This window comes from Lissotriton vulgaris, chromosome 7 (assembly GCF_964263255.1).
Source record: "Lissotriton vulgaris chromosome 7, aLisVul1.2, whole genome shotgun sequence".
Lineage (NCBI taxonomy): Eukaryota > Metazoa > Chordata > Amphibia > Caudata > Salamandridae > Lissotriton > Lissotriton vulgaris.
In genome coordinates, this window is record NC_141695.1 from 71,483,236 (window position 1) to 71,555,324 (window position 72,089).

Genomic DNA, 72,089 nt, shown 5'->3' on the forward strand with positions numbered 1-72,089 from the left:
ACATAACATAACATAACATAAGTAATACCCTCATTTCTCAAACATGGGGTCAGAGTATCTCCACTCTGACCCCTTATCTTAGCTTTGAAACAAACTTTTCAGCCCCTGGAACTGATAGCTAAAAGGGCAGCTGCAACTTTCTATTCAGGTTGCGGCCAACCAATCAGAGTGTTACTGCTCACTGCAAAAAACGCCTGGTTGTTTCAAATTCTGAAGGAACTATATACATTTAGCGTGGACATAGTTTGAGACTAATATCTTTCAACTTTTTTTTAACTGACTTTTATATAGCGCGAACTTGACCTGGTTTCAGGTATCAGAGCGCTTTACTTAGCACCACTTGTGTTACATGAGGACACATTCATTTTTAGTTAGACACAGGGAGATTTAGTGATTTGCCCAGAATCACAGGATGTTCAGCGTCATTGCCAAGACACAAACCCGGTTCCCCAGATTCCAGGTTTACCGCCCTAGCCGTTAGGCCAACTCCTCTCCCCTAAGTTGAGTTTTTTATTTATTTCTTCACGAATCCACGTTTGAAATGTATTTTCTATTATCATGGCATTGGTGGACATTGTGGTGGCGTTGCTAGTCGCAAAGTCTGCATGCTTTTTGCAAACTGCAAAACATATAAATAGAATTAGGCTAGACAGAAATCTATAGTTTGATGCTGACCCTTCAAGAATGAGTATATGTGTGAGCCTCTGAGTGGGTCTGTGATTAACTACAGGAGTCTCTAAATTCGTCTGTGAGTGGGTGCATGAGTCTCTGAGTGGGTCTGTGGGTGGGTGCGTGAGTGTCTGAGTGGATCTGTGAGTAGATACCTGACTGTCTGAGTGGTTCTCTGACTGGGTACATGAGTGTCTGAGCAGCTCCATAAGTGGGTATGTGAGTGTCTAAATTGGCCTGTGAGTGACTGAGTGGGTCAGTGAATGGGTGCATGAGTCTCTGAGTGGGTCTGTGACTAGGTGCACAAGTGTCAGAGTGAATATGGGAGTGGGTCGGTGTGTATCTGAGAGGGTCAGTGAGTGTGTTCATTAATGTCAGAGTGGGTCTTTGAGTGGATGTGTCAATGTGTGATTGAGCCTGTGAGTGGGTGCATCAGTATTTTAGTTAATCTCCGAGTGGGTGTGTGAGTGGGTGTGTGTGTAAAACTGTTGGCATGTTTGTCTATATATATGTATATGTTTTTCATATTTTCCCCAATATTTGTGGTGACTTTGATTGTCGCAATGTCCCCGCGATTGTACAGTGGGCCGCACTGATGGTCATGGCATCTTTGCGAATATTGCAAATGATTAAAAATTACAATTAGCACACATAACGTGTGTCACTAAAACCCCCATTTCTCAAACATGGAGTCAAAGTATCTCTACCCTGACCACCTATGTTAACTTTCACAGAAATAGTCAGCCCTGGGAACTGTCCCCAAGTGATAAAATGGCAGCTGCAACTTTCTGTCAGGTTGTGTCCAACCAATCACAGCATTCCTGTTGGCGCGGGCATTCGCAGATCATCGCAAAATATCCACAACCAGAGATCTCCCTAACTTTTTATTTTTACATTTCTCAAAAACCACGGTATGGATTTGCACCAAACAACACAAAATCAATCTATGAAAAAACATCAACCTTTCTGTCAAATTTGGTGGAATTCCGTCCAGCAGTTATGGCTGTAGGATCAACTATGCTTCCTCTGGAAATTAAAATGGAAAATGCACTTTTTTAGCCCCCTTTTTCTCAGACTTCCATACACAACAAGATTTACTATGAGACTTTTGTGGGAGAAGTTTGTGAAGATAAGTCAACTGGCAGGAAAGATACAGGCAAAAAATGCTTTTCCTATGTGTGAGTGGCTGGCTTAGTATATGATGTACACTTATGTAAGTGGACACCTTGTACTGATCTAGAGAACGCTTATGTTGATATTAGTGGTCTTAGTGGTCTTAGACAACCTTAGAAGGCTCTCTAAGTGGTAGCTCTGGGAAGGAGCCTTTAGGCTTAGTCCAGGAGGAGTGTTAAGCAGCTTGTTTTACCCGAACATATCTTATAGGTATAGATCAAGTGAAAACGGACCACACAGTGTATGTATAATAATATGCATTTAATATAAGGCACACAATAACACATTTAGATATCTCCAAGCCAGAGATATAAACAATACACACAAAACTTTGCAATAGAAACAGGTAATTAGCACAGAATGCACAATGGTCACAAGGGGCAGACCAAACCATATACTGAAATAGTTGTTTGTGAACCAGGACTCGAGTCAAGATAATAGTCAAAGGACATAGAAGTGCCAGGGACACAAGGAAGCACCCAAAGTGACTACTAGGAGCCTCATGGGGTTGTGTGCAGTGTAGAAAGTTCTCAGTACAAATAGACATGTAAGTAACAGTTGACGTTTTAAAGAAAGAGGACTCTTCCTGTGTAAACACCTAAGAAACCCAGTAGAAGACAAGAGGTTGAGGATCCAGCACACCTGTGGATACCCCAGGAAATAGGATACCTGCACCAGGAAAGCCAGGTGCATAGGTGTGAAGTGGCACCGGAAACCGTTGTAGAACTCAATAGGAGTCTTCAGAAAGATATCACTGATGGAGGATTAGAACGTGTCTGGTGGAACCCAAAGGAGGATTTAAGATGTGTTGAACCTGCAAGCAGAGGGGACAGTGTCTATGCCAATCAGGAGTGACCAGGAGACACGGAAGACGAATGCCCACCGATGTCTGCTGTTGCAGGAGACCTGTTGTGACATTCCAACTGCAGCTGTGTGGACCAGGCATTGCTGTGGAAGATCAGGAGCTATACATGAGCTGTCCCTTATCGAATGTCGAGCATGTCAAGGTCGGTGTCCAGTGGGAGCACCTACAAGCCGAGGCAACTGCAACAAACAAGGAAGTGGAAGAACGTTCAATGTCGGGACCATCAAGGTCAAGGAGACTCACTACAAGCTGGGTGGTCAGGTTGATCCCCGAGCAATCAAGGGACCACAAAAGAATTCAAAGATGACCTTCAAGAGGACCCACAGGCCGGAAGCACTGGAGTCGCAGAGGTCCTAGAGTAGCTGTCCAAAGATGCAGACCCGCAGTGCAAGTGATGTGGTGAGGACAAAGATCTTGGTCACTGGAGATGGTTGGGGCTACTTGGAGCCCAAAGATATTGGTAGAAGGAAGCCAACAAGCCTTTGCAACTGCAAATAAACACCTTGCACAGGGGTTTGTTTCCTGTGGCTCCGACAAGGAAAACTGGCCTCACTTGGTGAGAGGACAGGGCAGGCCTCGAGAGATGTAGAGAACCACCACCTGTGTTGTTGATCCTTTCGGAGTCAGTAGGAGCCCAGGATCAGCAGACCAGTCAGCTTAGTTGCGGTGCCTGCAGATGCAGAGATGTGACTCCTTAACTTCAAGGGAGATTCCTTCAAGTGTCTTGGATGCCCACAGGCCTTGGAATGTTTCCTGTATGGAGCACAGAAACGGACATTGCAGCAGACATGCAGGGCGAAGAAATCAGTAGCAGCAGGAGTCTTCTTGGTTGCAGCCTTGATGCCCAGAGCGAAGTCCAGCAAAGTTTAGATAGCTATTTTTTTGCAATTTACACTATTTTAGTTTCTCTTTTTGAGGAGGTTGTGTCGGTTAAGATATCATGCTAATGTAGTGACATGGCTCCACCTATGATTTATTGAAACTGAAGATCTCTCCCACATCTGATAGGGAATTTTATGCAAGATCTTAGTTAGGACATTTGCGTTCAGTAAGAATTTGCACATTGGTTACTGCATGCAGCCCTTTAATAAATATAATAATTTTTGTATATATCTTTTTACACAGTAATAAGGTTGTAGGTGACTTACCAGTAGTATAAAAATATGTATATTTTTTATACAGCACTAGCAGTTTCGATGTGAGCACTGAGTATATTTTGCACTTTTGACCTTGAGACGTGGCTTGGAAAAATTATTTTTGTCCTGACACAATTTATTCGACCACCAGTTGAGCCTGCTTAGCATAAAATATAAGTTAGCGGTTGTCTCTACTTGATGCACATACTGCGGGTCGCTACTGTTTGTGGCTTACATTTTGAGTCTAGTATGAATCTGATTCTTAACAGCTTATAGATCTCAATTTTGAACTTTATTTAAACATGTGTCTTGATCTATGTCACAGTAGGGGTTTTCCTTGCACACTATGCAGAAAGAATGTTTGGAAAAAGATGATACTATGATACAATGATAGTGGTGTATACTGTGTATAATATTCAGCAACTGGTAATTATACTGAATAGCATTTGAATTTGTGTCTCTGTGACAACCTTGTGGTCTTTTTTTTCAATGTTTATAGCCACTGTGTCACAAGGTCATTACCACGTGATCTAATCGTAAAAATGAAAAAACGCACCTTATGTTTAGAAAAAATATTTGTAAGTAAAATGCAGTTAAGTAGACGTAAGACTGACATAGCACATAAGTTATAAAGGCCGCCGAATGGAGACTGAAACACATCATATGGACTGTTGAATCTTACAATAAAGCAGCACATATTTACAGATTCTGTGCCCAACTTGTTTTGTTTTGGCAACATTGGGAGTTTTGTACAAAAACATAGAGTAATACAGAATTGGCTGCAAAAGATGAATAAACATAAGAAGAGTAGTGCTGCATTTAAGCAAAAGCAACATATTGAGAGTGTTGTTGAGAATGCATTTGCTTTGAAGGGAAAACTATACTTTCTAATAATCCACAGAATGAGGACACTAGACAAAACTGCTCTGTGTATAACAGAAAAAAGGCTTATTACAGGACTGATTTTTGCAAGATTTTTGAAGGTGAATTGATTCTAATACAGAGCCTTAAATAGGACATCTATTTACAAGAGAACACTCTAGAACATGCCTTTTATTTGACTGATCCTAGTTATGAGGTAAAATATGGTAGTCCTGTTGCAAAAGTAAAGATGGTTCCTAAGAATGTAAACGAAGTAATAGCTGAGCACATGCAAGGTAGGCGAATACAGGCCCCAATATACAAATGGAACTGTTGTAGTATTTGAAATGCTTCTCAGGAATAAATTGATTAATTTAGGACGTATAGGTGATTTGTAATGTAGAAATCTGAAACTGAAAATTTAAATGTTGCAAGGATTAGTAATTTATGAGGACATTCACCAGCATGACTATCAAAGAAAGCATGCCAAAGCACCTTTCATCTTTTTAGGATGTTAGCTGTTCACCACCCCGAAATTCAAATTTTAGTTAGGAGACTTTATTATCTATCGAGTACTGCTTTATGTTTGGAAGTCACAAATCAAACTCTACTGCATGTTACCATAGCAGGGCTGGAAAAATGTTTGTGAAAATATTCAGTTCGTTTTTTGGGTAATAATAAGGTGGCTAGGAAAAATAAAGATTTGATTACTGGAACAGGATACAGGCATTATTGCTGACAACTTTGAAAAAGAGACTGCAAAGTTTAACACAGTTTGTTCTGAAAAATCAAACTTTGTTTGTATTTGTTGTTAATGCGTTTACTACAAAAGCCAAACTTACAATGTAGTTATGCACTCAAAAACTGAACAGGGGAACAGAGGTAAGTGCCAACAGTTTGCTGTATATTTGTTTGTAGAAGAGCAGTTTGATTTGAGCACACAGCAAAAATTATGTAATTACTGCTTTCATGAGTTAGAGAATATTAAAATGCAAGCTTGGGCTGTGAATAAAAAGTTAGAATTAGTTTCTGTTCCACAAGAACTTGGAAATTTGAAGGTTTACGGATCTATTGATGTACAATGTATACATCCTTTCAAAACTATTGTGCATATGGAACCTAAAACTGGTAGATTTCCTCCTGCATAGCTTCTAAATGTCGTAAAGGTAGAGTTGTGTACTTACCGTTATATTATAAAAAACATATCGAAACTATACAAAGTGTTACTGATGAACTACTTATTATTCTAGTAAATGATGTCCCTATTAAGAGAAAAAAACTGGTCTCTGTATCTTCACTAGCTACAAAATTTTATATCCGCTAATCATGACAGATTTCTTCTAATGAAGACAAGATAAATTCCAGTCTGAATGTGCTCACATCTGTTAACAACAGCGGTCAAAACATGTCACTGCATGTGAAAGGACATAGTTATTGTGATAAATTCTCTTTAATGTCGTTTCACATCACAGTATGGAGCCGAAGGTATTTACTTAAGCAGTAAGACCTCCAGGGATAGAGAGGAGGGAAATATATTAAAAAGCCTATTTGTACTGCCCAAATCTTCGATGGTACAGGTGGCCAGACTTGAGTTGGGAATTACCTCGTGGGCGATAACCGCCTGTATGGCCCTTGAACGTTTCTGGCAGCGATTGGGAACAGATGAGCTCCTCAAAATCTCTCAGTGGGCCAAAGAGGAAAATACAAAGAGCGACCTATTCTGGGCAAAAGAGGCTAGAGCATCAATAAGGAATGCATACAGGGTGCTCGATCTGAAGGTCTGCCCGCTACCAGATCATACAATAATAGGTAAGAGAGAACTAAGGCTTCAAGGTACCAATGTGTCCCGCACTTATGACCGGGAGTACCTTTCACAAAAATGCTTGGTAGCCCACATGACATCTGCCTGGGAGCTCGACCAACACTTTCCGTATGTGGACCGGCTACCAAGTCATAACTTAAGGCAGGAAGTCCTAAAAATTAGAATCGGAATAAACCCATGTTACGCTAATAATGGAGCCCGAAATCAAATGATAAGTTGTAACAGGATCTGCACTTGCACTTTAGGCACTACCTGTAATATTATACACATTTTACTAGATTGTATGTGGTTTTTAGATTTACGAAAGGAGATTTTATGTCCGATTTAAAACAATTATAATATTACAAATAGGATGCAAGCCGCTAAAATGTTGATGGAAATGGAGAACTTAGATATAGCCTGTGCTTTGGGGAAATATATGAAAAAAGTTAAGGTATTCCTCAGCTGCACAGAGTAAGATTTAATAATATAAGTCCTTGACATCAAATAAATGTGAAACAATTAGTGTTTAAAATAGTGCTGCATGATTAAGAAGATGTTGTATAGATATGAATTAAGTGTTTTTGTTTAAATTAATTGTTATAACATTCCGATTTTAAAAATGATAGTTAAAGTATACGTATATTAAGATGTAATATGTAAATTGCTTTTATTTTTCCCTGTTTTAGTAAGATAAGAGGTAAATTGTACTTTTATGGTTGTAACAAACCAAATAAAGTTTGTTTTGACTGACTGACACATCACACTACAGCCTGCTTCTAAACGCTGTGAATTACAGGTTACATTACTAAACAGTTTTAACAGTACGCAATCAACCATTATTTTATCCAGTTTTAAGTCACTGAAACAAACAACCATTGGAAGGATAGAAGGCCCAGTACCCCATACCGGGATTCGACCACGTGAACAGCCTGATTGAAGTTAAGCAAATGTTTCAGGTACAAATGCTTTACTCCTTGAGCCTTCCGTTCGAGTACGAATGGGTATTATGAATTTTGGAGAACTCGTAATTGCCACCATGGGGGGGTATTGTAGGCCAAGGCAGTGAAGACAGGTGGTGTGAAAGGCATAATAGATCGTAAAGGCCTAAGTGTGTTTGCTCAGACTGGTATAAACATGTATCAAGTGGCACAAGCTACTCACAGGGCCTCGTCGAGCTACCAGTAGCTTGTGATCGACCAGTTGGTGATCACTATAGTAGATCTTCTATCACAAGGGATATGGATATTTTAGTGAAAACCACTCATAAGTGGGATCAAAATGCCAGCTGTCATAAATCCAACAACTTGCCACTGTTAGATTTTTACTAACACATAAAATACATTATTAAACATTCTTTTCTGTATGTCAAAATCCAGCCTTCTTGCAGTCTCACCTGGTTTGCCAGCCTTGATGGCTGACACAGACCATGTTGGTGAGGTGATAAGTGACCTGCATAGAGGCAGAGGTTTTTTGGTGGGAGAATTAGACCAGGAAGGGGATTGGGTAAACAAACTAGTCTTGAAAGAGAGCAGGAGGATAAGCAATGCCAGCCAGGCCTGCCCCCTTTTTCATTAACCCCTGCCAGATGGGAGCCCCAGGAATAGATTTTTCAGAAGGTCTGGAAGGGAAATGAGCCACGCAAGCTGGTCAGCTTCGCTGGTCCCGATCCCAAAGAGAAAGATCCTCCAGCTAGAATTTTAAAGAATAGTGTTTTAAGGGACAAGAATGCACCACACTTTGGAGGAAGCTGTCATGCTTTTAGGTGGCACCCTGTCCCTTATTAGTCAGGGTGCAACAATGGTTGTCATTCCGTAACACTAGTTAAATATGGGAGAGGTGCATAGCCTCTCAGATCTGCCGTCTGACACTACAAGAAGAAGAAGGACTGCCATGCTGTAAACCTGGCCTGCACCAAGAGGACTGCCCTCTGAATGTCTGCGCCTGCTGCACAATGAGGAACTATAGCCCTAAGGACTTTGCCTTGTTTCAAAAAGAGAAGTATTAGACTCCTTGAAAGCAACAGATTAAAAGAGCTCTACCTGCATCATCTCCATCAAGAAGAATCCTACTGACTGCCATCTGCTGGACTTTAAAGGATTTGGCAAGTTGCATTGTGAGAACTGTACCGCCATAATATACAAAGACAACCTCCGTATTACCACACTAGAACAAGCCTTACTTCCTTCCATGGAGATAATGATCTTTAAAATAAACACTGGAAATAAACACCACTGGAAGGGTGCCTTAGTCTACCGACCTCCTGGCCCCGACACCAGCTTTTCACTAACTCTAACTGAAACACTTGCTCCACATATGAAAGCTAGAGAACATGTTATTCTACTTGGAGACTTTAATTTCCACGATGACACACCAGAGGACCCTGACACCAAGCTTCTCCTAGCAGACCTCGCCCTCCTAGGCCTACACCTGCGGAACAGTGGTCCTACCCACAGGGGCGGCCATACTCTAGATCTCATCTTTTCCAATGACCCGTCTATACACTGCCATCCCCCTAGATCAGTACACTGGTCTGACCATAGCATGATGGAATTTTCCTTCATGCAGCTAACTAAACCTTCCGATCCTTCTGCTACTCTGAGTACTAAACGTAGACCATGGCATAAGATCACTCCAGAGGCATTTGCAGAAACCTGGAACATACCAACTCTCTCTGACTCTGACAACACTGAGTCGGCCCTCGCCAAACTAAACATTACCCTCCTTGATACCATTAACCTCCTAGCCCCACAAAAATTGGTCAAACAACCATCGACTAATAATAAAAAGGAAACCTGGTACACTGAGGCGTTAAAAATATAAAAACAAAAGTGCAGAAAGCTAGAAAAATTATGGAGGAAGAATCACTCCAGTGAAAGCAAGGAGCTCTATCAACAAGCTGTCTCCTCCTATTACAAAAACATAAAAAAGGCAAGGAAAACCAGCCTTCAATCTCAAATAGATGAAGCAGACAACTCAACCAGAGAATTATATAAAATCCTGAGAAGTTTTACTAACCCCACAGCATGCGAAAGCCCTGACACCTTTTCTCAGGAGCTGTGTAATAAGATCTCACAATTCTTTGAAGACAAAATCGACACCATCTACAATAAAATACTGGCCAAACACCCCAATATTATAGAGACTGCTACCGCCCTCTGCTCACAAACTAATACTGAGACCTTCACTGACATCCCAGAAATCTCCGAGGATGACATAAAATCCTTATTAAACACAATAAAAACAGGGTCTCCCCTTGACCTTCTCCCCCCTAGAGTGATGAACACTCTGAGCACAGCTCTCTGCCCCGTCATCCAAAAAGTTTTGAACCTCTCCTACAAAGAAGGTAAACTCCCTCAGTAATGGAAAGAGGCAGTGGTGAATCCCATACGAAAAAACTCCATCTCCCCTTGGACAGAGCTCTCCAACCTCCGTCCTATCTCTCTGCTGCCGCTCCTGAGTAAACTGGCTGAGAAGCATGTCAACACCCATCTGTCCAGTTTCATAGAGGCAACAGGGGGCCTGGACCACTCACAATCTGGGTTCAGGCCCAACTACAGCACCGAATCTGCACTCCTCTCTGTGACCGATAACATCAAGATGTCACAGGATAGAGGAGGCTCAATGATTTTGGTGCTGTTAGACTTGTCGGCCGCCTTTGATACTGTGTCCTATAAGATCCTCGCGAGCCGTCTAAAGGGAGTAGGCATTGGAGGACAGGCCCTCTCTTGGTTGGAGAGTTTTCTGTCCGGGCGCTCACAATCCGTCAGTCTGGGACCCTATCGTTCCTCCTCAAGGGTGCTCACGAAGGGGGTGCCACAGGGCTCATGCCTAAGCCCCACATTGTTCAATGTGTACGTGGCCCCTCTTGCTGAGATTGTGAGGAAATACGGCTTCACCCCGGTGTCCTACGCTGACGACACCCAACTCCTCTACCCTTTCCATTTCCCTAAACTCCAATGTTAGGGATAATTTTGCTGAAGGCATGAGGGCTACCTCCAACTGGATGGCTGCCAACCGTCTCCAATGCAACGTTGGGAAAACGGAATTAATGCTCTTTGGAAAAGCATCCATACTATGGTCCCCTGATTGGTGGCCCCTAGATCTGGGACCAGTACCCACCCAAAAACTAACAGTAAAGAATCTGGGGGTGAAGTTAGATCAAAATTTGACCCTGAAGGAACATGTGAATGCAGTCGCTGGGGCATGTTTCCACACCATTGGTCTGTTAAGACGAGTTTTCCCATACTTACCAGACGACTACAGAAAGACCCTTGTGCAGACAATGGTGATAAGTAGAATTGACTACTGCAACGGGCTCCTGATACAAGCCAACGAGGATGCCATAAACCGCTTACAGGTAGTCCAAAATACAGCGGCAAGACTGATTTTGAATGCCCCCCCAGAACCCCCTCCAAGCCTCTGCTGAGAGAACTTCACTGGTTGCCAATACGACAACGCATCAAATTTAAAATCTGCTGCATTGTCCACAAATGCTTGTTCGGGAAAGCCCCCAACTATCTGACCCAAAAGTTACCCCTTTACAAACCAGACAGAGCGCTACGGTCAAGCAATCAACTGCTGATAAAAACTCCTCTTGTAAAAAAAAAACAGACAAGGTGGCAGAGCTTTTTCTCTGGTAGGGCCCACCCTATGGAACAACTTACCCCTCTGCATCAGGCAAATCCCCAACCACTCCGCCTTCAGGAAAAATTAAAAACCAACCTGTTCCTGGAAGAATAAATAACTAACTATCAGCCCATAACTACAACTCATTTGTAACATCTCTCCATGGCCACCTTGCGAGCAAAAGCGCGGAGATACCCCGCACGGGGTCGATTCTTGCGCTATACAAGAAGTTAAATAAATAAATAAATAGTCCCACTCTCTGATGAGCTACTCAGAAACTCTGGAACCTTGGATTTGTGTTTGGGCACTGTGAACCCTCAGGGACATACAGAATATTGGAGAACTTCTGTGAAAAATATCCATAAGGTGACTGGCACGACGTCTGAGTTAAGCCAGCTACCATTAACCGCGATGTGGCCTGGATTGCAGGTTCATCCCACCGAAAGCTCCGCAGCTTCCGACCTTTAGGATTTCACTGCGGCCTCACAGAAAAGCTGATAAACCCGCTCCAAACCTTGACTGACTATGTGCCATGTTCAACGTTGAGAGAAAAAGCTCCAGAAAAACAATTAAAGTGCAAAGGTATAATTTTGACAAAGGCCTTCCACTTTGTGTATCCGACCAGGGATCCATTTTGGTTGGCCTTAAACTTTGACTTTGTCCCAGTGTAGCACAAGCAGTTGTGCCAATTGGACGCTATTATTTTTTAAATGCCTATTCCTGGATTTTTGTTGTTCTGGTCAAATTCTGAAGGTAAAAATGTTTCCTATTTTTGCAAATTGGTGTGGGATTTTTATAGCCTGCGGTTTCTTACTTATTTAATGTAATGGTGATTTTTAATGCTTTACACACCTGGCTCATAAGTCGATCAGTCAAAATACACTATTCGATTTGTTAAAATCATAAAAGGAATTACATACATGCAAAAAACAAACAATTCATATATTTACAAAATAGTGCAAAACCCTTGTAAACGAATGCCATGCAATTAGTCAGGGATAAGGTAGCGTAAAAATGCAATTAATTAAGATAAAGCTTTTGAAGACACAGTTTTTGACTTAATTCTACATGCCACCACTAAAAAACTGGTATAAAAGGGGGTGGTGATGGACAGAGCATCTGAATCAATCAAACACTCACACCCAGTCAACAGATCTGGGTTTAATCCATCACCGTGGCTATATACGAATCAGTCTGACCCTGTGCCTCATGGGATTAGTCCAGCCCGAACTGCCAAGCCATGTCTTCCCTGGATCGGAAACAAGCTTCCGAGGACCGGTTTCTGGCATTCCAGACCCACCAGCCATCCTAATTTGGCAGTGGGTCTTTCAAGCATCCGCAGCGGTTTTCCCGCATCCTTCGGGTCCCTTATTCTTGTGTAAGGTCCCCAAGAGTTTTAACTAAAAAAGGGAAATGAGGCCACCCTTTGCTCTGCCCGCGCTGCTTGAGATGGCTGGAACGACAAAACATGTAAAGCCATCCAGCCAAAAACTGGGGGAGGGGTCCCACGTCTCTTGGATAGCTATAATGTCGTGACTGGCAATAAAATCTATCCAGGCTGTATCTACCCTTTTTTTGCTCTAATGCCAGCGACTTTCCAGCTGATAATTTTACCAGCCGCTGTCACATCGGGGTTGGAAGCCTTGCATGTGGCAAGCGTCATTGGAGCTAACTGTCAGTCGATTTCCTCTATGTCTGATAGGGGGGAAAATGGTTACTCAGAACCGGCCCAGACTCCGCTCCAACTGTATAGGGTCTCTGAGGGTGGGGTGCCATTGGGATACCTAAGCCCCCCATTGTGGAAAGCGGGCATAGATTTTTGTGCTTTAGACACCTGGCTCATAAGTTAATCCTGCCAGCTTGTTGGAAGGGATGAGCAAGGGAATGATCTTTTTTCGACCCTATCTAAACATTTTATAGTGTGGTTGGCCATATTGCTAGTGATAGGTGCACACTTACCTGTAATAATAATCCACCTACCAACGGTAATACGACAATTGTTGGAGTGTGAATGTACAGTCACTGTCCTTGGCTACTGAGGTTCTTCCACCATGGTGATCTCTGGATAGGCATTTGCTTGTGTTACCAGATGTTATTAGAGAAACATGAGGAGATTGTGAATGCTGCACACATAGAGAAGATGTAAAGAGCCAGGAGACACAACAACTGTGGCAACATTTAAATTAAGAATAAACTTGTTGGAAAATGTGAACTTAGCCGTCAGGAAAATTTGTTTTTCGTGGATTCAGTCCACTATGATTTTACTGTACTGTGAATGATGTGTACTCAGGTTGTTAAACCAAAGTTAACTTGTAAGGTTCTTTATTCTTCCACGTAAAAAAAACTATGCATTGATATTGAGTGACAGCACAAAATGGTGGGAGAAGCAGTGTAGATGAGGGTTCTGTCCCACAGTCCGTGACCTTTTATCTACAGCCTATTCTTTATTTTACGAAGAGCATTTTTAAAGTCTGTATTTCTTAATCCGTATATAATAGGATTACACAGTGGCGTTACAGCAATGTATGATAAAGACATGACTTTGTTATCATTCAATGAGTACGTTGATGAAGGTCGAACATAAGTAAAAGAAAGAGATGCATAGAATAAAATGACCACAGTGAGGTGGGAGGCGCATGTAGAGAAGGCCTTTAGTCTCCCCCTTGTAGATTTAATTTTTTGGATAGACACAGTGATGTTGATGTAAGATGTAACGATTGAAAGAAAGGACATCAGCAAAACTGTAGCTCCTAAGATGTAGGTAATTGTGTCAATTCTGTGAGTGTTGCTGCATGAAATCTTCAGAAGAGCTGCAACATCACAAAAGAAGTGGTTGAGACTATGTGGTTGACAGAAGGTGAGCTTAGACATTAGCACAGTGTGTGGCAGTGGGACCAGGAAGCTAAGTCCCCAGCTCCAAGAAGCCAGCTGCATACAAAATGCCCTATTCATTGCAGTTGTATAATGTAATGGGTTGCAGATGGCTACATACCGATCATAAGCCATGACTGTGAGAAGGAAAAATTCAGTAGACACTAAACAAATGAAGAAATACATCTGCAATAGGCATTCATTAAGAGAAATGCACCTGCCATGCTGAAAAAAGTGTGCCAACATTTGTGGGAAAATGGCAGAGGTATAACTGATGTCGAGGAAGGCCAAATTTGAGAGAAAGAAATACATTGGAGTCTGCAGTTCTGCGCTTGAGTAAATTGTTGCCATAATAATAAGATTTCCTGCAAGAGCGATCAGGTAAAACAGGGAAAATATCACAAACATTGGAATCTGCATCTGTGGGAGATCTGAGAATCCTACAATCAGGAAATCTTCTAATGAACATATATTCTTGCCTGCAAAATTCTTGTCTGCCATTTGATCATCAATGCTTTTGGCCTTGGATCTAAAGAAACAGTCTAGAAAAAAAAACAAGCAATATTAATAACAATTACAGAAGCAGAATTTGAAAGTGTGGCACTCAAAAGATGTACATCTCATTACCCATGCCCTAAGACAAAATAATAGTAGAAGTTAAAAATATGTATGATATTAATATTGTTTAGGAGGTATATGTATGTTGAGTAGTTGATTGTTATTTAGATAAATAAAAATAGTTAAGATGTCAATCTATCACAAGGGTATATTACCGGAACACTGACATGTAAATATCATGCTACAAAACTAATTGCCTGAATGTTTATTGCACAAATATGGTGAAGTTAAGTATTTACATGTAAGTATAAATGTACTATTCTTAGGTATCTCTTTATCTCCCTATCTCTCTCTCTCCCATATATATACATATAAACATGTGTCGTGAACAAGACACTTCTGGTGTTAAAACACGTGCTGCTCATTAAAACTGCAATCTGCAATTTACCTGCTGGGAGTGCACATGTTTTTGTTATTGGATATTGAAATTTTTTTTTGCAAATACATATAAATATATAGGTTACCCAAGGTTACATACAAAGATGTTTGGAACAAGCACATAACTTGCTAGGTGTGGTTTATAGACGATATTGTTATGGTATGAAATGGTTCAAAGAACAAGTGACAGCTTTCATTGATAACATCAATCACAATGGTTTCAAATTTGCAATTCAAGGCAGTGATAGACAAAAAAGTGATAGATTTCCTTTATGTGCATGTTCAGGTCAATTAACAATAGACTAGACACCAGCTTTCACAGGAAGAGCACTGCAGGGAACTCCACCCTCCATGCATCCAGTTTCCAACCTTATCATTTAATTAAAAGCAGCCCTATGGGGAGTTTCTTAGACTGCAGAGAATTTGCAGTACTGATCAGGCATTCGAAGACTGTGCTAAGAAGCCATCAGTAGATTTACTGACAGGGGCTGCAGCAAACAGACCATCCAGTCAGCCCTCAACAAAGTTAAAAAAGTCCCACGGTAAAACTTATTATACAACTGCAACTCAAGGCCACCCAGGCGAACTAGTATTGGGGAATCCACAAAGCAAATCAGTCAGTAAAACGAGACTTATAACCACCTACAGTAGACAGCACAGACAGATCAAGGTCATAATCAATTCTAATTGGCTTTTTATAAGAACTGACATGATTTTAAGAGGTTTCTTTTCATCCCAGTCCACGTTGATGTGTAGAAAAGCAAAATTCATGCACAATGCATTGGTCAGAAGCAGTCCAAAGATACAATTTGGGACTCTAAATCCAAAAAAAGTGGCTAACACCCATACATGGATTTTATAAATGCAGCTGGTGCAGAATGTGCTAATTTGGCACTAACACAACGTAATATTCCTCTGTGTTTGGTCCTACAATCAACCAACTCAAAGGGATATACAATTGCTGTACATAATTCACAGTTTATGTTTTAACTTGTACCTTTGGTCTGCAATACAAGGAGAGCACCAACTTGCCAGCGCATGTGTGAATTCTCCAACATCTAAGGGCAATTGTTAACTCTGATATATCCTACCCAGTGGCCAGGCACTTTAAGGGTATGCACAGCCTGGACCTGAATTTCCGGAAATAGTTTGTCATGGGACAATATCCCCACTAACAAGAGGAGGGAACAGAGAGAAATGTTTGAGGAGGCTGGAGTGCAAGTTCATTTTGGAGCTGGACACACAAACACATAATGGATTAAACAATGGGGAGGAACTCAATAACAAACTTTATTGGTAGTGGGTGGATCATCTAGCTCTTTGATCCTCATTGTGTTTACATATATTTTTATATTCAGCTGCATGAGACTCAAAGTTATAGGGTATATAGTTAATTATCATTTTATGACAGCTCTAATTTGAGGGGGAAGGTTTCACCAATTACACTTTTAGCCATACCTCTTCTCCGCGCTCTGCACTTTATTCCTCAGGGGGTCCCAAAGCTCAATTTTTGATCATCCAGGAATTAAGTAGTAATTTTGAGTATGCATGGTTTAATTGATTAGGCTGCACTCATCCATGGAGAAGTACTTTTGCTGCTACCTATCCCGGTCCCTAGTAGATATAGGTTTTTATTTTAGCACTTAACCACATCTTTGGAGCACTATGGCATTTTTTTTTACTAATCCTGGCACTGAGTGTCAGGAGCACGCAGGCTAGTCGTCTTATCTCGGATTTGTATTAACAGCTCTTATTTCATATGAATGTTTTTTTTAAAAAAATTCATCACACAGATATAGACTTGTCATAAATGAGAGAATAATATTGCACAAAGGAATTGGCAGTCTCGATATACCTGCACCAGCACTTTTCTTATTACTCCAGGTGGAGAGAGGTACAACATCGACACAGGAAACATTGGCACTTTGCGCTTTTATATAAGCATGGGCTGGAAATTCGTTCCGCTCACGGAATTTGCGGATTTTCCGCGATATCGCGATCCGCGAATCTCGCAAAATCGCAGTAAAATACGCAAATCAACTGGGACGAATTTTCAGCCAAGCACTTACAGGGTTACAGCAGCAGGTGCAAAAGTTGAAGCTAATTTTTTGTAACCTTTTACAAAAGGGTTACAAAGAAATTAACTTCAACTTGGGCATCTGCTGCTGTAAGCCTGTAAGTGCTTCCTGGCACCTCGTTGCCTACTTGCAACTATTCTCTGACTCTTCTCTGACCCTTGAAGCAGGGTAAGAGAATAGTTACAAGTAGGCAATGAGGTGCCTGTCACGAACATTAAACCTCAACAGGAAGCACTGACAGATATAAAAACAAGCATTTGCAATGCAATAGGTCTCGCATTAGGACAGTTTGAGCTATTGGTCTTGTAAATGACAATTTTTTTAATTTATGTGTTGGTTTTGAAAATAGCTAAATTAATAGCTTTGTCATTTACAATGCCAATAGTTATAACTTTCGCAAATGTGTCACCTATAGCATTTGTAATGCAACATGTTTTGTATTTACGTGACTTAGATGTATTGATATTACAAATTACAATGGCTTTGAATTTTTTTAAATAATTAATACTTAAATAAAAGTGATTTTGATTTATAATGGCAATAGCTTAAACGTTTGTAAATAACTTTTGTGAAGAATATGTTCAGTGTATTTTATTGTGACGAAAATCCAAGAACAGAAGTGAAATATTAACATCTTTTTGTGACATTTGTAATAAAGCTTGAAACATTGAGAGAACATATTTGAACCCGTTGTTGTTGAATGGTTGCACAGATTGATGCTGGGGTGGCGCTGAGTGGTGCTGTGGTGATGCTGAGTGGTGCTGTTGTGATGCTGAGTGGTGCTGTGGTGGTGGTGAGTGATACTGGGATGGTGCTGAGTGATGCTGTGGTGGTGCTGAGTGGTGCTGTGGTGGTGCTGATTGATAATGTGGTGATGCTGAGTGATGCTGTGGTGGTGCTGAGTGATGCTGTGGTGGCGCTGAGTGGTGCTGTGGTGATGCTGATTGGTGCTGTGGTGCTGAGTGATGCTGTAGAGGTGCTGATTGATGCTGTGGTGGTGCTGAGTGGTGCTGGGGTAGCGCTGTGTGATGATGTGGCGATGCAGAGGGCAGAAAGGCACAAAAAGCAGTCTAACAAAGGGCAGAAGGGCAGAAAAACAAGGGAAAAACGGGTCGAACAGAGGGTAGAAGGGCACAAAAAACAGTCTAACAGAGGACAGAAGGGCAGAAAAACAAGTGAAAAACAAGTCTAACAGAGGGCAGAAGGGCACAAAAAACGAGTCTAACAGAGGGCAGAAGGGCACAAAAACAAGGGAATAACAGAGGCAGAAGGGCACAAAAACGAGTCTAACAGGGGGCAGAAGGGCAAAAAAACAAGGGAAAATCGAGTCTAACAGAGGACAGAAGGGCAGAAAAACAAGAGAAAAACGAGTCTAACAGAGGGCAGAAGGGCACAAAAAACGAGTCTAACAGGGGGCAGAATGAATCCCGCGCTGCGTGTTTGTCCACGAGATGCCACCTTTTTGTGCAATACCTCTACTCAACTGGAGTACTTTCTACTGTCTAATCAGTAAGTGCTCCCTCGTTGGCTAAATGTATAGGGGCAGATTTACAATAACGGGCGCATCCCCAGGGATGCGCCAGTTATTGTGCGCCGTAGCTCCGCCACCCATGGTGCGCCGCATTTACAATGCAGCGCACCATGTGGCAAAAACGGCACAGATGCATCACGCATCTGTGCCATAAAAGCAGCGCATTGCTGGAGCAACGTTGCAAGCGCGACACAGCTCCAGCAATGCTCTGGGGGGCCCTATCTCCCCAATGCGGCGTCAAGCCTTGCGCCTGCTTTTGCCTAAAAGTGACTGAGTAAAATCTTGTAGATTTCACTCAGCCACTTTTAGGAGGCGTTCCTGCGCAGGAACGCCCTCCCCTGTGCCAGAACGCCTCCTGATGCCGCAGGGCTTTACAATGTGACGCATCTCTCAGATGCGTCACGTTGTAAATACCCAGCACCATGGCGCATCTTTTGTGCTGCCGCTGCATCACAAAAATGAGGTAACTGCGGCGCAAAAGAGGCGCAAGCGGCTTGTAAATCTGCCCCATAGTGCTTTTACTACACTGTAGCTGCGTAAAGGGCCAGAAGATGTGTCACCAGTGACCATGTGTGCCTGTGCCTGTGTTACAGGCACACATGGTCACTGGAGACACATCTTCTGACCCTTTATGCAGCTGCAGTGTAGTAAAAGCACTATACAATTACCTAATGAGGGAGCACTTACTGGATTAGCCAGTAGAAAGTACTCCAGGGCAAATCGCAAAAATATCAGCGATTTTGCACGAAAATTCGCGAATTCGCAGATTTTTTTGCGATTTCACCGCGAATTCGCAAATTTCACCCATGCTTACTTTTATAGGATTTGATGAGGAGGCTTGTACTGCAGCAATGAAAGTAAGGATGTTGTATGGCATTTAAACGAGTAGTAAGTGAAGCACTAAGTTATATACCAGCATTATTCTGAATTTTTACCAGAATGTGCTTTTTTAGATCTAGTTCATCTAGAATACTTTTTTGTTGAGCATTGTTGAGATTTGTACTAATGTTCATATCAAACCAGATCATTGAAGTCAGTCTGTTTTCAATAACTATGCCTGTTTTGATTCACGTGGTGTGTCAGTACTGAAATATGTCTTGTCATGTGAGCAAGCCCAGTGAGGTGGGTGAAATGCATCATCCTGCCATACGATCAATAAAGTATTTCAATAGCATGTGTCCCATCTCAAGCAGAGCAGCGCTGTGGGATTCAAAATTTGTATATACATATATGTGATCAAGCCATTCCGGTGGTGAAACGCGTTATGGCCGACTAAGAAGAATAAACGCTACTTTTTGCACTCAATTTGGGCTCGTGTCTGCTTATCGTTGCATGCTGGAGACATCACGCGGCGTCTGATCTTCCTGAGCAGCTCTTGGGATATATATATATATATATATATACCAAAAAACAAAGCCTACAGAAAAGGTATAGTAAGGAAATATAATTCAAAATGCCGTAGAAATTCACTGAAAAAAGGTTACAGGGAGGTTACAGTGAGGCTAATATTTAACTCATACAAACCAAGAGAAATTCAGCAGTTATAGTAACTGGAGCTAACTATAACTCACACCCCACAATGCACTGCTTATGACCTCACATATTACATCACACATAACATGATCAGTAACAAAACTGAAGACATCTCAAATGACATCATTGATGACATCATCCACTGAAACACTGACACACCCAATTATTCCCCCATAAAATATGTCCTACACAATAACCAACACACTAATTTACAGAACCCATGCAAACACACACCCATCTCTTCACTCATCCATAAAGCCAGTAACACATCAACTCACCCATAGAGCTAATAATGGAAGTACTAACTCACTCCTTCCTAAGACCTTCAAATGGATCCCCCTTGAACACATAAAGACTGCCACTCATGCCCTGGTCACCGGCAGACTCGACTATGGCAACGTACTCTATGCAGGAATAAACAAAAACCTCTCCCGCAAGCTACAGAATATCCAGAACGCCGCCGCAAAACTGAACCTCAACCTGCCAAAACACTGCCATATCTCCCAGCATCTGTGCACACTCCAATGGCTCCCCATCAAGGCAATAATCACCTTCAAGATACTCACCTACACACACAAGGCCCTCCATGGCACCGGACCAGCATACCTGAACAATCCATTCAAATTCCACACACGCCAAAGGACCTTCAAACGCCGACGACACCCAGATGGTGGTGGCAGCCTATAAAAATCAAATCAAGCCTCCCCATCAATGCAGTTTCAAAGCTGCATGATGGAAATAAATAGATGGATGTATGACATTACAAAGCATACTTTTACAACGCCTACCTTTACAACGCAATTTTTACACCGCAACATCCATTACAACGCATACCATTACAACGCATGCCATTACAAATTCTTTGAAACTACCTTTACAACGCATTCCACTACAACGCATACTACCTTTACAACGCATACCATTACAACGCATAACATTACGTTGCATGTAAGGTAAGTGTTGGATAGTGTAGGGGTTAAAAATACTATTCTAACTCCAGGGGGTGCAACAGTAGGGCAAGTGTTGGATAGTGTAGGGGAACAATTTACCATTCTAACTCCAGGGGGTGCAACAGTAGGGTAAGTGTTGGATAGTGTAGGGGTAAAAATTACTATTCTAACTCCAGGGGGTGCAACAGTAGGGTAAGTGCTGGATAGTGTAAGGGTACTATGTGTTGTAATGCTATGCGTTGTAATGGTATGCGTTGTATTGACTGCGTTGTAATGGCATGCGTTGTAGTGGTGTGCATTGTAGTGTCATGCGTTGTAATGGTTGCGTTGTAAATGCATCTGTTGTAATGGATGTTGCGTTGTAAAAGTTTAGTTGTAATGGTAGTGGGGTGCAAAAGTTGCATTGTAAAGGTTGATTCCCTAAATAGATGGAAGAGAAACAACTGTCTTTGGCTCAATTTCGGGAAAATCGAAGTGGTAATCTTTGGGAATTTGCAACCAAGATGGGTCGACCTTTGGTGGCCGGCAGATATGTGGGAACTGCCAAAACTAGTCCAGAAGGCAAAACACGTACTGGTCGATAGTAAACTCACCTTATCTCAGCAGACTAATGCTATCATATCTACTTCCCTTTTTCTACAATATATTCCTGATGACTCCAAAAGGGTGGTAGTGACTACACTCGTGCAGTCAATGCTAGACTACTGCAATGGACTTTACATTAATATGCAGAAGCAATACCTAAAAAAGCTCCAGATGATTCAAAATGCATCTGCAAGGCTGCTTCTCAATGTCCCTAAATATGAGTCTGTAACTATGGAAATTCGAAGAGTTCACTGGCTCCCAGTGGCACAGCGCATTAAGTTCAAAGTCCTATGTCTTGCTTACAAGGCCATAAGCGACTCCCAACCAATGTTTCTCAAGAAGCTTTTCTCCTGGTATCAATCACCCAGACAACTGCGCTCTGATGCTAGACTATTGATGGTTCCCAGGATCCGAACCTTATGCTGGGGAGGTCGTAGTATCTCATACGGCACACCAAAATTATGGAAGAAGCTACCATTTGCTATAAGAAATGCCGGCTCTCTCACCACTTGACATGGCTTTTTCACAACTAGCTGGTTCTTCAAGGCTCACCATTGTCTAAGGGCAAGACACCTCTGGGTATGTGCGCACTCAATACGTTGTATTAACAGTCAACTATACAAAGACTCACTCAGCTACCCACCTACTCATACATGCACTGACACACCCACTCGCTTACTAGTACAACAACTCACACAGTGTATACAGTCTGTTATATACCCAGTCACTCATATATGCTCCACTTACACACCCAATCACTTACCCATAAAAACACTTCAACAGCAAGTTACATTAGTATATATGTTTAAAACTCACTAACTTTCAGAAAACACTCCCAATCACTGGAAGATGTCATCAGTGATGTCATTTGAAATGTTGTAAGCTATTTCATCTACGATGTCACTAACCATGTCATGAGTGAAGTAATATGTGAGGTCATCGGGGGTGCATTGCGGGTCTTGAGTTATAGTTAGCTTAGGTAACTATATCTGCTGAATTTCTCTGGTTTTGTACAAGTGAAATGTTAGTCTAACTATAATGTCCCTATAACCTTTGTTTTTTTCAGTGACTTTTCTAAGGTTCTTTTTAATTCTATTTTCTAACTATGACGTCTTTGTAACCTTTGTTTTTCTATGAATGTCTAAGGGTGCTATAATTCTACTTCCTTCCTCTAATGTCCCTATAACCTTTGTTCCATTGAGAATTTTAACTTTTTTTATTCTATTTCCAAACTAAGGGGTCGATTAGGATTGCGGATTTTCCGCATCCTCTGGGCCGGCGGAAGCCACCGCCGGCCCAGAGGATGCGGAAAATCCGCTGCGGACCCACCAAAGACCCACCGCCACATTAGGATGGCTGGTGGGTCCTGGTTTCAGTCTGCTGCTTTTCCGCCGCGGTTGGCTTACAACCGTGGCGGAAAAGCTCTAATATGGTGGCGGTGTCTCTCAGACACCGTCAGCCATATTAGGATGGGTTTAAAAAAATGCTTTTCAGCGGCAGTTTTTCCACCATGGAAAAGCATGTGGAACTTCACTGCGGCGGTCTGTTGCGGGCCCCCAGGGTGAAGGTGGGTGGGGGGTGCACATGGGGGGTACCATAGCCCCCTGAATGTGTATGCATAAAGCGGCTGGCACCGCGTGGTGTGCTGTGGGCGTATGCTGGGGGTGTGGGCGTGTGCAGTGCGCATGATTACAGAAAAAAAGCGAGCGTTGTGCCCAATATTTCATTCTTTTTTCTTCCCAGATTCTGTACATTCCAGCTCCGGGTGTCCACCCTGCTCCCTTTAAATACCACTGCACCCCATAATCATAACCCACCCTTACACCTTAAAATACCCCAACACCCTTAAACACTAACCCATCTTAACCCTATAAATATACCCTGTACCCCAAAACCCAAACCTATCCCTAAACCCTAAAAATACCCCTGTACCCCAAAAGCCAAACCTAGCCCTGAACCCTATAAATACCCATGTACCTCAAAACCCAAACCTACCCCTGAACCCTAAAAATACCCCTGTACCCCAAAACCCAAACCTAGCCCTGAACCCTAAAAATACCACTGTACCCCAAAACCCAAACCTACCTCTGAACCCTAAAATACCCTTGTACCCCAAAACCCAAACCTAGCCCTGAACCCTTAAAATACCCCTGTATCCCAAAACCTAAACCTACCCCTGAACCCTACAAATTCCCCTGTACCCCAAAACCCAAACCTAGCCCTGAATCCTAAAAATAACCCTGTACCCCAAAACGCTAACCTACCCCTAAACTCTAAAATACTCCTGTACCCCAAAACCCAAACCTAACCCTGAACCCTTAAAATACCCCTGTACCCCAAAACCCAAGCCTACCCCTGAACCCTAAAAAAATACCCCTATACCCCAAAACCCAAACCTAGCCGTGAACCCTAAAAAATACCCCTGTACCCCAAAACCCACACCTATCCCTAAACCCTAAAACTACCCCTGTACCCCATAACCCAAAACTATATCTGAAACCTTAAAATACCCAAACACCCCAAAACATATACCTCAGTACCCAAAAACATATACCCCTATACCCATACTTATCTTATCCAAACATAAAAAAACATGCTTTTACCATTCATACATTAACAACGAACTTCGTTGTAAATGTATGTGTGGTAAAAGCATACAAAATGTAATGCCATTGCGGAGTCATGGTACTTTCGTAATGAAAGTATGCGGAGTGATGGTATGCGGAAAGAAAGTTGCGGAATAATGGGTGTTTACCCTCCTCCGGTAAGTACATTGGTGGCAAGGCGGCCCACATCTCCAGCAACATACTCATATTTTTTCACTACCGATTTGAAAAATGCACAGGTCTCTCTCATTGATGGCCAGCACCGACATACAATTTTAGACACACCTCTTGCCACAAGTTCTAGAATTGCGAACTTTAGAGCTGGGAAACTACGTCTCGACATCAGCTCAACATCCTGTGATTCCAGGCAAATCATTTTGTCTACCCGTGCATACCACAAATGAATGTTTTCTTCTGTAATGTAATGTAAATTGTGCTCATGCCATGTTGTCGAGTTCAGCTCAACATCCTGTGATTCCAGGCAAATCGCTTTGTCTCCCTGTGCATACCACAAATGAATGTTTTCTTCTGTAATGTAAATTGTGCTCATGCCATGTTGTCGAGTTTGCGCTATATAATATTGCAAAGAAAAATAAAGTAGGGAAACTTGAGTTCACACACTTCTGAATCGGAGCGTTTCACAGGCCTGTAACAGATAAGAAATGCTATCAAAACAAAATCCTACAAAACAATATACTACTGGACGGCAGCAATTCATACCCGGACAACGTCGGGATGGGCTGCTAGTATTTGATAAAGGGTGACTCTTTTCATCTTATGTGCAGCTAAGCCTGTTGGTGCAGTAACTACGCACAGCAACATGGGATCTGTTTTCTTCTTTAGACAACTTGTCAGTACTTTAATCAAAACATTTTTTCCAGTTTCAGCTTGACTACTTATGTACTACAGTAGAACTGGATTATAGGTAGAACATGCACACTCTTTTTCTCATGAGGAAATCCATGTTCTGCTTTACCTTTTACCTATTCAAAAATGTCTTTCTGATCTGTATTCAATTGCTGTATTAGTTGTTCTAGATCCACAGTTTCTCTGTTTTGCTTGCTGCATTGCATTCACCACCTCATTCACGGGTGCTGCAGATTTATTTTAAATGATTGACTGTCCAAGAGGATCGTGACTTCCAGGTGCAGAACTTTGACTGCTCTGAGCACTCAATGGTGTCTTTGACAGCATTGAATGAATCTGCATAACAGTCAAATTCTCTAAGTAGCTCGCTTTCAGTTCACCATGGCTTGAACAACTGCAACAAGCCTAAATAGAAAAACTCTCTTTTGCCGAAAGTTTGGAAACTTAGGTTTTGATCGTTGATTAAATGTCCTTTGTAATGTCTGCCCAAACATCATTTATTCAACAAGAGCAAATTTTCCTTCTTCTACGTTTTCACTAACATTATTTCTGAATGTATAATGTTGAAGTATTCCATAGGGACGCATCCTTTCCAGATGGGGACTCCTTTTGGACCAGTATTTATCCAGGGTGTTAGTCTTCAGAATATCTGTACTGTGCGGCTCAAATTCTGCAACATATTGGATTTCAGGAAAATAGTTGACTTCCCTGTTATGAGTGTTAGCAAGCCCTAATCTCAACTACACACAAAAAAGAAGTAGACGTAAACTATAACTCGCTACTAGAAACTGGCAGCAAAATTAATATGTCTGAAAAACTGCCCTTACCCACAACATTGTAGCATGCTTCATTATTGGGCTGCTTAACAACACCCCTGTGCAGACCAACGAATGTGGTGAAGCAATAGGGATGGGGAAACACCACAAACAGGAAGAAGAGTAGGGTTCAAGCAAAGAAAATATTATGCGCAGAAAATAGATTCTAAAACAAGCTCAGGAATATCCACTTCCCTATTTTATTCCCAGATTCCCTGATCTAGATTAAAACTACAAATAGAGGATGGTGGATATAGGGTTGGTTATAAACTGTTCACCTCTCCTCTCTGCATGTAAGTCAACATGTTTCTGCTGGTTATTGTGTCTTTTCTGGCTTTCGTCAGGACTGCAAGATCCCCTGTATTATATACTCCTTTCCTACCTTCATTTCAGTAGATCGAGGACTGGCCCAGTTTTTTCATACAGGATGTGTACTCGCACTTCAGACAAGATCTGTGGATTGGAAATATAATCAAGTGAAAAAAATTTGCAAAAAAAGAGAACGCGTATGTGTATAGATAAAGAAACATCTAACTGTGCCATTCTAAATAATTACTAAGAGAGAACCACCACATAAAAACACCCCTGAACGAGGTCTGTGCATAGGTGTAGTTTAACAGCCTAATGATGAAAAAATGTTGCGGGTGAGGGCAGTTTTTCAAACATATTAACTTTGCTGCTAGTGTCTGGGTGTGAGTTATTGTTTACTACTTCTTCTTTTTGTGTGCAGTTAAGTATTTTTAGTGGAGTTCAAAGTAGGAGTTCTTCCTCTTCCCACTTGTCTGACTGTGATTCAAGCCCTAAACTCCCCCATAGAAGTCCTCTAGATTTCAAAAAACAATTGCGAGAAAGCATTTTCAAACAAAAACTGTATGATTTCTTTGTAAGACTCTTTTCTGCTGAAATCGCCTTTCACATCTCCTTCATCTCAGTTTTCTCTGACCTTGTTATATAAGAAGTGACGTACCAAGCAATACCTATTAAGTTGTTTACTACAAACTGAACATCCTTGTTTGCATTCCACATCTTCAGAATCACAGAGTTGTAGTCGTTAATGTACTTTTGTCGCAGGGATTCTATGCAAACACTGAACTATGCACAGGATTATAGGACCTTGGTGCAAAGGGACTGAGTCATCCTACCACCTTAGTACCTACAAGCCCAGGACTGACTAGCAATATAACACACTCTAAGCTGGAATAAACAAAAACCTCACCCTCAAGCTACAAAACATCCAGAATTCCGCCACAAGACTGGTCCTCAACCTGCCAAGACACTGCCAGACTGGCATACCTGAACAGCCAAATCAAACTCCACGCACCCCAAAGGACCCTACGATCAGCCCAGCTCTCCAACGCAGGAAAGACCAGATCGGGAGGCTGCTCCTTCTCCTTCCTTGCAGGCAGAGCATGGAACGCCCTACCGCTCCACCTCAGACAGACAACATCACTCCCCATCTTCACAAGAAACCTCTACACTTGGCTCTTCGACAGACCACCTCCTTGATGGGCTGAAACCTGCACCTCCCCTTCTCCCCAGCACCTTGAGACCCTTACTGGTAAGTAGTTGCGCTTAACAAACACATGATTGATTGGATGATTGATGGTGTTTCACTTGCTCTCCTACTCACTCACAGAGAAACAAATGATTAGACACCCCAGAACATAGCGCGATCAGATCTCTCAGGAATAGCGGTACCAAGACACACCCTTTCGCTTGTACTTGTCCACAATAAGATCTGACAAAGACACTAAAAAGTTTAAAATATATATTTCAAATAACGTGCCCTAACATGCAGTATTTGTGCAACAACAAAAAGCAGGAAAATGCATAGTATAAATACAGTCAGCATAGCAGCTAGTCCATAAATCATGAAGGGAGATGTCATTATAAAAAGACAGTGGAGCCTAACCTCCCTCCCCCTGCTAAGAAAAAATATTATTATATATTAGAAGATCTCTGGGGTTTGTCAGCAGACCCCATACATTAGCCTACAGATGGTAGATCTACATCATAGGTGTTGTCTCACTCTTCCCTCTGGAAAGGTCCTTCTCCAAGTGTGTGCTACCTACTCATGTATTCTAATGAAACCCAATTACATTTGTCCAAACAGCAGATGCATTGGTATGTTTTGTCTAAGGGCTAAGGTATGGACAGGTCAAAATAACAAGGGGCATTGTTGTTCGGCCTTGCACATAATGTTCAGTCAAAATCCCAGGAACATACAGAGAGTGAACACAGAGATGAGTACTCGTTTGAAAGCAGCCATAGAATATATTTGCAAAAAATAAAGACAAGTAGTAACTTGCACAAAGCAGGAGGCAGGCTGCAACATGCTCATGCTAATTTACTGAAGACAACAATGCCCCTATGGGCCATGTGACACTTGGAGGTCTCTTTTCTTCTTATATTGTATGTATTTTTTGATGACTTGTTTGTAAGTGTATACTTGACTGTAGACCAGAAGCTGTTGACTCTTCCTTGTGAGATAACAGGTTGTGCAAATCCGAAACAACATGTTGTATCAAATTTACCTTTTGCTCTGTATTTTCTCTGACAGTATCATCTGCATTTATGATTTTGTAATCATAGAACTTAATATTTTGTGCCCACTTTCCTTTTGATGGACCAAGTTACAAACTGCTGAATCAAACACAACACAGAATCATCACTGCCTGTTCCAAAGTTTGGGGCATCTCTTACTCACAACAGCATATGAATTTTGGGAGCACCTCTGACTTGGACCTCTTTGCACCAAATGAAATCAGTCACTTCACCAAGAGGAGGTTTCGAATTGTTCAAGATGAAAGCCATCACTGCTCGAAATCTGTGATTGAAACATTTGAACGGTCTTCAGATGAATGCCTTTTGTATTTGAATTTGCCTACTGTAAGAATTCGAGCCGGTCATCCCATGCATACTCAGCACAACTGACAAACAAAAACCAAGTAGGTGCTCCTCAACGTGCACTAGAGTACACTATGTTGCAAATACCAATAGTCATTAGTTTCTCATTGGCATGCCATTTGATTTACTAAATTATATTCCAAGTGTTCATCTTTTCCTTGAACTTTCTCTGGAAATTCTCTTGCAGACATATTCTGCAAATTAACTCCTATTAACAAGTCAATTTCAAATAGTAGGTGCATTATATACAAAATCTAGGGTCTTCTGAATAAAGTCAAGTAGATCTACAATCTGCTGCAGATATTTGCACAGGCCACTTGTCATACCTGTCACCTACTCAAGTAGGAAAAAGATGTGGGAAACACCTAGCGTATAAACTTTTCTCCCACACACTTAATGGAGCTCCTTTCACCTCCTTCATTTGAAACAGATCTGTGGCATTACCAATAGCCTCTTTAGCTTGCAAATGGTGGATGCTATAATGTTCGTAGATTTCTTCTGTTATGGACTGATCCACCTTCTCAATCTGACCTGTTAATTGAAATATATGATCCTCCATATGTGTGATATCTTGTAGGCTTTTTAAACTTCTATAATAAACATTATTTTGTATCAGATATAAAGTTGATCTTTGAACTTTGGTAACATCTACTATCTCCTGCCATATCGTCTTGCTCTTGATAGGCACACCATTAACAAGAATTATACGTCCTTCTTTTAAATATCTATCTACCCCTACAGTTTCAATATTTTTCTTGACATCTAATGGCGAATACACTTCTCTACCTTTTAAACCTTTCTGCGGATCTGAGGTGGTAAAATACCTGCTTTTGGTCCCATATGGATTATAGTCTGAAATGGATGTTTACTTTGGATAAGAGTGGACTCATATATATTCAAACTTTAAAGTGGTTCTGGATTGGGAACCAGTTCTAACTTGTTATGCACAGCACTAGCAGGCATCTAATTATCCTCTAGTTAACTGTCTGCAACTCCTCCTGCTATAAATTCTTCATTTTACCTAGAGTCCTGTTCTGGACCAAAGAAATTAAACTGCCCATCATCACAAACCTTTTCTACCTTTGACACAGTGCCATGTTAAAGTGCTCTATTCCTGTCTCATAAACGTAAAGCAGGAGTTTTCACATAATACTGCCTCCTAACTAAAGTTTGCATTGCTGAGTGGTATACAGCTTCCATCCTGAAATGGCACACTTTCTTTGATAAACAAGCTAGTGAGTCACCTGCACATGAGAATGTGTTCTAACCATGCAAAGATCCAATACTAAGCATGGGCGTAAAATCCGTTCCGCTTGCGGAATTTGTGGATTTTCTGCAAATTCGCAATCCGCGAACTCTCGCGAATTTGCCGAAAATCCGCAAATTCGCACGCAGCGGATTTTTTTGCTTGGTGATACAATATTGCAGCGCGCGGTGTTCACTTACCATCATTCAGCGTTTGCAGAGTTGTTTTTCTCCATATTTTGCGTGTGCTGTGCCATTTTAGATCTTGCTGCGGGTTCCCGCGGGAGTTCGGCGACCGCAATTACGTCATCGTGGCTTGCCACCTTGCACAGAACGCATCGCGAGAGTTCGCAATTGCGAACACGTAGATGCGGCGGGCAGCAACAATCTGGCACTCGCGAAATTGCAACATTTGCAATTCTTCACAAGTAATCCACCAGCAAGCAGCTTAAAGCTTCTGAAAATGATGATTTTTATCAGAATAACTCCTCAGGTTGACATTTGCCTGCACATTTTTTTGAAAGGAGTCCATTTTGGGGGCGGGGGGGAGGAAGGAAGTGCCCCACAGTCTCCAACTTCCTGTTCCTGTCCTGCAGGCTCCTCCCAGTGCTTTCTTCATGTGCTGGTCACTTTATTTATTTATTTATTTGTTGGTTTGTATAGCGCTGGAATCAACTCTCAGTGGAGTATCTCTGCGCTTTGACACCTGTAGAACACCAAGAAATAAATATAGGTGGAAGCTAAATTTCATTTTTAAACAGTATCGTTTTCAATTGTTTCCGAAATTTTAGATGGTCTATGCATTGTTTGAGTGACAGAGGGAGTTTGTTCCAGAGAATAGGTCCTGCTATAGAAAGTGCCTTACTCCCGTGTCTGGCTTTCTTAGCCCGTGGTACCTGCAAAAGAAAATCATTGCTCGACCTCAGAGATCGAGTGGGGGTGTAAGGGACAAATTTATTTTTCAAATAAGCAGGTCCTTGGCCATTTAGGCACTTGTGAATCAGGCAACATGTTTTGAATTTCGTGTAATTGGTCAAGAAGGGGTTTGGAGGCAGTTCTGGGAGGGGCATTAAGAACCAAGCGGGCCGCAGTATTCTGGATGACTTGCAGTCTATCCAATACCCCTTCATTGGCAGCAAGCAGTAGACCATTACAATAGTCGATCCTGCTTAGAACAAGTGCCTGGACTAAGGTTCTCCTCACCGAATCAGGCAAAAGAGGAAAAACCTTGCGCAGTAGGCTGATGGTGTGAAAGCATATACCTGAGATATAATTAACATGTTGCTTGAGTGTCAGATCTTGATTCAGACGGACCCCTAAGTTCTTTACAATCGACTTGGGTACGGGAACAACACCCAAGTCGCTGGGCCACCAGTCCGGAGACCAAAGCAATTTAGCTTCCCCAAACCACATAACCTCAGTTTTACTGACGTTGCACTGAAGGCAGTTGGCCGACATCCATTGTGCCAATGCCTTCATAGCAGCTGAGAAAGAGCTCTTCACTTCAGCGGAGATAGTTTTAAACAGGAAGAGGAGCTGCGTGTCATCAGCATATGACACGGGGATGAAACCGTACTTACGCATCACTCTTGCAAGGGGTGCCACATAGATGTTGAAAAGAGTAGGGCTCAAACAAGAGCCCTGTGGCACCCCTTTGGAAATGTCTACCTCCGCTGACCGATATGCACCCATGGTGACACTCTGGGTGTGGTCGGATAGGAAGCTCTTTAGCCAAGCAAGGGCTTTGTTTTTGATCCCGGCGTTCGACAACCGTTCTGTCAAGATGGAATGTGACACGGTGTCAAACGCCGCTGATAGATCTAACAAAACCAGGATCACTGAAAAGCCCTTGTCTTGGTACATGTGTAAGTCGTCAGTCACAGATACCAAAGTGGATTCCGTACTATGCCTTGGCCTAAACCCAGACTGGGAATAGTCAAGAACGTCTGCCAGTTCGATTTATCTGGATAGATGGAAATTAACATGCTTTTCAGATATTTTCCCAAGAAAAGGTAGCAGTGAAATTGGCCTTAGATTGGTCAATTCTGTCCAAGGAATGGCAGTGTTCTTCCTAATGGGTCTGACAAGGGCTCGTTTCCAATCTTTGGGGACATGGCCAGAAGTAAGAGAAAGATTCACAAGTTGCTAAAAAACAGGGCAGAGCTGCCCTGCTAGAGCAGGTATAATCCTGGCTGTAATAATGTCCTCCGGGCTCCCACTTTTAATACTGGTCATCAATGTCAAAGTTTCCTCCCCAGAAATGGGGGGGAAAGATTCCAGAGAGTGTATATCCTGTTTCCATTTTGTATCAGCCTGAGAGAATGCTGTTATTGAGGAAACCTTATCATTACCAGCATTAATTATTTTTTCATAGATTTTATCAATTTTTGTGGTGAAGAAATTAGATATCTCATCACACAACTTCTGGGATGCTATTTCTACAGATTCGCAAGCTGTGGGCTTAACAAAAGATTGCAGAATCTGATATAGAACTCTGGGGGAGTTTCCAGCCTCGGCAATTTGCGCTGTTATGTGTGTCTTTCGTGCTGTCCGAATTGCCTTATGGTAGATAGAAAGTGAATTCCAGTATCTTGTTTTATCTTCTACCAAGTGGGTGGTTCTCCATCTCTTCTCTAACTTCCTCGCAGAAAGTTTCAAGGTCCTTAAGTGATCAGAGAACCACACTTCCTGTTTAGCAGCAGGTCGGGGTTTAAAATGTTTCAGAGGGGCTATTTTATCAATGGCTATTTTGGTCGCCTTACTAAATTTAATTAATGCCATGTCAATATTATCACTAGGAGGGATAGTGGGCATAATAAACTTCTCTTCAAAAGAGCTCTGTGTGACTTTATGCCATTGTCTACGGACAGCGGGTAGTGAAATCTGCTGCGACTTGACAGGCCCAGGAAATAGAGTATAACATTCCAGGACAAAATGGTCAGTCCAGCTAACCTGCTCCGCAGGCAGACAGGAGACCAGTGAGGAATTAGATAAAATCAGATCTAGCGTGTGGGCAGCTATATGGGTGGGTCCAAAGTTTCGTTTGCTTAGACCCAATAGTGACAGATCTGTCAGCAAGGCTTGCGCTTCGCTGCAGTCGAACTTCTCAATATGAACATTAAAGTCCCCTATTAATACAAAGTTACTATCACTGTTGACATAGGGAGCTAGCAACTCGATCAGAAGATTCGAAAAGCCTGTACAGGAGCAAGGAGGGCGATAAACTAAGGCACCTGTCTGACAGTCTTTAGAGAGTATGTAGTTTTAAAGACTAACAGTTCAATTTCAGTGGTAGTCAATTCCTCTAAGATTTTAACTGAAATGTCTTGTTTATATATAATGGCGATTCCTCCGCCCATTTTAATAGGACGGTCTAGCCTAGTCATTTTATAGTTATTAGGAACTCCCAGCGCAATAGCAGGAGTAGAATATGGTTTTAACCAGGTTTCAGTAAAATAGCACAGGTCGGGTTGTTTAGAGGAAATCAGATCCTAGACCTGGGCTGAGTGTTTCGAGAGTGACCTGATATTGCAGAGAATATTTTTCCTTCCTTCCGACTCAGCTAGTATGGTCATTAGAGACGTGATTGGCAGTGTTGCTTTGTAGCATGTGGCATGTAACATTATCTATATTAGGGACCTTTAGGGTAATGTCAAACTGGGAGCGGCAGTGTAGTCATGAAAAAGGACATTCAACCTGTGGGCAAACACAGCCACGGCAGTCCAGCGTTGTGAGAGATCTAAGATGTAATAATACCTGTGGAGTATAGGTGATTCTCATGCCTTCAATGCCAGGCATATCTGCAGATGTTAATCCCCTTGCCCCTAGCCCCGTCCTGTCGCGGACGGGCGCAGACGGGCCTCTCTCTGGCTTGTCTCAGGCGCGTTCTCTGGCGCTTCCCTGCGCGCGATCGCTGCGCGCTCAGGGTGACGAGAAGGCTAAGTAGCCCCTCCTAACAGCAGGCTAGAGCGCTAACCACTCCGCAATTGTGGAATGCGGAAGTGGTGTAGTCTCGGTAAAACGCAAACCAGTGTTCCCCCAACAATAGTGTGCAGATAGCAGCAAGCTAGGTGTTCAAACAGGCTGGTATTATTGAGGTAGTGTGCAGCAGGTAAATACTAAATTAAAAGTGAGCAAGTACAATTTCTATACAATTACGATTTTTAAAATTCACAATTCACAATTCTCTGTTTAAAATAATGCTCGGAGCACTGGCAGGCGTCAAGTGGCTCGGTCGACACTGCCACTGTCTCCCTTACTACCGTCGGCGGCCGGCTCCTCGCTGCCTAAGTAGCCCCTCCTAACAGCAGGCTAGAGCGCTAACCACTCCGCAAATGTGGAAAGCGGAAGTGGTGTAGTCCTGGTAAAATGCGACCCAGTGTTCCCCCAACAATAGTGTGCAGTTAGCAGCAAGCTAGGTGTTCAAACAAGCTGTTATTATTGAGGTAGTGTGCAGCAGGTAAATACTAAATTAAAAGTGAGCAAGTACAATTTCTATACAATTACGATTTTTAAAATTCACAATTCACAATTCTCTGTTTAAAACAGAGACATTTGGATCTTGACCTGGAAGGATTACTTTTTGTGGATGCTGCTGGATATTTGGATTTGAGGCCTTTTTTACTTTCTTTGGATTACTTTTGAATTAGAAATTTCACAAGTAAGTTTGTTTGGGGCATTACAGTTGCTGTAAGTACAATTTTGGAATTTTCGATTTTTGGGCTGTTGTTGGGGCCTTTTGCCCAGGGGTAGTGAGTGGTGCATGGACTGAGTCTTTCTGTGGGGTCTCTTTAATGTAAACATCATGGAGGGCATGGATGGCATGGGATTGTGCTGATTTTTGTGTGTTTTTCGATTTTTTTTGCTGCTGTTATGGCCTTTTGGCCAGGGGTAGTGAGTGGTGCTTGGGCCTAGTCTTTCTGTGGGGTGTCTTGAATTTAAACATCATGGAGGGCATGGATGGCATTGGATTGTGCTGATTTATGTGTGTTTTTCGATTTTTTGGGGTGTTGATGGGGACTGGCCATGTGGGTGGGGGCCATTTGGAGTGCTGGTACAGGCAGGCCCTGGCCATGTGCTGGGGGGCAAGGGGCCATTTTGAAGGCAGGCAGTGTTCTCAGGCCTGCACCCATTTCGCCTAGCTTTCTTCCTTTATGCCCAGGGGTAGTGAGTGGTGCATGGGCCTAGTCTTTCTGTGGGGTGTCTTGAATTTAAACATCATAGAGGGCATGGATGGCATGGGATTGTGCTGATTTTTGTGTGTTTTTTTATTTTTTTGGCTGCTGTTGGGCCCTTTTGCCCCGGGGTAGTGAGTGGTGCATGGACTGAGTCTTTCTGTGGGTCTCTTTAATTTAAACATTATGGAGGGCATGGATGGCATGTGATTGTGCTGATTTTTGTGTGTTTTTTTTTATTTTTTGGGGTGTTGGTGGGGACTTGCCATGTGGGTGGGGGCCTTTTTGAGTGCTGGTACAGGCAGGCCCTGGCCATGTGCTGGGGGGCAAGGGGCCATTTTGAAGGCAGGCAGTGTTCTCAGGCCTGCACCCATTTTGCCTAGCTTTCATCCTTTATGTCCAGGGGTAGTGAGTGGTGCCTAGTCTTTCTGTGGGGTGTCTTGAATTTAAACATCATTGAGGGCATGGGATTGTGCTGATATCTGTGTGTTTTTCGACTTTTTGGGGTGTATAACTGATGTTCCTCTGTCTTCCATTGCTTTTAGGTGCACAAGAGAACCACCAGTGCCAGGAAGAAGTCCTGCAGCGGTGTGTGCAGCATAACGTCACACGACGTCACGTGAGGCCACAGACAAGACAACTTTGCAACTCGTGCAACTGCGGCCTGCTGTTCTGACATCTGAAGAAGATGGCCCCAAAAAAGTTCCCCGTAGCTCCTCTAGCAAGAGTTGCCAGTAAGCAGCAGAAGAAGCAAGTGGCGCCACTTACCAAGGAGACTGGTGTGCCGCCTGCCACATTTTTTGGGGATAAAAAAAAGTACGCCTGCAGCAGCAGCCGGATCTGCTGGGGACCAAGCTGGGAGCAGCACCCCACTCCATTGGACTCAGTGCCACCACCACCACGCCAACTCAAGTCCAAGCCCTTGAGTACTGCAGAGGCAGTTAGTCTAGTTATTCAATCACCAGTGACCAGTGATGTTGGCTCATCGCAAGAAAGTAGCAGCAATGTCCCTCAATCAACACAGGTTGTTGTAACTCATCTGACGAGTGTTCAACAACCACAGCCGCAACAACAACCACATGTGCAAGTACAAGCCCAACTACATGTGGAAGGAGAGGCAGCGCAAGGAGATGCACAAGCAGAGGTGCAAGGAGGGGCACAAGTGCCCACAATAGTTGTTCCTCCCAAAGTAGGGGCACATCAGGAAATCGACATTCAAGCCGAGGTATCATTTGAGGAAGCCACTCCTCCTGATCATTCATTGTCTTCCACATACCTAGCAAGGAAAAGATCAAGGATGGTGTCTACATCTTCTTCAAGCCCCCTTCCTTCTGATCATATGGATCCAACTTGGGAACCACCACTGCCGTCTGAGAGTGAGGCACACCATGATCTGACAAAGGTAGCTAAGCGTAAAAGGAAGGTCCCCGAAAGTCTCATAGTTATGGGGTGTGATGATGACGCTGAAGAAGTGGAGTATACTACTCCTGCTGATGAAGAATCTCACGACGACGACACAGTCATCATACACGCCACTCCAGCCTCAGCGGGCATGCAGCAAGCAGACATTTTTACCCTAGCCCGAAAAGCTGCTAAGCGTGATGTTGTCGACAAGGAGGCAATGGGACCACCATCATTGGAGTTAACTAGTACACCACCACCTACCGCTTCCATATTCTTTTCTCACCAGAAGGGACCTCCATCCATCCCGACCTCCATTTCCTCAATTAGTGGTACTGCTGCAAGTGCACAATGTAGTAAAGTTCGGCAACACACATCCTCCACTTCATCTGGCATGACCAGTATCGCCTCCTCAGCCCCCCCACAGACGTTTGAAGTCCGCAGTTTGGGACTTCTTTAGTGTTTGCACAACAATGGAAAACATAGCCATTTGTAGTATTTGTAAGCTTGCAGTTAGTCGTGGTAATCTTGGTACCAACTAAGGTACCCGAGGCCAGAGAGGTCATCTGTCCGAAAAAAAACCCAAGATTGGTTATGTTTCCACGGATAATGGCGCCAATGTAGTTAAGGCCATGGATATGGGTTACTATTTCAGAGTGCCGTGTTTGGCGCACTGTATAAACCTGGTTTTTAAAAAATTCTTGAGAGAAGAAAGTCCAGTGTGCGAGTTACTGACCACCTGCCGAAGAATCTGCACAAATTTCAGCCATTCTTTTAAGGCCCGGAAGCATCTGAGGGGCCTGCTACATGAACGTCGACTGCCAGTGAAAGCACTCATCCAGGAAGTGGCAACACGTTGGAACTCAACCTTCTACATGCTTGAACGTCTGTATGAGCAGTGTACGGTAGTCGATCAGTATTTCTTTACACAGGGTACAGCTATGAATGACCTGAGGATACATGCGGAGCAATGGAAGCTAGTTAAAAGCCTGAGAGACATGCTGTGTCCTTTTGAGTTCCTCACGTGTGCAGTCAGCAGGGAGGACTGTCATTTGGGAAAAGCTATCCCATTTTTGCGCATGCTAGAGCACCAACTGAAGGCGGTGTCTTCAATGTTTCAAAAAGATGAAGAAAAGCAAGAAGCTTTTGATTTGGCGGAGAAATTATTACAGCGCCTACTTTGCGATGAACGTCTTTAAAAGATCCACACAGAACAGCAGTACATTTGTGCTACTATTCTGGATCCACGCTACAAAAAGGCACTGGCAGGCAGAGCATTCTTTCCTTTTGGTGACGCAGAAGTTTTAAAGTACAAACGTTGGCTAGCTCTGTCAGCCATGAGGTTTGAAAGAGAACGGCAGGAATTTGAAGGAAAAGGCAGTACATCAGCATCAGCAGGCCATCCGGAGTAAAAATAATCCACTTCTGCACCTGTGGCTGTGGCACAAGGGAGTGATTTTCCCTCTCAGCTGTTAAAGACACCAGCAACCGGATCATCTGCAACAGACACAACAGTAACATTGTGTGAAGAAGAGGATTGGCTAACTCAGCTTGGGTTTGCTTCTCAAAAGGTCCCAGCAAAAAGTAAGCAAAGTGGAGGAACAGTGGAGAACCTTGAGTCGATGGTGCAGGACTATCTGAATGACTCAACAGAGGTCTATGTTCATGATGACCCATTGGCGTATTGGCATGGGAAAAAAGAATTGTGGCCAGAGATCTCCAACCTGGCTATAAACTACTTGTATTGCCCACTCGCAAGCGTGTCTTCTGCTGGTGGCATTGTAAATTGCAAAAGGACCCGCCTTCGCCCAAAAATGTGGAGAGGTTAACAATGATCAAGATGAATCAGCACCTCGTACCACCAGATTACAAAGTACGATAATACAAGCCGGAAGAAGACGAGGAGTACACCAACTTAGATGAGGGAATTTCTTCTCTGTTAGGTGACCTACTCCCGCCTGAATTCTCAGAGTATGAGGACGAACTCTTCTTCCTTGACACCGAGCCCTGAAAATGAGCCAATGAATCAATAACTTTCTTTTTCGTCCTTTTTCACTTTTATTCCTGTGTGTCTGTCTTTCTTTGTTTTGCAAAGTCAATATAAATAAAAACTTAATTCACCTAATCACAAAAACAAGCCCATCAGCAGAATTGTCTTCACTTATTTGCTTATTGATTTGAAGGTGCCGCAGTCTGCATTCCTCAGGTTCACAAATTCACAAGAACATGCTCCTCTATCCTCCTCCTCCAGACTCCTATTTCCCTCAAAGCAGATGGCAGGATTACGCCCAATGAAGAAAGACTCTGCACTTGTGGGGGTGTTCTACTTCTTTGCGGGTGAGTTGACGGCTCAGGCACCATTGCTGGGAAGGTCTAATACTGGATAAAAGTGGTTTGGCGAAAATCAGACTTGAAAAAGTTTTTGCTTTTTTGCTCACTATCATGTTTTCCGGGGCCTTTTTGGGTGGGTTCCTGGTGTTTGGGGGTGGGTTTTGGGGTCTGGGAGCACTGCTGGCACAGTCTAATGTTGATAGCATTTGTTTTCTAGGACATTCATGTTGGAAAAGTGGAGTTATGACCTAGCTGCACAGCGCGTTTGGACAGAAGGCCGAAAAATATTGTAAGTATGAGATTTTCCATTTTTGCTTTTTGCCTGTTTGCGGGTGGGTCTTGGGGCATTGCTAGGAAGGTCTAATACCGGATAAAAGTGGTTTGGCAAATATCAGACTTGAAAATGTTTTGGCCTTTTTGCTCACTTTCTAGTTTTTGGGGGCCTGTTTGGGGGGCTTCCTGGTGTTTGTGGGTGGGTTTTGGGGTCTGGGAGCACTGCTAGGTACGGATACTTTTGATTGCAAGTGGTTTGAAGGAAATCCATGGTGGCAAAGGGGTGTTAGGGCCTAGCTGCAGAGCCCGCGCGGAGTGATTTTGGAAATTGGCCTGAAAATTACTTAGTCCCCATTTTTGTACTTTTGCTTTTTGGCTGTTTGAGGGTCTTCTACTAGTTTCCGCCTGGTTGACGGCTCTGGGGCCATTGGTGGGAAGGTCTAATACCGGATAAAAGTGGATTGGCGAAAATCAGACTTGAAAAAGTTTTGACCTTTTTTCTCACTATCATGTTTTCGGCGGCCTGTTTGGGGGGCTTCCTGGTGTTTGTGGGTGGGTTTCGGGGTCTGGGAGCACTGCTGGGTATGGATAATTTTGATTGCAAGTGGTTTGAAGAAAATCCATGGTGGCAACGGGGAGTTAGGGCCTAGCTGCAGAGCGCGCGCCGAGTGATTCTGGAAATTTGCATGAAAGTTTTTAAGTGCCCATTTTTGAAGTTTTGCTTTTTGGCTGTATGGAGGTCTTCTACTAGTTTCTGCCTGAGTTGACGGCTCTGGGGCCATTGCTGGGAAGGTCTAATACCGGATAAAAGTGGTTTGTACAAAATCGGAGGCAAATCTTTTTTGTGTTTTTGCTGACTTGCTTGTCTTTGAGGTGCTGTTTGGAGGGGTTCCGGGTGTTTGTGGGTGGGTTTTGGGGTATGGGAGCGCTTCTGGCACAGTCTAATTTTGATTGCATTTGTTTTTCCGGAAATCCATGGTGGAAAAGGGGAGTTAGGTCCTAGCTGCACAGCGCGTTTGGACAGCATTGAAAGAAGGCCGAAAAATATTGTAAGTATGAGATTTTCCATTTTTGCTTTTTGCCTGTTTGGGAGTGTTGTGCTTTTTTTCGGTGGGTTGGCAGGTCTTGGGGCATTGCTGGGAAGGTCAAATACTGGATAAAAGTGGTTTGGAGAAAATCCATGCTGAAAAGTCTTTTGGCACTTTTTGTAACTTAGGGTTCGTTAGGGTTAGCACTAGCAGCAGTATTCCATGCGTTTGGGGGTGTTCTAGATTTTTGCAACTGCGTTCTGGGGTCTTAGAGCACTCGTGGGAATGTGTAATTTTGGTTGCAAGTGATTTGAAGAAAATCCATGGTGGGAAAGGGGGGATTTGGCCTAGTTAAAGAAAGCGTTTGCCACTATTCTTAACTTAGGGCTTGTTAGGGTTAGCAGTATTGAAATGCATGTATTTGGGCGGGGGGCTGTTTGTGGGGAGGGTTTGCGAGTCTTGGAGCGATGCTGGGTATGGATACTTTTGCTTGCTTGCAAGTGGTTTGAATACAATCCACGGTGGGTAAGGGGGGATTTGGGCCTACTTTACTTTCAAAGTACGTTTTGTCACCATTTTTCTACTAGGCCTCGTTTTTTGAGATCTGATTGGGGGTCTTCTACATTTTTGCGACTGGGTTTAGTAAGGGTCTGGAAGCACTGCTGGGAAGGTCTAATGTTGTTCTAAAACACAGTTTACAGTACACCTAGCTTGAGGGGAAAGATCCGCTAAATTAATTCGCCCATACTTATTTATCCTTCAAAAGGAGACTCAGCCAGAGTAAGCACTTTCAAAAATATTGTAGTCTATTAGGAAACTCAAAATGTGACTTTTTGCACTACACAGCGTACATAAATTATATTTATTTGTCAGTGGTGTTCTAATATCACTTCCTGTTTTTCCATCAATAATTACAGGCCGGGTTTCAGTCTACTTACTTTTCAGTAACCATGCATGCAGTAGTGCATGCACTTCCTTTATGTAACTTAAAAGATTTATGGTTAGATTTGTACCCAAAGATTTCTTTATCTTCAATTATTGTTTGTCCATGCTGTGCTTTTTTTTTCTTCTTCCAACACAACTTCCCAAAATCCCCCATTCCCATCCATTTTCCAAACCCTAACCCTCTTCCCCCGGGCTGTGTGGTTTTGAGTGATGTGTGACTAAATGACAGCAATAATTCCACACACTTGCTGGGGAGGATAAGGTCATAGCAACAGGCTGGTGAAGGAATCCCAGGATATATTCTATTCTTACTCAGCTTGACACTCAGTCACTATTGGCAAATGAAAGCAGATTTTCATGTGTGCCATCAACTTGATTGGTCATCAAGAACATCCTCCTCCTAGACTTGGCAAATTATTACGCTGCTGTGCCCTTCACCTTTGGTACTATTTCTTGTAGTAGTAGCCAATGTCAAAGAAATTCAACGCAAGTACTAGTTATACTTTCAATACTTTACCATTTGTTACGCTACATTGTGGCACTGTTCTAGTGTACTGTCACCTGCTATATTCTCTATTGTACCGTTCAAATGCTATGCTAAGGACAAACAAGGTTTCCTTTTCTTTTTTTTCAGATGCTGCAACTGCCACTGTGTAACACCACTAGTACAACCGCAATGATGACATTTCATCCGCCCAGGTTTGCCAACCTTAATCGCCATTTGCTGTGCTGCCAGCCCTGTGCCTAGCCCTATTTCCAAACACAAATTACAGGTAAGATAAGCGTTTGGGGGGAGGAAGTATAATGGAGTATTAGGAGAGACGTGGACTGACGCTAGTACTAGTAAAGTCCTAGGACTATTGAATTCACTTACTCTGTGAGAGGCACTTAGTTTTGAAAACATTTGGGCAATTCATTACACAACTTGAATCAAGATGCCAATTAAGTTTCAGGAAAACAAACTTACTGTTAAACCCCCACCCACCAGCCTCAAAAGCAGTAAAAAAAACACGTATGCTAAGATAAAATTTAAAGTATATTTATATCCCTAACAAAAATAATCTCCCGCAAGACCCAATCCACCCCCACTCCCTAACCCCAATGAATGTCTGTGAAAAGTCCCAAAAACCCAACTCCCAATTCCCACCCCCCAGAAGTCTTTAAAAAAGGGGCAAGGGACAGTCTCCTCCTACTGCTGGCTGCTGCTGTTGACTTTCCGGGCCAGGTCGGCATGCTCCTTGCGGAGGGTCTCGAGCAGGGTTTTGGTGTTGAGGATCTCCTGCTCGAGGTAGGACACCCTCAGGGAAAGGCAGTGCATCCTATTTTTGTAACTGCTGTGGGGGGCAGCTGATTTCTTTGCTGCTCAGCGGTGGCGGGTGGCTGCGGTACCCCGGCTCCGTACCGCTGGAGACCTGCTGCGCTGACTGGCTGACCCAGGGAGCGCGGAGAAGGATGCAGGTGTCACCGTAGATGTTGTAGACGTACTCTGCGTGTCCTCCTCCTCCTGGGTCACCAGCCGCCGATATTCGGCGACAGTGGCCTCCAGCCTCCGTTGCCGGGCCCGTCTAGTCAGCTCCTTCCGTGTTGGTTTGGAAGGAGCATCTATATGAAGAAAGAAAAAGACATAGTCTGTAACCAATGCTCTTTAAGATTAACACAAAATGATTCAGCAGAAAGTTGTATTACAGGTTAGGGGCTGGGCACTCCTTTTGTTTTTAGGCTGTTTGTCTAGTTTTGAACTCTTTGTATGCGTGCTGCTAAGGTAAGCACAATGTCCAAATTGTGCAATTCAAACTAACCAAACAACTCAATGAAACCACTTGACCTTATGCTCACTGTTGCACTTCCTGCTGGAGGGCTACTGTTTAGTTTGTTATCACAAATTATTTCAAATGTTCAACAACATAAACTTAATTTAATAAACTCAAACGTTAGGTGATTTGTTCATTATTGTTTTACTTCTTTCATATTCTGAATTTCAGTTCAAACATTCTAACCAATTGTATTTTCATTGGATTGCAATATTTCATAAGTTATTCACATATACATTTAATACTTTTTTTCAATGCCCTATGCATTTCGGCCTCTTGGCCCTTCGTCGGGGGCTGTGTCTGAAAATAAACAGACGTGCGTTACTGTACCAGTCCAGTACATGCAGGAGGTAATGCTCTTACTTTTCTATTACGGGTGGCACTGAGAAAACTTGTTACAAGGGCTACTGCTTAATTAATTTAACTTTCACTCTACAGTGCCAATGAATACTAGAAAAGGAAAATGAAGAAGATAAATAATCTGAGTATCTATCACTGCACATGGTATGTATTTGCTTACATACGGGATGACTTTAGGTGCTTTGCTTTTTATTGAGTGAACAGTGATACATCCACATATGAATGACCGAGTTCTACTAAACTTATTAACAGAGGTAGTGAGTGGCCATCGTAATAGCCGGATATATGCTGTGCCTGCAATACAAACTACTGCTACTATTCATGGTAGTATTCAGACAAAATTACAACTTCTTTTCCTTGCCTTTCCTACACTGGGAAGGACGTGCGGGTGCAGTGTTACATGCTCTTCAAAGTGACACTTAGTTCATCCAGTGACCGTCTAATCTCTCTAGATACACATATGCTATCTAAGAGTCTGATAGTACCATGATCCAGGCATCCATCCATTCAAACTATATGTCAATCATTCTTCTTCATGTCTCTCATCTGGACAAACCATATGTTTTCTCACGGGGAGCACACTATGCAGTCTGCAATCTCAATAAGTAAGGAATATAAGAGCTTACCACTGCCCGCCACTACATTGGCAACCCGCACAGCAGTTGGGTTCGGCACTTGCACCGCCTCCTCCCCAGAACTTTCCTCCTCCACCTCCGTGCTGGGCCCAGCACCAGATGTTCCACCTACAAAGTACATTTAAGAATGTTAGATTTCATAGACATACACCACTCACTAATATTTTGTCTAGGAATGAAGAAATGTGAATACAGAAACCCATCTAATAATTTGTGACTGTCTACTCTAAAGTAAAAATGTTCCTTTTTCCAGGGAAGGGTGTTGTCTTGCTGCACTTTTTGGCACAACTGATGAATGCTTGCTTTTTAACACGCACCATTTTTCTCATAACAGACAGAAGCTTCACTTCTAAGAACAAATCATCATAACTAGGATGAAGGGACCAATGATTCAGCACCAAAAAGAAAAATGAAAGTTCAAACCAGGTGAGGGCTCGGCTCGCCCACAATAAATGTGTGAAATAAATCACTATACGCACTTTTCCATTTTTAATCAACCGTTTATGTTTTATGACAAGCTTGATTTTAATAAATATTTTTACTTTTAATAAAGCTTTAAAACTTACATAGACTCTGTGGTTTTTGGTCATGAGTGAATGAGCAAAAGGTTTTGCAATTTGCAAGCATGAGTCCGTGCCTCTGACACTTCTGGAATCTGACTCCGTACTCTTGTCCTGCGTTGGATAATCATCATTGGGGATCAATCATCAATGAATTCGGGAGCTAAATGACTCTGCCACACTATCTAGTCAGTAAGGAGATAGGGGGTTCTTCACTGAGGTATGTGGAAAGTCTACCTGTGCCTATTATAATTGATAAACAATGCACTATTTAGTGTCCATAGTTCTGTTTGTGCAGATTTGTCCCTGCAACAGTAGTAGTATAGATTGTCCTCCTATCCAAACCAAAAGTAAAGTAGTATCTTATTCTTTCTTGGTGGTCATTCACCTTTTTATTGTTGATAATTTTCAAAGCATAAACATTTAGAAGACTTGAAAAGACATTATGGAAAATCCCAGAGGACTGCACTCAGTGCATAGAGCTATTGCTGACTAGAATGGGAGTTTTGTTTTACACCTTTTGCCAAATGTGCAATCTTAGTTAGCTACAGAGACAGACTAATAAGAATAATCTAGTCATACCCCAGGGAGTCATAGTCGAGGCAGGATAAGAATTTAGATACAGTCTACAAAAAGATCAAAGACGATTTAGAAAAAATCGAATGAGGAATGCTAGGACAAAATAGGTACTCTATATTTAAATTAAAACTTACCGGGGCCAGCAAAGGAGCCCTCGCCTGACCGATCCTGGCCTTGTTCAGCAGCAGCAGAAGCCTCCTCCAATGTCCTCTTGCCCCTGGGGGGAGCTGATGTACAACATGAAAGAAAGAAAGACCAGAAAACATGGATGATATGTGTCAACCAAATCAAACATTTCAAAAGAACAATAAAAAAATATTTTGGCGAAATAGCAAATAGACAATTATTCCACGGGATGTATTGACCTATCTCATGTGGTCTACTATGATATTAGTATTGCTTGATTTGCGGACCATCGACTTGGAAAGTTATGTAACTCACTAAACAAACTACTAAAAAGGTTCGCCTAGGATTGGCAGGCAACAGTCCGCAGCACACGAAGTGACAGACAAAGTCCATCGTGATTGCAGATCAGTGACAACACTAAAAAGTTTCCTACTACATTAACCAGTCATTAAAATACTCAAGCTATCAATCCACCACCACTATTTCTTCTTATTGCCAGGTGAACAAAGGAAGGACTGGACTTGAGTCTGTAGGGGCAGATTTAGAACCCCCTTGCGGCTCTTTTGCTCCATTGTTGCGTGACTTTTGTGACGCAGCGGCAGATCAAAAGTGGCTGAGGGAAATCTAAAAGATTTCAATCAGTCACTTTTAGGACAATGATGTGTGACTCAAACCCTGCGCCTGCTTGAAGCAGACATACGGCTTGACGCAGCATTGGGGAGATAGGGCACCCCAGAGCATTGCTGGAGCTGCGCCATCATTGCGATGCAACCCCAGCAATGCGCCACCTTTACGGCACAGATAAGTAACGCTTCGGTGACGTTTTGGGCCCATGGTGCGCCGCATTGTAAATACGACGCACCATGGGTGGTGGTGGCGTGGCACACAATTACTGGTGCATCCCTGCTACATTGCAGGGATGCGCTGGTAATTACAAATCTGACCCTTAGTGTCTAGCATTACGCAGTTCTTTAAACTACACTCATACATCATTTCTCAGGCCAATGAAATGAACACAAAATCGAAAACAAATAAGCATAGTAGCAACGCTACTGAGAAGGAGAGCAGTGTACCTGAAATGCACAGAATATTTTGAAATATAATTTACCTACAATGTAATCAGCAGCATTATTGCTCTTGGTAAAAAAATATAATTTGCAATATAATAACAAACAGAGCAGGAGAAAACAGAGTAGTGAAGAAATAGCTACTACTACTCACCAAGCCCGGGGATCTCGAGGCCGAGCAGGTCGATCAAGTCGCCTTCCCGGTCCAGGAGATCCGTCCAACGGTGGTTGGCCTGGTTGTAGGTGCGCCGGACCCGAGAGTGTTGGTACATGGCCCGGCACACCTTCTCCCACCGCTTCCGGCGCTCCCGGATCCCGTACCCGCTAGCGATCTTGCCGCCTGCCATGATGGTCCTGGGGAGGCGGCGCTGAACATAAAAAACTAGTGCGGCCACCTCCTCCGCGCTAAAGATCTCCCAGGCTGTGACTTGCTCCCCCCTCAAACGCCCGCACGGGAGCCGGGCACGGGGTGCGGGACCCTTCCTCTTCTCAGGATGCTTCCCGGCTCCCTTTACCATGGTTTGGGCAGAAGGAAGGTAAATAATAAAGAAGAAATAGAATAGGGAAGAAGAAAAGAAAAGAGTTTAAAAAAGTAGTTTAAAATTAACCAAAAGTAGCAGAAAACACAAAAATATAGAGCTAGAAAAATAGAGGAATAGATAATAAGTAAAATAGATAAAAAAACTTCAAACAAGCAAAGGATGGCAGAAATTCAGAGAGGATACAGAAAGCATGCCCAGAACCATAGCAATGAATGAGAAACAAGATGGCCGCACCCGTTCATGACAGCGTGGGTAAGTTTGCGCGAGATTTCCCTCGTGATCACACGCAAACTTGTACTACCGAGCCGCACACTTTGCGAGATTACACATCGCGCCCGGAAACGGAAACACGTCATGCAAACAAGATGGCTGCGCCCGTGAACAATCATGAGGATAACTTCGCGCCGCTGCGCTACAAGCGGCTCGCTAAAACACGCAAAACCTTGCGAACTGACACGCCTCAAAAAAACAAATCGCATATTCGCACGAATTCGCGGCTTCCAAATGCGATCTCGTGCAAATTTGCGCCCCGCGAATGCCGCGAAATTGCAGAAAAACGAGTTTTGCAAAACTGAAAGCACTCAGCAGGTGCAAAATTTCAAACTCATCATTAGTAACCATTCCCTGTAGTGCTTCCTGAGGGGCCCCTCCAGAGTTCAGTTGCCTATTTGCAACTATTCTATGACCCTCACAGCAGGCTCATAGAATAGCTACAAGTAGGCCACAAAGGTCCTGTGAAAAAAAGTTGCACTTCAACAGAAAGCAAATTACAGATAAGGAAGCAGGTGCCAGACTGGAAGTTTAAATTCAGTGACACATTAATCAACCCCAATTTAATTCATGTCAGTTGAAGCAGTGCAGGTGTGCTTGCTTTTCCCCCCCATAATCTACAGTGATGAACCCGAGGGTGGCAGTGATGTACCAGAGGGTGGCATGGGTGAACCAGACGGTGGCAGTGGTGAAACAGAGGGTGCTGTGAACCTGTGATGATGAACCAGACATAAAAACAACATAGTCGTGACCGTTGCGAGACGACAAGTAAGTTCGCAATTGCGAACTGGTACAAAACCCTGGAAAACTGGCAGAAATCCTTGCGAACACAAAAAAAAGAAAAAAATCCGCAAGTTCGCGGATTTTGCGGATTGCGAATTTGTGAATACGCAAATTCGCGAATACGCAAAATTCACCCATGCTTAGAACCCTTCTGCTCAACTGTTGCAGTAAAATCTGGTGGATCAGCCAGTAAGTGATGTAAAAGGTTGAGCCTAAAACGGGTAATTAAAAATCTGTCCTGGGCATTATACTTGAGAGCAAGGTAAGGTTCCATTCCTTCCTCAGTTTTTGCCATTCTCTGGGCAAAGACTGTGGTTTTGCTTTCTTACTCGGCCGCTCTACCTGGGGCTACCAGATCCAGAAAGATTTTTTTAACTCTCTGTGTATCCTGGGGGATAATTTCCGTTGGGTTGGTAAAAAGGTCCTTACAACCAATTCCCTCAAGTGTGGTCTTAACATATTTTACCCAAAGGGTTACTCATTCCAATGTCCCACACTAGTCCATCCATTCCTTCTCATGCTATTTTCTGTATTCAGTTCCTTGAGGTGCACCTGTTGTGGAGTTCCAGTGAATGAGGGAATATTTTCATTGAATAGGTATGTGGAATGTGGACCCAACAACATTTGGCTTGCCCTCCTCCCAATGATATATGTTAGATATGAGTTAGGTGAGTCGAAGTGTAATATTTGTGTTTACACACATGGAGGGCGTCACTATTCGGTATGTTTGTGTGGTTTGTCATGTACATGTATCCATTGGTGGTTCCTTTCAGGTACTTCCTGTTGATGTCTGATAGATGCTGTGGTTGCTGTTATGTTTGCTAATTTTGGCCATTGCCTACAGATGTGTGGCACTTTGTTATTCTATTGTTTATCCCAGACAACATCAGTTTCCAGGTCCAGTGCACATGTGATTAGTAATGCATGTGGTAGATGTAGTATGGCCAACTGGTGTAGGCTATATTTGTTACCCAGTTGGTGGTATTGGTAACCTACAGGTATATGGATGATGCCCTTAGAATGTATTTCCCGCTGCTTCAATGTTATGGCAAAAGTGACATTACCTTTTGATGTGGGATATGTGTGTGAGTCGACTACAGCTTTGTAGGTTGTTGATTAAGAAAGACACATTTTCAGTCAAGAATGTCAAAAAGCTGGTGAAATTATTGATGAATTTGTGGAGATACTCAATACACTTATCAAACACTGTAAATTCAATGAGCTTAAACATAGAGAAGCTATACGTCTTAGAGTTATTGATGGATGCTTGACAGATTCCTTCAGATGACAAACACTGAGAGAAAGTCTTATTCTAGCGGTAGTGTTGATGGCTGCCAGAGCTGAGGAGAGTGCTGAAAGACAAGCTGCTGACATGGAGGCCAGAGGTGCCCAGAGTGAATCAGTCATGGGAATAAAAAGTTAAAAATAAGCCAAAGCAAAAGGGTACAAAGTGATGTGTACACTAAAAAAGAAGTTATGCTTTGGATGTGGATTTTCATTTACCCATGAAGGTCATTGTTCTGCCGTTAAACAAATATGTAAATGCTGTGGTAAAGCAAACAATTTTGTGATAGTGTATTAAGCAAAAGAAAAAGTAAGTGCATCATGGTACAAAGACAAAATGCGCATAAAACATTGCAGAGGCAATGTTCAACGCAGTGTACAGACAGAATATCGAGTTTAAAATATCGAGTCACACTAATAAAATCACAAATATAGTGGTTCAGAAATATCGACAGCAAGAATATTGGGTCAAGAATATCGACGTAAGATAAATATTATCAATTTTAAAAATATTGAAGTGTTTAATATAATTTGCAAACATATAGGGGCTGATTACAATGGCGGGCGGATCGCCACCGCCGGCCCGCCATCCACCCACCATCGTAACCTGATTTACCCACCGCCAGATTACAATGGCGGTGAGTAACGCGGTGGTGAAAAGTCTGTTCACTGCTTTTCCATCAGTCGGCAATTGTTACGATTGCTGGCAGGGTGGACTTGGCCACTAATATGGTGGTGGTGCCTAGCAGGCACTGCAATCCATATTGCGATGGGTGCAGTAACAGACCTTTCCATGAAAGGCTGGTGGAAATTGGCTGTGGGGCCCGTTGCGGGCACCCTGGGGGCTACTCTTGGGGGTACCCATGGTACCACCCTGCAGGTACCTGCACCAACTGGCAGGTCACGTGGTGGAAGGAAATGCTGTGCATGCCCTTGTACCATTGCGAACGGTGCTGCAGCCAGCGTAATTGGGTAGGAGGGACTGCCACACCTCTGGTGTCGGTCCCATCACTGTTATGGTGGCGGGCGGACTTATGTCCGCCCGCAATCATAATGACCCCCATAGTATTACGTAATTGTTATGTATTTTAGTCTATGATTTATATTTTTGTATAAAAATGGTTTGTATTTTATTATATGTATTAAATGTTTAGTAGTTATTATTTTTTTAATCTGAATTTTGCATTTTTGGTTCAGAAGTGGGTTGTGGGTTTACAGGGGATTAGGAAGGGAAGGAATGTAATTATATTAAGTAATTGATTAGTCTTTATTTATTAATATTTGTTTAATTGAGATTTTATAGTGCTAAATGTCTAGAGTAATTTATTATACATTAATTACTAATTTGTTGTTCAATAATATTAATTATTTAAATTGTAATTCATCGTGTTAATTGTGTAATCAATTTTAGGTGTGTGTTTTGGTGTTTATATGTAAAAAGGGTGAGGTGTATTTTATTTTTAATTGATGAATAATACATGGTTGTTAATTAATTTTGAATTAATTAATTGGTAATTAATTATGGTAATTGTGTAAATAATTGTAGGTGTGTGATTGGGGTTTATAGGTGTAAAGAGTGGGAAGTACTTTTTTTTAATTGCTATTTTAATAGTTGGTTGTTAATTAATTAAGATTAATTAATTGATAAATGGTGTTAATTTGTTTATTTCATTTTTCTTAAATATTTGTTAAATGGTATTAATTAAATTAATAAAAAAATGTATTATGGCAGTAGTGTAATTACGTTTAGGTGTGTGTTTTGGTGTTTATAGGTTTAAATGGTGGAAAGTATTTTATTATTAATTGATGAATTATTAATTGGTTGTTAACTGATTTGAATTAATTAATTGGTAATTCATTATGGAAATTGTGTAAATAATGTTAGGTGTGTGTTTGGGTTTTATAGGTGAAAAGAGTGGTAAGTACTTTATTTTTAATTGATAAGTTAATAGTTGTTTGTTAATTTATTGACATTAATGAATTGATAAATAATGATGGCAATTGTGTAATTAATTGTAGGTGTGTTTTTGGGGGTTTATAGGGGTATATGGTGTTAATTTGTTTATTTATTTGTTCTTAATAAATATTTGTTGATTTGTAATAATTAAAATAATTACAAAGTTGTTATGGCAATTGTGTAGTTAATTTTAGGTGTGCGTTGTGGTGTTTATAGGGATAATGGACGGCAAGTAATTTGTGTTTAATTCATTTATAATCGTTAATTGATGATAATTATTTGATATTTATTTTGGGTAGTTGTTTTTACTTTCAAAGAGGTAAAGGGAGGGTATTAAATACATTGTAATTACTTAATAATTAGTTGTTAATAGTAATAGTTTTTTATTTAAAAATACATTTTAATAGTGCTTTATTATTTTATAGTTTAATTTTGGCGCATGTTGTGGACATTATAGTGTTGAAGTGTGTGTAGTTAATTAATGTTTATTAGTTTTATTTATTAATACATTTTTCAATTGATTAATACATATGTTAATTATGGAAGTACATTTAATTTAAAATGTTGAACCGCATTGTTATTGGTGTGGTGTTATAGGATGGGAAATATAATAAATACATTTATCTAATATTACGTTTCTTTGTTTTGTAATATTTTCTAGTTTTAAAAGATTTATTTTGAATGTATTTAATATTTTATTTGATATAATTTTGTAGGTATTTGTTATAGGTAATTAATGTTAAAATGTGTGTTCTTTTTATATATTTAATATATTTGATTTAAAAATAAATACATTTTTTTTATATATATATATATATATATATATATATATATATATATATATATATATATATATATATATATTATAAATATATATTCACGCTCCCTCTTGCCTCGTTTTCTGAAGTAAGGAAAGCACTCAAAAGGGCGTGTTCAAAGATTTATTGCGAACTACCAGATGCGTTTCATCGTTTTGCCTTCTTCTATGGTACAGATTCACGCCTGAAAAAGGCCATTTTTATTTTCATTACAATTGGGCCTACAAACAACATAGAGAGAAGAATACGTTCTTTTCACGGGCGCCATCTTAACATTTGTCTATATTATTACAAATAATGTTTTTACACACTCCACACTTTTATCTGGTTAGCGCATTATATTTTGTCAGATCGACATGGAGATACCACTGCTACATTTATGGCACTATTCCAAACTCTCATAACGCCCTGTATGGGCATAGTCTCTATCATTATATTAGGTATAAACTTTCAATACAATCATGTATGAATACTTTCTAATATACCATTGCTCAGTTCCATAGTTCAATAATAACAACAATCACAGCACATAATTCATACTTAGTTAATGTACATTCTTATCATTCATATTCTCGTCTCTTTCCACGGAACCCAATGTACCTCTTTCCTACTATTTGCCCAGATGCATTGTTAACCCTTCGTGTGTATTCAATCCCTCGGGATACCTGGTTTGCAGATCAATGATGTACCGGAACTCTTGTCCCCTTAACATCAACAGTCTGTTCCCTCCTCTAGGGTGTGCTGGGACATGATCTAGGACAAAAAAACTTAGGAGGTTTCTGTCAGTTTTGTGTTCCGTTTGAAAATGGCGGGCTACTGGATATGTCACATCACAGTTTTTTATAGCCCTGGTATGCTGTAAGACTCTCTTTTTTGTTTTGTGAATGGTACTCCTAATATATTGGAGTCCACATGGACGGATCAGGCAGTATACTGTGTACGATGTGCTACATGTGAGAAATGTTCTGATCTTTTTTGGTTTGGCCATTCCTGGAACTTTATAGGTTAAAACCTTCTTGCTTCCCTGACACGCCTTGCATTTTCCACAGGGAAAAAAAACCCTGCAACATATTAGCCAATGGTTTGGGCGGCCGGGCACCCTGGTAACTGTTGGTGAGACTGTCCTTTAGAGATCTCGCTCTCCTAAAGGTGAGTAAGGGTTGGGGTGGAACATCCATGCCTATCACCGGATCCAGTTTTAACAGTTTCCAGTTTTTTCTGAAAATCTTTCTCAACTCCCCTGACTCCTCTGAGAAGGTGGTAATCATTTGAAATTTATTGATCTCAGTCTCTTTATTAATTTTTCATTTGAACAGCTGCTCACTAGGGATACCATTTACTCTCTTAACGGCACTTTGTAGCGTCAGTTCATCGTATCCACGTGCTCTAAATCTGTCCATGCACTCACTCGCATGTCTCACAACATCCCCATCTCTGGTGTAATTTCTTTTAATACGTAAAAGTTCCCCAAAGGGGATACTTTTGATTAATTTGGGTGGGTGACTGCTGCGCGCGTGCAATATAGAATTGCCCGCTGTGGGCTTGCGGAAAAGTTTGGTGATTAAATTTCCATCTTCAAAATGTACCTCTAGATCTAAAAAATGCACCATTGAGGAAATGATGTCTGCACTGAACTTCAAATTTACATTGTTGGTATTGAGTCTCTCAACATATTCCTCAGCTGTTTCTCTTGATCCCCTCCAAATAACAAAGAGATCATCGATGTATCAATGCCATGTAACTATATTTTGAGTCCAGTTACTGTTGGGCTCCGCCCAGGCCACCTGCTCCTCCCACCAGCCTACGAATGCATTTGCATAGCTGGGGGCGAAGCAGGTGCTTATCGCGGTCCCAGAGGTTTGCCGATAATATTGCCCCTGATACAGAAAAATGTTATTGTTCAGGCTAAATTCAAGAAACTCCAAGACCATCTCATTGTGTCTGGTAAATTTCATAGGCCTGTTCTGTAAAAAGTTCCTCACTGCATTCATTCCATCAGTGTGTGCAATACAGGTGTATAGACTAGTTATGTTTATACCAGTCATCAAGACACCCTACCGCTAGTTTGTGGATTCAATTGTCTGAAGAAAGTCCCTTGTATCCTTTACATATGATTTCAAGGATACTACAAAGTCCGACAGGAAAGAGTCAATGTAGATGGAGATATGTTCTAGAAGGCTGGATTGAGGGGAAACAATAGGTCTCCCCGGTGGTAACATTGTGTCTTTGTGGACATTAGGTAAGTGATAAAAACAGGGTGTGATAGGATTCAAAGTTCTTAAAAACAAATATTCCTCTGTTATTATCATCCCTTTTTCATACCAGGTTTTCAGCATGACATGGCAATTGTTAATGCTTGTTTGATACACACTTTTATTTGTATTTTCATAAAAAGGACTCATCAGATAACTGCCTCAGGGCTTCCTCATTGTATGCCATATATGTCTGTAACTCAAACGTTTCCGCCCTTGTCCGAAGGCTTACATACAATTGTGTTATCATTTTTCAGCCCGTCAACAGCTTGTTTTTGTGCAACCGTTAAGTTTAGTTTCTTGGGCCTTCCCCGTTTCTTGCACCTCATAGTCATAAGTTCCTTAGTAATTGCATCTGCAAACGTATCAATAATGTCCGCGGGCATTTGTGGTTGAAAGGTGGATACTGGTTTGAATGTTGTTTCCACATTTTGTTGTTCCACCCCCATTATCCACGAGTTCTCTTGTGATATCACAGTCTCAATGTTCTCCCTTCGCAGATCTTCAAGGGTTTGTATCACTGCCAGGTCACGGCTAGCCAAGATATCTGTCGCTGATGCCTGTTCTCGAGGTTTTTTATCATATTTGGGCTTCAATTTAAAGAACTTATGCAATTTAAGTTTTCTTACAAACTTAAAAAGATCAATACGAGTCTGCGTGTATGCTAAATTCTTTTGTGGGCAAAAGGTGAAACCTAACTTTAGCACTTCCTCCTCTGCTGCTGTCAACATACGAGGCGTTAGATTAATAATAGTTAAGTTTTCACCTAAGTTCTGTGAATTGCCATTCACCTGCGTCTGCAGAGCTTCTTCTTGCTCCTGGTTTGGTTACGGGGGGAGACTGCCACCCTTTACGCCACTGGCCTCCCCTCCTCGTTGGCCGGCGTTTCTTTGGTCTGGTGGTTTGCCCCTGGACTTCTGAAAGGACTGGTGCAACACTCGAAACTCGTCCTGAAAAGGAAATTTCTTGAAGGTATATATAAACCTTCAAGAAATTTCCTTTTCAGGACGAGTTTCGAGTGTTGCACCAGACACAGAGTTTCGTGTGTAAATCACATTTTCACAATAATATTACTAAGCAAGCTCTCTGGAGGTCAGAGTGCTGTGCAATGAGTTTAAACAAGTGGTTACTTCAGCCAATAAATAACCCTTCCTTATCCCGCAGAACAATAGGTTTCACAATCACAGGCACAACAAGTTTATGAAGGAACACACAAGAGAAATTCCAATGCGCACATTGAAAAACTATGATAAATGTTTGTTTCTGCAGAGTTAAATAGCGCTAATACATTGAAGCATTTTACATGACCCCCAGCTACCTTACAAACAGGAAATGTCACATTTTTGTTTGTTAGGCTCCAGGATTAGGTGATTTGTACATATTTTACACCTCTTACAGAACCAGTGTGTGCACAGACATTAAATTATAGTCGAACAGCTCAATCTTCACTAACCACATGCAATCACCGTGGACCACAATGACTGCAGTCAATAAAAAACACCAAATCGCATAGAAGGGAGCCAGAACTGGAAAGCGCTGCAAGGTCAAACAAATGGTGCTATAAAAATGATGGCAACTTATCAACGTCCTCCATTCTTTTTGTGCAGGGGATTGTGGGAGATGTAGTTGCGGGTGCAAATCAGAAAGTAGTGAAGAGGTGTCACGAAGGGGCAGGTTAAGGAAGGGGTGGGTCAAGTGCAAAGAGGGAGTGAGGTTTTCATTTAAAACAGTTGTGAGTTACGATGACCAGTGAGCTTTTTGCATTTACGAAGAATGGAGGACGTTCTCCAGTCAGCAGGTATGAGCGGCCGTGAAAGGGAAAGAATAGACAGGAGTCCATAGGAAAGGGAGCATACAGAAACGAATAGGCACGTCGTAGTGAAGTGGTAAACGGAGACGTTCGAGGTTAACAGAAGGCAATGAAATACATAAGCGCAGCAGGGTGAGAGTAGGTTGTAAGGGAGGTTGACCCACGGATTGGTTAAAGTAAACGCGAAAATAATGAGTGAGAACACAGAGGCGAGTAGTTGAAAGGCACAGGAAAGGGCAGGCAACCTAATAACTGATTGAGTTGTAGATTAGTGGAAATCAGATGTAAATATGGAGGGTAAATGACAGAAAATGTAACATAAGCATGATTTTTTTTTTTAAATGATTTTTTAAATGAGTTTGTAAGACATGTTCTATTTGTTATTTGCAGTTTGATCCCTGATGAAGAACCAACGAGGTTCGAAATGCATTGGAAAATAATAAACTGCTAGAAATGAATTATGCTTCAGTCGTGTCTTTGGGATGAGAGGTTCTGAGGGCCCACCAAGACATATGAAACTTTGAAAATTAGCATTCCCTTGCACGAGGAATTGTTGAAAAAGGATGTAAAATATCAGGTTAACCAAGGAGGATAAGTGTAAAAGTTTGAGCGAAAATGAAGACAAATGAAGCAAATGCAAATGGAGAATAAGGCTGTCGCCACTGAAGTGGGGCTAAAAAGAAGCCTCACAGCTATGGTGTTTATGTTCGACACGTGCAGTGTGGGCTGGCACGAAAAGCAGTGAGCACGCCGCTTAGGTTAAAACATGGATTATATAAAAGCGAAAAAAAGTAAGAAATCTTGGTGAAAAAAAACGGAGTGCAACCCGAGTTCATGTGTAGATCCCTTGCTCACTTTGCCACTGGATTCAAGCAAGCCGGGCTGAAGACGCCTGGAATGCCAGAAACCGGTCCTCGGAAGCTTGTTTCCAGTCCAGGTGTTTACACAATCGACCAAATTGGATAAATTGGCAAAGGATTTGAAGTTCTATGATAAAAAAAGCAGTCTATCCTTATTTAGCTGAAGGCTATTACAAACAAGACAACCAAGGGAGGTTCATTACCAGAGGTCGAGGTGGTTTTAGGAAGTATAATACCTTTTCTGACTCCTCAGCCACCAGTAACTCTGATAACGAACAGGAAAGACCGAGTACTAGCCATCAGTACCCTGAACATCAAAACACTTTTTTAGAGGAGGAACAATGGGCAGGATATCAGAGCACGGGCCGCCCCTGGGGGAGACCCAGGGGACGGGGCCAATCCAATTGGAATACAGGCAGAGGAGCAGCTGCGAAGAAACAGGTTCGCTTCAACCAGGAAGCTCATGGGGAGATCAGGACAAGACGACAGCATTACCAGTGGTGAATGTTGCCTGTGAGAGCCCAATAATAAATCTATCATCGTATATTCTTAAACCAGCTGAGTTGAATATATTGGAGAAGGGTCTCTCGTTTGTCCCCACTAATCTACCCAATACATTTGGTCTGAAAACAGAGTTACATCAGTTTTTCCGAAAAGTAAGATTGAAGCACTATTTTAACAAAGTCCCTTTCCAACCAACCTTTACCAGCACTGGTTTACGACCACCATCAACTTTCACCCCAACTTCTCAGATGGTATCGCACAAAATCCTAGCATTTGAACAGGTGGTGATGCGTGACGTAAACCAAGTGCTAAAAGAAAAAAAAAAAAAAAGAAAAAAAGTATGTCAAATACAATATCAGTAGACAGGAACGTCAGGCTCTTGATTCCCTTAAACAGAACATTGACATTGTTATAAAACCCGCGGACAAGGGGGGGGCCATCGTTGTCCAAGGGAGAGAGGAGTATAAAACAGAGATCCTTTCACAACTAGGAGTGGCTGGTAACTACAAGAAACTAAGATCAGATCCAACAAAAGAGATAGCATCCAATCTTAAATCAATCACAGACAAAGGACTTAAAGAGGGATACCTATCCAAACTAGAATACAATTTCCTGAACAGTACACACCCTAGGCTCCCTACGATTTATACGCTCCCGAAGGTGCATAAGAGGTTAAATAACCCCCCAGGCAGACCCATAGTGTCTGGATGTGGGTCGATTCTAGAACCCTTGTGCAAATTTATTGATATCTTTTTGAAACCAGCGGCTGAGGGTACGATGTCCTATGTGAGAGACACCATGCAAGCGATACAACTGGTGGATGGCTATATTTTCAATCAGAACATAAACTTCTTGGCCACGATGGACGTTACATCACTTTATACGAACATACCCCAATCAGCAGCTATTGAAGTTATTAGAGAGGTTTTGGAAGAACGCCCTAGACCATGTCAGGTACCTACTCAATTTATTTTAGATCTACTCGAGATTGCCATGCGAAAGAATATTTTGAGGGAGATTACTATGTGCAGACACGCGGAGTGGCCATGGGGGCAAGCTTTGCGCCGGACCTGGCCATACTCTTCATGGACGCATATGAAAGGGAATTCATATATCGTGACACAAATCCATACTTCACAAACATCAGGACATGGCGTCGATATATCGATGATGTCCTGATGATTTGGGAAGGTGATGAAAAAACCTTGACGGAATTTCATGGATGGCTAAATCAACGATCCAAGGATATACAGTTTACCTTGGAGTACAGTAAAAAGAAAATTAATTTTCTGGACATCAATATAGTGGAAGAGGAGGGATTGCTACATACTACCCTCTATAGAAAATCCAGCGAGAGGACTACCCTGCTTAGGTACAATAGCCATCATCCACGCAATCTCAGGGACAATCTACCCTTTGGTCAGTTCCTGAGATTGCGTCGGAATTGTACCCGCAAGGAGGATTTCTTTAGTGAATCAATGTCACTCATGGAGCGCCTGCTGGAGAGAGGCTATCCACAACGACTGTTGAAAAAGGCACAAAAAAAAGCCTGGTTCTGTCACAGAGAATTCCTGATAGAACCAAAAACTAAAACCAATAACGGTGATGAAAGGATAACATGTGTCACCACATTCAATACAAAGAGTACTGAAATCAAGAAGATTATAAATACACATTGGCACCTGGTGGCTGACGATGTAGGGATCACGACCCCACCGTTGTTCGCCTTTAAAAAGGGAAGAAGTGTGAGGGACTATGTAGTCCAATCATTGCTACCCAAGATACCCAGGGATTCCCAGTCCACCCTGTGGAACACACCACCTGTATTAGGCCACCACAGATGTGGCTCATGCAAAGCTTGCCAATTAGCAGAAGAACTAAAATCATGCACTCACAATAACTACACACATGTAATGAAACAACATACCAATTGTAATTCAACTGGAGTCATATATGTGATTGCGTGCTGTTACAACCGGCTGTCTCTAGTTGGCAGAGGTATGCACTTCTGACAAATAGGGACACTCCTTTTCTAGTCAGGGCAAGGGGATCACACCCTTCGATAACCCCTGCTCACCCCCTCGGTAGCTTGGCAGAGCAGAACAGGCTTATCTCAGAGGCTGTGCGTTAAGCAATTATGACCACATACAGTAACACCGTGAATACGCTACAAATGGACACGACACCGTAATATTATAAAAATAAGTATTTTTATATAAGGCTTAGCACAAGACCAAAATAACGTCAAAACTGTACACAATCGGAATAAATACGTTTGGGAAGGAAAAAGGATAGTTCAAAGGTAGTTTCTTCTGTAGCACGAAGAAGTCTTTTAGTATCAAGCAAATCTTCTTCTTGGGAACACAGTTCTTAGCAACAGGGTAACTCACACAGGAGCTACACAACGCCGGGGCAAAGATAATCCACAGGTTCGGCGTCGACCGCGAGGAGCGCTACGTCGGGCCTGGAGTCACACGGACCCCCAACAACACAGTACCTTAGGAAAATGAAGCACACGATGATCAGCGGCGTCGAGCAATCCGGCGTCGCGTCTTCGGTGTCGATCAGCCCTCGGCAGGCGTTGTCGATGATGCAGTTGCACAGAGTGAGCAGCGCTCACGGCGTCGGAGGGCACACGGTTGATGCGATCAGCAGCGGGGCAGACACGAGGTCCTCTGGAGTTAGAGCCGTACTCCCACTCACTGGCGTTGCTGCTGGCGTCGGTCGGGCCCAGCGTCCGATCGTCGTGATTGCTGGTCCTTTCAGAGGTGCTGGATTCACACTTCCAGCAAATAGCACTTTTAGCAGATGAAGTCCTTTAGCCCTGTGACTTCAGCAGGAGACTGGCACTCTTCCAGTCCTTGGAGATTTTCTTAGCAAGCGTGAGAGTACACACACAGTTCCTCTCTCCTGGTTCCTTGGCAAAAATAAAGAAGCACTGCAGGATTCCCCCAACAACAGCACACTGGCAGAAGGGGTAGGCAGTCCTTTAGATCAGCAGGCTTCTTGTCCTTGGTTACAGGGTTCCTTGTCAGAAGTGATCTGATTTCCGAGTTCAGGGGTCCTTCTCTTATACCCCTTTTCGTCTTTGATCCCTTTGTCTATGCCGGGGATTTCCCAACATCCCGGGTCTGTGGGGGGTGGAGCCAGGCAGTAGCACCTGGCTTATTCACTGAGCCGGGCCGGGTCCTCCGACGCCCCGCAGGAGGTGGAGCCAGCATTGATACTGGCAGGAGCAGAACTATCGCCCTCCTGGCAGGAGGTGGGGCTAGGATCGTCCATGGCAGGCACAGAGCCATCAGTCCTTTGGCAGGAGGTGGAGCCAGCATTGTATCAGGCAAGGCAGGCTATCAACAACTACTCTCCCCCTACTCTCAACGTAAATGTCCCACTCATCCCACACTGACTCATCCAGACCTCTTGGAGCCACCCAGCTCCTGTCACACACATGTAAGACCAGCAGAGACCAGATATGGTTAGACAAGAAAATAGACACTTTCTGAAAGTACTATTTTCGAACCCAGAGTCCAAAAACCATCCACACCAACGGATGCGTAATTAAACCCCGAGTTCAGGGATACCAACCTCGACATTGCACCATGCTCCCCGAGCCAGCTAGGATTATAGCGTTAACAATCCCGGCGGCCCATTCTATCCAACGGAGAGCAGGCTACCTCGCAATAGTGAAGCAGGAAGATGGTGGCACTTCACTATCAGGACATGACAACTTGGTCAGGCGTGTCCTACCTTACACTTACAATGCACCCTGCCCATGGGCCTACCATAGGGGTGACTAACATGAAGTTAAGGGAAGGTTGGAGGGGCTGGCAAGTAGGGATACCTGCGCAGCCGGCGTGACAGTACAGGACTGCACGTGGGTCTCGCAATGACCGACCCGTAGACATTCTTTTACAAGGCCGCTCCTGTGGGTGGCACAACACGTGCTGCAAGCCCACGAGCGGCATTTGTATTTACAAGCCCCGGCACTCCTGGTGCACTAGACTAGGGACTGACAGTAAACCAAATAAGCCAAACATGGATACAATAGATACATAATTTTACCATAGGGAGCACTTGCGCTATGGCACTGATCAGCAGTGACACGGCGCCCAAAGCATATACCAGCAAAACATCGTAAAACAGTAGAGGCAAACAGAAAAAATGGAGGAGAGACTCAAGCCAATGATGTCAGGTCTAACACGTGCCCATGTGACTTTTGGTATATAGGTCAGACTGTCCAAAAAGTAAAAACCAGAATCCTACAGCACTGCAGCAGGATCCGCTGTCCAAGGGGCCCCGTTGGTTGAGCATTTTACAAAATTTGATCACTCACCTGAAAGTTTGAGATGGTGGGTGTTAGAGAAGGTCACTGTCAATGTGAGAGGAGGCGATTTTTCAAACTGTCTAAGTATGCGGGAGTGTAAATGGATGCACACTTTTGATACTGTGAACAAGGGCCTCAATGAATATGAGGAAATAACAAGACAGATGGCAACACTCTATAATGGCTGAATCCTTTGTATTGAATATGTGATTTGCCCTGTTGGAATCTCTAACCAATAGTTACACCCAGGAATCTTGTTATTGTGCAATGTATAAATTGTAAATGCTTCAAATCGATGCATTATGGATATGGTATAATTGTGTAAATCTATGTTTTAAATCTATGCACAATGTACTTGTTATAACCGTTCATATATGTTTATATTTTGTACTATCTATCAGCTATATTGGACCTGTTTGACTTGATATATACTAGTCACTTCACTCTGTCCTTTAATGCATCGAACTAATAACTGACATATGGTACACCACGGGCGCCTACTTTTCAATCACTCTGGGGTATAGGACCCTGCATTGGCCCGTTTGATTTTCCAGTAAAATGTTCGAGGGCGGAAATCCCGGTTTCATTTTAGACAATAGCATACTCAAATAAGGAGTACGTCCAGGACTAACTCACAGATTTTTTGATATGAGGTAGAAATATTCACGTAAACAAAACATCTCCCACGGGACATCTTCTGGGATTAGAACGCTACATTGATGCAATTTAATCCCTAGGCGAGCGCGGCGGTTCTCCTAGCAACCGGCATGACGCCATGACGTAGGCGCGTCGGTTGCCTAGTTACAAATACAACCGCGCCGCTTTCGTCTCTGCTTCCGCATTCCATAACGCGGTTCTAGATGGGAGGCTGCTCGCGACTGAGCTGAGCTACGGACAAAATACTTTTGCCCTAACCGATGACACAGGGTATGTTTAAACGTAGTAAAATGGGTATTATAACCATTGGTTGAAAGCTCTCTTTAATCGAGCTACTCCAACAGCGCCCTAACGGAGAGATATTTTGTTTTATCTCTTTCACAGCATTCGGTGTCAGTTTCACTTGATTAATAACTTTGATAAAGAAACACCAGTGAACAAACGCATTGGGTAAGTGACCACTGCGAGACTATTGATTAAAGTCATTGCGTATTTTTCATTTTTAATGATCTTCAATTAGACCCCAATAGGATTCTGGCAATTTGACTAGATTTTTATTGAATATCGGCATTTAATTAGAATGGGTCTTGTAATTTTTCGCAAATACAAGAAACTCTCTTAGATAAATAATCACTCTTTTGGGAGACAAGCTGTGTAGCACTAATGGCTACCTATTCTTTCTTTGTTTCGCAGTATAACTTTGGATACTGTCATACTGTGGGTGCGGACCAATCGTCGCACTCTGTCTTGTCAAGGCACCACGGAAGGGTGAGTGCTTTTTCACAAAGGTCACTAGTGGACTCTTTTGATACTACATAGTGATACTTAGCCCCGGTATCCATTTATCATTACAGGTGCCCAACAATTGTTTTTAATTGACGTGCACTTTGAGAGATATTCCCCCACTACTCCGTCCTGATGAAGACCCGTTGTTGAGGACTTGAACCACCCGCTACATGGTTGGGTCGAAACGTCGACGACACTCCCCTTTGGGAGCCTGTACCTACTGACCCCTGTCCCTTGTCCACTCCCCTTCTTCCTGGCAATCTTACTGCCAACGGTGCGATTTAAGAACCAAGGAATTGTAAATAGCATTTAGCGTGTAAAAAAGAAGTATTTTTTACAAGCATTATCTAGGACAGGCTCACTATTCTCTTGTATATAAATGGTCTACACTGCTTTTCTGATCCTCTTGATCATTCACTTGAGCACATACTTTATCTTTCTCTGTGCACGTTCTCTCTTTTTAAAAAAAATGTATTTTGCTCTATGATTTGTGTAAAAATATGTATAGAGTTACATTGATCTTCATACGTTGATATATGGTATATTAAATTAACTGTTCCAATTGGACCCCCCCTTTTTGGTTTTATTGATTTATTGGCATTTGTTGTAATGATTTTTTAGGCTGTGGGCTAGTATCCTCTATGCTATTAAGACGACAGATTCAGTCTTGATGTGGAGTTAATGAATTTGACCAAATGTTATGATCACTCTTTATGGTAAAAATTATGTCGAGGACCAATTGTTGTCTATACTACTGGATTCAAGCAAGCCTGGCTGAAGACGGCTGGAATGCCAGAAACCGGTCCTCGGAAGCTTGTTTCCGGTCCAGGGAAGACATGGCTTGGCAGTTCGGGCTGGACTGCTCCCATGAGGCACAGGGTCAGATTGATTTGCATATAGCCATGTCTGAACTGGGGTGGCAGAGTGGGCTAAAGAACGGTGATGGAATAAACCCAGATCTTTTGAATGGGTGTGAGTGTTTGATTGATTCAAATGCTCCGTCCATCACCACCCCCTTTTGTACCGCTTTTGGCCGCCATAAGTGTGGCAGGGTATGCTCAGACGTGAGTCCCTTGCTCACTTTGCCACTGGTTTCAAGCAAGCCGGGCTGAAGACATCTGGAATGCCAGAAACCAGTCCTCGGAAGCTTGTTTACGGTCCAGGAAGACATGGCTTGGCAGTTCGGGCTGGACTGTTCCCATGAGGCACAGGGTCAGATTGTTTTGCATATAGCCATGTCTGAACTGGGGTGGCAGAGTAGGCTAAAGAACGGTGATCGCTTAAACACAGATCTTTTGACTGGGTGTGAGTGTTTGATTGATTCAGATGCTCCGTCCATCACCAACCCCTTTTGTACCGCTTTTGGCCGCCATAATTGTGGCAGGGTATGCTCAGACATGAGTCCCTTGCTCACTTTGCCACTGGATTCAAGCAAGCCGGGCTGAAGACGCCTGGAATGCCAGAAACCGGTCCTCGGAAGCTTGTTTCCAGTCCAGGGAAGACATGGCTTGGCAGTTCGGGCTGGACTGTTCCCATGAGGCACAGGGTCAGATTGATTTGCATATAGCCATGTCTGAACTGGGGTGGCAGAGTGGGCTAAAGAACGGTGATGGATTAAACCCAGATCTTTTGACTGGGTGTGAGTGTTTGATTGATTCAGATGCTCCGTCCATCACCACCCCCCCACCACCCCCTTTTTGTACTGCAGCATACAGAGAGCAGGGAGAGTGGGAGGGGTTACTCGAGGGCAGGGGGGAGCGGCTTGCCCACTGTTCCGAAAACAGTTAATACTGTCTGTTTGGACAGCCTCTCAGGCTGTCCAAACAGACAGTATTAACAACAGTGGGAAAGCCACTCCCCCTGCCCTCGAGTGCCGTCCACTCTCCCAACCAGGAAGGAACTTCTGCTTTCTCGCCGTGCGAAAAGGCAGAAACAAATGGTAGTTATCTACTATTTGTTTCTGCCTTCTCGCACAGCGAGGAAGCAGAGGGGCGGCGCCCAAACGCCCCCATGGAGGATCCGCCACTGATATATATGTATTATCTACTGGAGGTCGCCAGTAGATAGTGATAGTTAGGACCTAGTTACCATAGGAAAATTGCAACATTCTATTCCAAATAACTTTGGTGCTGATTGACGAATCTTTGCGAAATTTACAAAACGTATGGCCCGTTCTGGTCCGCTCCTATCTTGAAAGTTTCGTGGAGATTTGGCAAGCGAGGCCAAGAAAAAATGGGGGTACCCATGCAATTTTCCGTAGGAAACTTTAGACATGGCTACAGCCCGAACTGCTGAACGGAATTACACCAAATTTGGCAAAAATGTAGTCCTTTGTTCAGAAAGATCCCTTTCTGTTAAATGGTGTAAATCTATTCAACAGTTGCTGAGCAAATCAAATGTAAATAAATAGTGATATCTATGGCTGCGGTGGGTCCGTGGACCCTCCTGATCACGAGCTTCATGCTTATTGGCTGTCAACACTCCAAAAAAGAAAGTGTTGGCAGCCATCTTGTGCCTCAGTGGAACCGAGGCACTAGAAAACAGAACTAATTTTAACATGTATGTATTTTTTCGTTTATGTAAATATTGGTTAATTCTTAACTTATTTTTCCATTATTTGCACAGTATTCACCTTATTTGCACAAGCTTGGGTTGCACTATAAGAATGGTTGCACACATTGCACTTATTTGAGAGTGTCATCTTATGACTATCCATTTAGGGCTGATATTAGCTCCAAATGGGGAGGTGCGCACGGAAAGCTGATTGGCTCTCGGGTGTCTGTAAACATTCGAAACAGTCCGGACCGGCCGCCATCTTGTGTCTCAGTAGGATAGAGACACAAGAGGTTGAAAAAAAAAAGGGGGAAATGACCATAAGGGGGCAGGGTAGACCCCCCCTGACTCCCTAGGTTTGATGTGTGGGCTATAAAAAGGCCCCGCAGTGCAAAATATATATATATATTTTTTTTGATTTGCGCGGGGGGGGAGCGCCTGGTACGCGTACCGCGGAGCGGAGCGGGGAGCGGCCCATGGGGAAAGAAGAATGACAGAGTTATCAAAAAAATTTTGCCTTTTTTTATAAATTGGAGGTAGTTCTAAAAAGAAAAGAACTGTTTTTTTTCTTCTTTTTTTTTTTTATATCCTCATTTGTGTGCGTAGCTCCAATCTACCAAAACCAATGAGAAGACCACCACAGAGCAATAGGCCAACTAGTCGTGTATTGTGCCAACACAGCTTATAGCTGGTAAGGGAAATCGTAAGACGCGAAACTAGGCCAGTTCCACTCAGCACTATATACGGTGACCAATCTTAAACCAGCTTAGGATGGTATCTCAGTTGATAGTGCCCGATTTATCGAGACCCCTTTGGTATCAAGACTGTTAATCTTGTTAGCCGGGATAGGCAGTGCACACATTAATCATAGGACCTTGTTATTTTTATGGGGAGAGACGAAAAAACAGTGAATTGAAAATGGCTCAACTGGAGCAAAAAAAAAAAAAAGAAAAAATTAGTGTTTTTTGGGGCATTTGTGGTTGTCCCCAGCAAGGACAATAAGCTTTATGCTCAGTTCACCATAGGAGATGGTCTTACCACAATGGATACATGTTATACGGACATTCGCAAACCGTGGCTGAATGCAAGGGATCGTCTCCCTTGCCTCTGGTCCTGATGGAGTGGGTTGCTTTCTTTTGGAGGTGGTGCTTGAAGATTGGGGAGGGTTATTGGTCAGTTCCCTCATCTCTGCAGCAGAATAGTTCATCGGATGCCTGCGCTGCATGTGGCGAATCATGGTGTTGTTTCCAAAAGAGTATTTTTTATTAGGGTTCCCCCTGGAAAGTTCCATGCCACAGATTAGGCAAGTCACCTTGGCCGCATTGAATTTTTTCTTGCCCTCTGGGATCGAAAAAAACTCCCATACAAGTGGAGAAGTGTGGCTCAGGGGTTTGAGGCGGCAGACCCGGAAGCTGAGATCGGCCCTGGACCAGGGTTCAATTCCCCGCCTCGGCGGGTCTTGGGCTAAAAATTCCACGGACTCGATAATTCTCGCTCCGGTGCCTTCTCGACTCACGGGGTCGCACTCTGCAACTCTGGGCAATAGCTTGCTTAATCTCCACAACGGCCCCTCGCGGCGGGATGCCTGGCTTTTACCTTGTGGATCCCCTGCCGGGGTTATCTCACAGGGGAATACCAGGACGGGTTCCCTAAGCAAGCGCCGGGAATCCCACTGTGGGTAGCTGTGCGCTATATAAGCTCAAATACATTTACATTTACAATGTGTGGTTTTGGCTGGTATGGGTATTGTGTTCTTGCAGCCATCTTCTCCTCCCCTCCTCCTCCTCCTCCTCCTCCCCCCCCTCCTCCTCTTGTTGACCACCAATGTAATCTTGTGGTGGTCCTCTTGGTGGTTGTGGTGGTGCAGATGCTCCAGCTGCTGCTGCTATTGAAGCCATTTCAAAGTACAAAATATACCTCAAATATTGCAAAACAGGTCTTCCTAAGTCAAAGGACAAAGTCAGAATAAGGAAAAAAGGTGGGGTCTTTCATCATTTGGAAAAAAAAAAGGCCTGAACCAATGAGAAGTGTTATTTTCAGGTCACAAGACCAGGGATTTCATCATTATGAAACCAAAACTGTTCTGCACCAATAAAAAGTGTTATTTTCAGGTCACATGACCGACGCCCTTACGCGGCGCACCCCGGGACGCGTAAGCGCGTCACATGTTTACATTGCGCAATCGTATTTGCTCGAGTGCTTCCGGGTGGGCTTACGCCGTGCGTATCATGTGGACGCGGCTACACGATACGTCACAATGATGTTTTCGTTCGCGGGAATAGCGCTAAAGGGACGCACTCCGGAGCGCACCCTGGGGTGCTTCAAAAGACTAAGCTTTCCGGGGCGCTCACCGGGGCGCGCCTCGGGAGCGCTCCAGGGTAAAAAAAAAATATATATATACATTAAAAAAATTGTTTTAAATACAAATAAAATATAGGATTCATTCATTTTCAAAAATATTACATTGTATAGCTATAGACATTTGCTATTAACAAAATTTTCGAAATTCAAAGAAAAAAATATAGGTTTGGGGCCTTATATATAGTTAGGAATTAGCATTTAAAAAACCTATGAAATTCACTCAAAAAACCATAGGTTTCACATCAGTTATAGTTAGGAATTAGCATTTAAAAAACCTATTAAATTCACTGAAAAAAACATAGGTTTCACACCAGTTATAGTTATCTGGAAATTTTACTGACATAAAACCATTGAAATTCAACGTCATAGTTAGTTGGACTCACTATAACTTGCGCGTGTAATGCTCTGCTGATGTCATCACATATTACATCACTCATGACATGGTCAGTGACATCACTAATGACATCACTGATGACACCATCCTTGTGACAGAGTGACAGACCTTCTTTCACTGTAACCCTTGAAACACATATTCAAAAATAGAAACTAACATTTTCAAAAAAAAGGAGATACCCATACCAGTTACACATCCACTAATTCACCAACATTTCTATATAGTCACTCATACATATACTCACTCATCATATGTAGTGATACACCAATACATCCTGTAACACATCAATAGTCTTCCAAAAGTTGCTCACACACATACTCACACATACAAATAAACTATTGAACATCCATTTATTTGCATATACAGCTATACACACACTACCACCTTACTTCTAAGGAAACTTACACATACTTACTCTCTTAAACAATCACTTATAGAAACACATACTTATTTAAACAGGAACTCTTACAATCTCTCACTCTCACATATACTCACTTATGTACATCAATACTCACATATACTAGATTAAAACATATGTAGTTACTGATAAAGACACTAGTGAGACAGTCATTCACTCACTAACACACACATATACACACTCATCCATTCATACAGTCCTGCACATATGCCGTCTTCCAAACACATACAAACAGTGAGTCAGTCATTGATGCATCTATGTGCTAAGTAATACCCCCACCAAACCATACAGACACTCATACTGATACTAAAAAAAACATCTAATAACCCATATACACACACATGTAGCTACTCACCAAGCCATGCAGCCACTTATACACAAAGTGAAACACTGATACAAACATTTAAATATTTAAACAATATTCGCTAATATATGTATTCACTAAAATACACTTATTAAGCCAGTTAACCAATCAATTTTTTTTTAAAAAAACATCCATTAAGACACTTATTTAAACATTTATTCTTCCATTGACCTTTACATATACATATATAAAACATATTTATTTTTCAGAAAGGCACACATTCACTGGATGGTGTCATCAGTGATGTCATGAGTGATGTCACTGACCATGTCATGAGTGATGTAATATGTAACGTCATCAGCAATGCATTACACGCGAAAGTTATAGTGAGTCCAACTCACTATAACGTGGAATTTCAATGCTTTTATGTCAGTAAAATTTCCAGCTAACTATAACTGGTGTGAAACCTATGGTTTTTTCAGTGAATATATATATATATATTACCTACTAGCGGTCGCCAGTAGGTATATATAGTTAGGACCTATTTTCCATAGGAAATCCACAACATTCCAACAACCATCTTGCCTCCAACGCGAGTGGTCGCTCCTCCCGCCTCCTCCCTCACCTGTGGTATCGTAGCGCTTACATCTGCTTTGGATGACTGGGCACTGTTATTGTACTTGCTAGCGCGCACTGTTGCTCATTTATTTCCATAGCGCTTTGGCTGAGTGTTAACTGCTATCGCATTTACCGTGCAGTACCTGTAAGTATTGTAGCTGCGCACTGTCTGCATTGCATTGGCTGTGTTATATTCAAACTGTGTCACGATCTCCACTGTCTCCGCGCACGAACTCGCCCCCACCACGATAATAACAGTAACATCTTTTTGGCCCTCATTGCGCTACATTGCTCCTTGTTGTTGTTGTTGTTCGGCCATTTCCCAGCTTGACCCGAGCCCTCCCTCGACCTCGCTCCCGCCTCCCTGCTGACCCTCCCACGCTCCGCCCCCTCCACTCTCCATTTATGTCAGATGTACCAATGCGCAGTGTCCACGCGCTACGGCCACGCCGAAGGTGCGCCAAAATGTAAGCCCGTCTACGCCCGTCCGCGCCTGGACCGCGCCCAGCGCCATACCCCCTGCCCTCGCAATGCCCAGCCCTCCCGCATTACTTACGACGCCTCCACCCTCCTAGCCCTTAACCCCGGCCGTTCCCCCAAGTGCGTCCAAGCCGCTCCTGGACACACCCATGGACCCTTCTCTTGCAACTCCTGTAAGTTCAACGACACCAAGAGCAACTTCTCATCTACGAAACCAAAACAGTTATCCGACCCCGACCACCTACAATGCATCCTGCTCAACACCCGCTCGGTCCACATCGACCTCTGGAATCTACTAGACACCATCTCTCCGGACGTCGCCTTCCTAACAGAAACATGGATGAACGCCACATCAGCCCCAGACATCACCATTGCCATCCCGGAAGGCTATAAGATTATTCGCAAGGACCGCACCAGCCAAACAGGAGGAGGCATCGCTATCGTCCATAAGAAATCCATCCGCATCTCAACCAGCTCAGACGTCAATCTCGCCAACACTGAACACCTTCACTTCCAGATCCACATCGACCCCAAGACAACACTCAGAGGCACCCTCCTTTACAGACCCCGCGCACAATTTAGTGAAGACATCACGGACTTCATCACTCCACACGTGAAGGACTGGGTTCTTTTGGACCCAGCGGTGCCAGGGCACAACACCTGAAACCTTCGTGGGTAACCTGCTCCGGCGTACAAGTCACAGAGACACGGGACACTTCCTTCGGCGTCAAAGATTCAAGGTTTATTTGCTGCAGGGAACACAGAAGTCACAGGAAGTACATCGAGTGTAATTCGGGGAGACTGCTTCAAATTGGTTCTGTGGATCGCTCCTTTTATACAGTTTTTACCCATAGGATAACATTGTACACAAAAGTTTACAACCCGGTTCCCACATTTAGCTCCCAGAGGGGTCGCTTTGGTCACTTTGAAACGCACAAGGTCCGGAATATAAGTGCGGAAACATTTGGCGGTTCCCAACTGTAAAAACCCATCTTCCCACCATTTAGCAAATTCCAATCAGCAGTAAAGTAGATCGAAATAGGAACAAAGACAGGTGCAGAGGAAGACGGAGACAGTGGGGAGATCGGAAAGGGTGTAAAAGGGGAGGTATCGAGAAACACGAGATACAGGCATCAAAGGGATGTGCCTAATGAGATGCACGGCTGAGACAATAAGCCCGTGCGGCAAGATGAGCCTCGAGCGGCGCCATCTGCCTTACAGCAGCAACCCCCTTGTCATAAAGACACTTACAAAGAACATGTGTCTTCCGCAAATATCTTGGGAGTCCCAGGGTCGCGAAGCGGACAGCGTCCGTTCGCTGGCTACTTGAGGGCAAGAGACAAAATGGATGCCGTATCTAAGATGGAACCCGTGGGTACAGATGAAAAACCCACATAACAAACGAACGGTTTAAGTTAGCACAGCGAAACTGCGCACACTTACTAAACTCGTCATTTGCGGTTCATAGATACCAGACTCGCCCATATTCGTGCGAGTCGAAAAACACCACTTACAATTGTCACGGAACCTCAGACGCTCCTTTTGCCCTCATGTAGGCAAGCACTAGTCGGGATCATATTCGATATTCATCAGACCATCAAGATGTCGTTGTAGCATAGCTCTGTCCAATCGAGTCCCCTTGGTAACAGATGGTTGTCTCATACACGCTGTAGCACAGAGGCCACATAAGGCAGGACCACACTGTA

The 72,089-nt window shown here is 42.8% G+C and overlaps 1 protein-coding gene across 1 annotated transcript; it reads right to left on the reverse strand.

Annotated features, from left to right (window-relative positions):
• Positions 1–13,564: 13,564 nt before the first annotated feature.
• Positions 13,565–55,045, reverse strand: LOC147700775 (olfactory receptor 1L4-like). The gene is made up of 2 exons (XM_086929229.1): positions 54,547–55,045; positions 13,565–14,547 (listed from the first exon to the last, which is right to left on the reverse strand). Exons 1-2 carry the CDS (start codon positions 55,043–55,045, stop codon positions 13,565–13,567), a joined length of 1,482 nt encoding a protein of 493 aa, XP_086785355.1.
• Positions 55,046–72,089: the final 17,044 nt, after the last annotated feature.

Coding starts and splice junctions, on each gene's coding strand:
- LOC147700775 (XM_086929229.1), bottom strand. CDS start 55,045: ATGTTGACAGCAGCAGAGGAGGAAGTGCTAAAGTTAGGTTTCACCTTT. Junction 14,548..54,546: donor AAATGATAACACAATTGTAT/GTAAGCCTTCGG, acceptor TTTTTTTTCTAG/ACTGTTTCTTTAGATCCAAG.